Source organism: Camarhynchus parvulus, chromosome 1, assembly GCF_901933205.1.
Source record: "Camarhynchus parvulus chromosome 1, STF_HiC, whole genome shotgun sequence".
Taxonomy (NCBI): domain Eukaryota; kingdom Metazoa; phylum Chordata; class Aves; order Passeriformes; family Thraupidae; genus Camarhynchus; species Camarhynchus parvulus.
The window spans coordinates 110,336,551-110,402,414 of NC_044571.1; the positions used below are offsets into that span (position 1 = coordinate 110,336,551).

At 46.0% G+C, this 65,864-nt stretch overlaps 3 protein-coding genes across 3 annotated transcripts; 2 read left to right on the plus strand and 1 right to left on the minus strand.

Annotated features, from left to right (window-relative positions):
• Positions 1 to 7,766: 7,766 nt before the first annotated feature.
• POGLUT1 (protein O-glucosyltransferase 1) lies at positions 7,767 to 21,872 on the plus strand. Its single transcript, XM_030958561.1, has 11 exons — positions 7,767 to 7,862; positions 8,053 to 8,143; positions 9,952 to 10,095; positions 10,531 to 10,666; positions 13,261 to 13,382; positions 14,902 to 14,961; positions 15,930 to 16,029; positions 16,834 to 16,892; positions 18,647 to 18,814; positions 19,324 to 19,380; positions 19,995 to 21,872. Exons 1-11 carry the CDS (start codon positions 7,775 to 7,777, stop codon positions 20,149 to 20,151), a joined length of 1,182 nt encoding a protein of 393 aa, XP_030814421.1. The 5' UTR covers positions 7,767 to 7,774; the 3' UTR covers positions 20,152 to 21,872.
• Positions 21,873 to 22,405: 533 nt separating this feature from the next.
• On the plus strand, positions 22,406 to 30,695 carry TIMMDC1 (translocase of inner mitochondrial membrane domain containing 1). Its single transcript, XM_030960930.1, has 7 exons — positions 22,406 to 22,522; positions 22,629 to 22,794; positions 23,984 to 24,072; positions 27,387 to 27,454; positions 28,320 to 28,398; positions 29,364 to 29,474; positions 29,860 to 30,695. Exons 1-7 carry the CDS (start codon positions 22,428 to 22,430, stop codon positions 29,957 to 29,959), a joined length of 708 nt encoding a protein of 235 aa, XP_030816790.1. The 5' UTR covers positions 22,406 to 22,427; the 3' UTR covers positions 29,960 to 30,695.
• A 3,911-nt stretch (positions 30,696 to 34,606) lies between these two features.
• Positions 34,607 to 43,738, minus strand: CD80 (CD80 molecule). Its single transcript, XM_030947773.1, has 7 exons — positions 43,724 to 43,738; positions 43,245 to 43,317; positions 42,705 to 43,028; positions 41,045 to 41,326; positions 38,921 to 39,046; positions 36,130 to 36,253; positions 34,607 to 34,795 (listed from the first exon to the last, which is right to left on the minus strand). The coding sequence occupies exons 1-6, from the start codon at positions 43,736 to 43,738 to the stop codon at positions 36,147 to 36,149; spliced, it is 927 nt and encodes a 308-aa protein (XP_030803633.1). The 3' UTR covers positions 34,607 to 34,795; positions 36,130 to 36,146.
• Between the last annotated feature and the right edge of the window lie 22,126 nt (positions 43,739 to 65,864).

Genomic DNA, 65,864 nt, shown 5'->3' on the forward strand with positions numbered 1-65,864 from the left:
CATGTAAAATTCTACGGTTGCTTAGGAAAAATCAGCTATTCAAATGTAGTAGACAGGGGCAGGACTGGCTACATGGGAGTTATGGTGTCAGCATTGGAAGGCAGGACTTGAACTCACAAGGAAAGCAAGCCCAAAATGAGCCCAAAACTGCTGCAAGTCTGAGCAGGCTCCATCACTGCAAGTTTTTAAGAAAAGGGCAAATGTTAGTCAAGAATGGCAGACAGAGGTACCTGTGCTGTCAGCTAGAGGAACGGACTAGAAGACATCCTAATGCACCCTTCAGTCCTGTTTTCTGACTTTTCAGTGATACTATATTTGATAAGAAGGAAAGTTTCACTGCTTTTTTCAGACTGGTGGGTCTCTGGACCTGTACCCCTTTTAAAACAAACCTAGTTCTCTGACGATGGGAAGTGACAAGAAAACCAACCCCTGCTTTTGGAAGTCTCTTCCAGAAGCTCTGCTCTCTGATCAGCAAAAGCCTTTCTCCAATTTTCTACCTCAGGGGATTCAAAAGCAGCTTTTCTCCTGACCTTACAGCCAATGAGTGCTAAAGAGTGTAGGGGAATGCAGAGTGCAGTGGAAGACTCAGACTAATAAAGGAGAAGTTCAGCTCTGCTAACTGTCCAAGTCATAGAGATTAAGTTAGCCTACACACTTTCTTCCTGGCAAATTGTTCTCAGAAACCAGGTTGGTCTCTTTCCTCAACTCATATAGACATGAGTGCTGAAGAATCCAACAGGTTTATAGACCAAAAACTGTGCCAGACCTGAAAGAAACCTACTATAAGCAAGACTTTGTGATTTTTTTAAGCCACATTTTTTTAAATCCCAAAGTTGTGGTTTGAATTTACTTCTCCCTGGTTTAAATACAAGCTTTAGCTGAACCAGATAGAACATTCAAAATGTCCAGCTAAGAGGGCTATCACTGTGAGGGTAAAGCCTAATTCTGGGAAGACATGATCTAGTAATGCTTTGGAGACCCTCTATCCTATTAAATATGGAATAAGAAATTGTCCATATTACTGCCACTTGAGACCCAGCTTTTATAAAGTTTGAGGAAACTAAACTAATCACCATTAGAAAACAAGGGTCAGTAAGTGATAATTAAGTAGCTTGGGGATCTATTAAAAAACTTTAGAAATCAATGTTTACACTGTGTAGTTACAAATTAGCTGCAATGGGCATTGTTAAGGAACCATTTTTATACAACAAACATTGAATGTGTGCACATTAGAAGAGTTCTCCCATGATTAGAAATCACAGCACAACTCATTTTATCCCATCCCTAAATTAGAAACTTAATGCCTCAGTTTATTAGCAGAAGGAAATTCTATTACACTCAACCAATGCTAGGACAGAGAAAAGCACAAATTTTTGTGCAGCTCTGCAAAAAAAGTTGTAACAAAGATGCTCACAATTACAGTTCCATGCTTCAATGACTTAACAACTTCAGTGACTTTATGTCTGTGGAGTCACAAACATCTAGGAATTCTCCAGCGATGATGGCCTTCAGGAAGCAAAGCAGCTGCAGCAATGACAGTGGCAGTGGCAAGCACTGGGACTTTAGGAGGAAACAAAGCCCTCTCAGTGCTCAGCACGTTGCACCTGAACATGAAATAGCATGGGAGAACTCCAGTGTTCCATGTTGTCCAGGAATGCCCCTTAACCAGGAACCCCAAGGAGCTCTGCATGGATCATTGCCAGAGCTCTGATCAGTGCTGTTCACACAAGCCTCTGCACAATGGCACCTCCTCCAAGAGCTTCTGAAAGATCCCCAAAGCTTCTCTAGGGACACAAGTTCAACTACACCACAAGGTGTCTGTTCACCTAAGAAATGTCCTGTTGCCACAGATGTCCCATGTAGTCTGGAGAACCCATCCCATGGTTAGCAAAAAGCCCACTTAAAAGGTGCTTACTTTTCTAGACTACAGCCAATCTAAGCCGACATCACCAGTGTGGAAGGCAGCAATTTACACACTCCCATTGGCCAGTGGAATTTGGGAAAAGTGAATCTATTAGTCCATAGCATGCACTGCCTACAACAACCCCCTTTAGGTGATGATGAGGTCTCCACAGAGCAATCTTAAGTTGTTGAGTCTCTCTGTTACTGAGCATCACTTGTGAAACATTGCCAATCCCAGGCTACAAAATCACACCACGTTTTTGTTCCACTTTTGCCGTTTGCTTATCTCAACAAACCCACCCTCACTGCGATATCAGTTTCTGCTAGCACAGATGTGCCGATCCACTGCAACTGAGTAGTGCCAGCAGTGCAGCAGATTGACACTGCCCCCTTCCTGGCAGAGTTTCGGCATTGCTTTCCACTGCTGTGGTAGGTTTAGGCACCAGGGATTAGCTGGGATGCACATAAGGCTGCTCTGACCTGCAGTCCATTGACAGACAGGTTGTTATGAATATGAAATCCACAATTAAGAGATACCAGCGACCTGCTCCTTTACAAAGCTGTAGTGTCTTCCCTCAGAGATTACCCTGCAATATGAAAATGGCTGCTCAGGATTCCCACATCAAGCTGATGCCAGCCTGCTTCCCTAAGTTCCTTCCAGAGGGTGAGTGTTTTCCAACAGCATGCACTCCTCCATTTCACATCGCTTGTGTTTCTGACTATTGAGGGAGGCAGACATGTCTCACACTGCCTTCAGGCTCTAAATGGCTTTCTGTGTCTTTATTTTCCTGCAACACTTCAAGGATCAGTTTTCTTCATGCCTCAGAGAAGTGGTATCTAAATCGTTTTAAACTGAAACAGGGACAGAATAAGCTGTGCAAATCATTTTCTACTAGAACCTTAATTACATCCTGCAGTGTCTCGTCCTCAGCAAACCACCAGCAATAAAATTCTGCATTTCATTTGAAAACCGACAAGGCTGGGCTTTTCTATTTTGTTTTCCCCAATTGACATATCCATAATCTAGCCTGGGACTTTGTTCCACAGAATTTTTGTCAAAGGCTCTAGAGAGTGTGCCTGCAACTACTAAATCTTTCTCAGGTTCGCATTCAATTTGCAAGTTATACAACTGTAGCTAAAGAAAGAGACATTCTGTTTGCAGGAAGGTGTTTGCCAGATCCCCAATGGCAATGGCAAAAAGTGATTTATGATCAGTTTTAGTTAACATGGCCTCTCAAGCAAATTTTTAAGAGTCTTTACAGCCATGGCCCAATGCCAATGCTTTTTCTATAGGAATGTGCTCAATTTCAGCTTGTGGTGATGTCCTGTGACTCAAGAGCAAAATGCAAATTGAATGCATCCTCTTGATGAGACAAAGGGCTTTTACTTTCCAAACACCCCCCCATGCACCACCACCACAAATTTGTCTTTTCCAGTTTTTGGTTTGCGCAGGGGAGCTGGTGACTTCAGTCCCTCAGTTCATGAGATGCTCACAATTTCAGTTCCATGTTTTGATAATTTAACAACTCCAATGAATTAATGTTCATGGAGACACAGACATCTAGGAATTCTCCAGTGATGGTGGCCTGCAGGAAAAATAGTAGCTGCAGCAATGACACTGGTAGTGACAAGTGCTGTGTCTTTAGGAGGAACCAGAACTTGGTTCATCTTTCTGTGCAGGAGTCCTAGGTTTTCTTAACTCCTCCAAGAAAGATGGATTTATCTGTACTGTTTTTAAGGGGTACAAGTAACAAGTCTTAGAATATTCCTGGCCCAATATTTAAAAGTGTATTTACATACTCAATTCACACTAAATAGGTGTCCTTCTTCCTCTTTGGGGCTGCCAATATAAAAAAAAAAAACTTATTACACTGTCATCACTGTCATGAGCACAGGAATCCTCTGACACATACAAATCCCTCGAGGGATGAAACCAGTGCAGTTCTTGCATCTTCCCCAAGCACCAGATGTAGTTGGTTTGTGTTGCTCACACAGCATGCACAACTACTTAAACTTCGACCTTGGGCTTGAGCTACAGATGCCTTTCCCACTGTTTCTTGGAAGCTCCATTGTTTCCCTTGCCTTGACAAATCCTCAGGCTGGGTTGAGGGCTGGGTTACTGACTTCCTTCACTGGCACCCTCTGATGGGATTTCATCAAAACCCAGCTCTGGGCTCTCCAGCATTGTTTTGCCCAGTCCAAACCCGAGGTTCTGCAGAGCCTGCAGAGTCTTAGTCTGAGCCTTCATTCATGACCCCAACCCTTACTGGGCGTCCTGTTCTGGCACTACACATCTCTGCAATGCTCCAGTTGCTGTAACGCTTTTATAATTCCCCTCCTTTGCATAAAATAATTGAATATTCAATACCAAACATCCCCAAGCCATGTACTGCCGCTGTGGCCAGCCCTGAATCCTGACAGGCACAGTCCGACACCTCCACAGGGCTGCATGTTATGAGACACAGCTCACAGCCATGAGGAAAAGAAGCTCCACAAGGATCTCACCAAGAGGAAACAATCTCGACTCTCCAGAAGCTGTGTGGCTTCATTTGAGAAAGACTGGACCCATCCCCAGAAGCCTTGGTGATGTCAGTCAGGTTTTGGAGCTCAGCAGCCTGTACATTTTCCTTCTTCCATCTCCTGAGATGGCCATTCTCCACAGGAAATATTCCCCATTATTAGAGGAATTCAGGAAGCCTAGGACTTCCATTTGGCACAAAAGGATGAATTAAAGAACAGCCCCCACTGCCACCCCTTCTCAAGCAGATAGCAGCAAAGAAAAGCCAGACCACAGCTCTGAGAGAAACTCAACATGTAGGAAGCATGTTTTCTTCAACTCAATCTCAAAAGCAGCTTGGAGCACCCTTCTTCTAACCTATGTTGAATATGTAAAGCAAGGACACCAGATTTACAGCCAAGAGATTTTCCACTCCGGGCTCATGGAACTGGATGAAAGTAAATTTGTGGGTGTTTATTCTTGATTTGGCAGAGAAAAAAAAATGAGGGAGGGGCTGTGTTTGAGGGAGGGTATCAAAGATCAGAGCCAGATGCTCCTGCACGGAGCTCTGGATTTACAGGAAATTAAGAAGGTAGAGAAGGTGAGGCAAAGGCTGTGTTTGAAGTGAGAGTCAAGGGGTTCTGAGGCTTACAACCATCCAAGGTGCTTGGGGGGAGCTACAGCACATGCCAAAACCACACCACAGTGGCCTGGGGTGCTTTCATTATACAAAGCCTGGGAGAGCAGAGGCTGTAAATGTAGCTTCAAAAGAAGCTTCATCTTAAAGTCTTAGCTCTCAGGGCCTATTAAACATTTATGCTGACTACCACTCCTACTATTTGCTTCAGAGAAAGTACCCGAAATAACCTTTGCTACAGAGTGAGCTACTACAGCTCTACTGGCTGAGTAGGAGACTAGCAGAGAGCTGTGAGAAACAAATAGAAATGGTGTTGGAAGAGTGTGCTGATGTCTCTATTCAGTCAGCCAGGAAAGAAGCAGGAAAATCTGGTCTGGAACCTGAGAGGGAAGACAGAAAACTTTGCTAGAACTAATGGGTGGATTAGTGATGTAGAGATGGCTAAGACTGAGTGAGGCCAGCAGAGGCAAATACAGATATTTAAAAGTATTGACAATTTTTTGTTTTTACCTTACGAAGGTTCACACTTTTGGGGGAGTCTTCAGACCAGCCTCTAGTTGAATCTGTGGCCACTGCAGTTCTAAGAAGGACTGTAGAGGAAAAGAAAGAAAGCAGACCCTTATGCAGAAATCAAAAGGAAGACAGAGTATTTTGAGGAGAAGATGAAAAGAAGGGATTAATTTTCCTGATTTGCTTAAAAAATGTTTGGCCGTGCAACAAGGATTTAGGATGAGACTGCCAGAATTACTCAAAGCTTCCACTCTAGGAAGTTGTTACTATTAATAGCAGATAATACACAAAGATTCCCTTATTCCCTCACAGGGACAACCCCGGTAGAGAGGGCTGTGCTGGCACTAGCACCTTCCAAGCAGGTGTTCAGAAAGTCCCTCAAAGTGACTTATTTCAATGGGTGCACACAGGATCCCGCAGACTCTGCCTGTAGGAGCTGCTGCCCTCCGGTCACACAGCCAGGGGTTGATCCCAATATTCACCTGCACAGAGTGAGCAGACTTGGTGCCTGGATTTTATCAGCTCTTGCAAATTCAGTAGAACTACTGGTCTCTGGAATTTAGCAGTTCTTGGGAAACCTTCACGCTCCTTGTCAGCACACGCTTTTCCTCTTTGGTCTGTTTTCTGGGAATCATTTCTCCACCCAAATCTACAAATACCAACAGGACCAATTCAGTTTCACACAAAAGAGGCATTTATGACTAGTGCAGTTGGAGGCTGTTGTGGCTAATCAATTCACTCTAGAGAAACTTAGTGTAAATATGGCTCCTTCCTATTAATGAGCAACCACAGCTCCTCTTCCTGAAATCCAAAGCCACCAAGCTAGGAAAAATGAATGTTTAGTGTTCATATTTGAATGTACAGACTCTATGAAACTGGGACAGACCTTCCCATGTTCAGCCTCAGGGAGAAACATTGATTGACTGGTCTGGATTCATGTTTGGATGGTATCTGCTTATCCCCAGCCCCTCTGACTTACATTCATTTGGGCGCTTATCAGCATGGATATTGCATCTAGCTGATAAGCCTGTTGATAAGCCTGTCTCTTGAAGGATGGCCAAATATGACCGAGCTGACCCAAACTCAACTACCAAACACTATGATGAGGGTAGCTTTGAATACTGGATTCTTACAAACCATTTTGCAAAGTGAAAGTCCTTCATGTTATGTTGATGGTGCTCAAGCACTGATTCTCAGTTCTCTTCTTTCATAGAGCCATGGAATAGCTTGAGATGGAAGGGATCTTTAAAGATCATCTAATCCTTGAAGGACATCAACCCATTGGAATGAGTCCAAAGGAGGGCCACCAAGATGACTATGGGGATGAAGGAGCTCTCCTACAAGGAAAGGCTGAGAAAATTTGGTTTGTCCAGCCTGGAAAAAAAAAATACAGCTTAGGGATGACCTAACTGCAGCCTTCCAGTACCTTTCACAAGAGCATGTAGTGACAGGAAAAGGAGGAATGGATTAAAACCAAAAGAGCATGGCTTTAGATTAGATATTAGGTAAAAAATTCTTTATTGTGAGGGTGGTGAGCCACTGGAACAGGTTGCCTAAAGTTGTGGCTGCCCCATCCCTGGAAACATTCGAGGCCAGGTTGGATGGAGCTCTGAGCAACCTGGTCTAGTGGAAAACATCCCTGCCCATGGCAGGAGCTAAATAATGCTTGAAGTCCCTTTCAACCCAAACCATTCGATGATTCCATGACCTCTTCCAGTCCACAGCCCTGAAATTGCAAAGAAATTTACACAAATCAGTCTGAACATTTATATAGTACTGATGAGATTTGTGACTTTAGATGTTCAAATTGTATCAGGCCTTGGCAACAGCGAGTGGTCGGGCTAGGAGCCTCTTACAGGCTGGCCCAAGTGCTTGATGTATCCAGGGGATTCATCGTTCTGGGGGAAGTTCTCCCCAAAAACGCCCGGAGGGAGCGAGGGCCCCCGGAGCTGTGCGGGGCTGGCGGGTTCTGAGGGCGGCGCTAGGAGGATACCTGGGGGCTTATCCCAGCTGCACGCTCAGAGCCCCTCTGGGCTGCGGCCGCTCGTGCAGCACGGCCCCATCTATCGCGAGCCGCCGCGACAGGCAATGCCCGACAGGCCACTCTGTCGCGACGCGGCAATGTCCCCATGGCCGCCCGCCCCCTCAGCGCTGGGGCGGGAACTACATCTCCCATGGCCGCGCGGGGCGGGCGCCGCCGCCATCTTGGGCCGTGCGGCGGGGCGGCCATGGCCGCGGGGCGGGCGGCGCTGGCGCTGTGGGCCGTGGCGGCCGCGGTGGCCGCGCTGTGCCGCCTGCAGCCCGCCCTGGCAGCAGGTGAGCGGCGGCACGGCGGGACGGGACCGCGGAACGGGGCCGGGGGCCGGCGGGCGGTTCCCCCAGCACCGCACCCCGCGGGTTGGAAGGCGCGCCCGAGCCGCTGCCCGTTCCCCGCCTCCCCAGCCCGCCGCTCGTTCTGCTGGCGGGGGGATCGAACCCTTTGGCTTTTCCTTCCTGTGTGTTTTAGATGCCAAGTGGAAAGCGATAACTGGGCAAATTAAGAAAGCTGTGGAAGCCTATGAGCCGTGTGTAAAGGAAAATTGCAGCTGCCACCAAAGGTGAGAGACTGGTTTCCTTTCGACTGTGCAGGTCTCCGGACATGATGGAATACTCACTGACTGTGCAGGTCTCAGGAGGGAATGCTTGCGGCAGCACTGGTGAATTGGGGATAAACCAGGGAATATTTTGGCCCAAAAGTGTCACATCTGCAGCTATGGGTCACACACCTTGTTACCGCTTGCAGCTGAACGTACAGTGTGTTGGCATTTCATATAGACCACACAATAAACCATACACATAGCTGGTGGCATTTCTCTTAACAGCCCACTTCTGCCTTTTCACTCAGTGGGACTGGGGGGTTTGATACCTTTATCAGCATTTTTGTTTAAAGGAGGAGAGGGAATTTAGGAGTTACCATATTCTTCTGCCTTTAGGATTAGGATTTCAGATGCAAAAACACAGATACCCAACTTCAAGCCTCCTATTTAAAAGTATCAGATGTGCTCACTCATTTTGGGGTTTGAGTGCTATACTGGCTTTTAAAATCAGATGAGTCATGTTGAGCTACTCTTTGTACTCTCTGTTTGGAGTTTTTGATATTCATTGCTCTTGAAATATTGATGAGAGAAAGTCTCATCTAGCTGAGCCTTCCAGTCTTTCCTAAGTTCCAATCCATATACAGCCTAAAGACATATCCTAATCTTTAAGCATATACCCCACCAGCTCCTGCCCACCTTTGGGCAAAACACCTTCCCAAGTGGTTACAACCTCCAAAAATCTGCTGTGGATCATGACAGGCAATAGTGACATAGGGTGAGGATGGCTGTGAATGTGCCATGGCACTGTAACTCTCTTCCTGTTCTCAAGCTCATCCCGTTTGCATCCCTCCCAGACTGCTCATGCTGTTGTGGTCAGACTCTGCACAGTGGCAATTCCTGACACAGTTTTACTGCTCTCTATTAGATTAGGAAACAACAGAATTCTGGAGATTAGAGGGGACCTCTTGAGATCATCGAGTCCAACCCCTCTGCTCAAGTAGGGTTGCCAGGACTGTGACCAGTCAGGTTTTGAATATCTCAACATTAATATGCCAAAGAAACTCCACATCCTCTCTCTGCAGCCCGTACCAGTGTTTGACCACTCACACAGTGGGATCACCCCGACACTGTTTTCTTAAACTGAAACATTGATGCAATGTCTACCTAAAAGCAAAGAATGTTTCCTTGGCTGTTACAATCTGACAGTGTTTATTACACGTTCCAAGCAGTTAGATCACAGGACTTTTAGAGTAATTTTATATAAATTGCATCCTCCTTCTGTGTTTTCTTATATGTTCATTAGGTTTGTGCTTCCATACTGTGTTCCTGGAACTCGCTGGTGGTGTGCAGAAGTCACAGGACATGTGCTGCATTGGCCTGTCCTCCTGGGCCAGCTTTCACTCACCCAGTGTTCCTGGGTGATGGTATTTCATGCAACTAGACTGTTACCTACATTTTTAATGTCTGCACAGTGCGACATTCTGTGAGGAATTTGGTCTTGGTGTGCTCCATCATTTACAGAGAGCCAGAGCACAAGGGCAAAGTGAGCTGGAGGGTTTTACCCAAAACATGCCTGGGTATGTCAGGTACTTCTGTGAGAGAGTGACCAGAGTTGTCCTGTGCTGGGCTCTGTGTTCAGGCAAACAGCACATAGGTAAAAGTGTGAAGCTTGAACCTCTGAGGAACTTGCAAGACTTAAATTCTCACAGCAGAGCTCCTAGAAGCTACATGGAGCTTCTTTTAGCTAGAAGCCTGTTCTGCACACTGCAGTATTTCATGCACAGTATCCTCCCTGTGGTACATAATAGTGGCTGATGGTTTTGTTTCAGTGTCTGGAAGCAGGACCTGGCTCCTTTTCGAGGTGGCATTTCCAAGGAGACGATGGCAGATGTGGTGAGCCGGAAGCTCGGGACCCACTACCAAATAATTAAAAACAAACTGTATCGTGAGCAGGACTGCATGTTCCCTGCAAGGTAAGAGCTGTGCAGAGGATCTGCTCTCCCTAGCTGGGACAGAAGAGTGCTTCCAACACTGCCAAGCTGGCAGTTATTGGGTACAATGATATTTCAGAGGTCTGAATTCCTCATCAGAGCAGAAGCCCAGAAAATAAACTGTTAGGCTTATATGCATCAATAGGAAAATGTAATTGTTGCACTTCAGTGCACAAAAGGTTGGTTAGTTGTGGAATCCCACAGAAATTCAGGTCAGGCCAGATTTTATAGGATGAGTTGCCTCATTGGTGTCCATACTGTAGTGGGACTTGGAGGCTGCTCTAGGCAGTTCCCAGTTTGCATCATTGTATGCCTTAGGCTCACCATCTCTTCTGCCTCTGTGCAGAGAAAGGTCTGCAAGAGTCTGCAGGAGTCTGCTTCTTTATAGGTGTTTTGCCATGTGTCATTTCTCCACAGATGCAGTGGAGTTGAGCACTTCATTCTGGGCATCATCCAGCGCCTCCCTGACATGGAAATGGTGATCAATGTGCGAGACTACCCCCAGGTTCCCAAGTGGATGAAACCCATTATCCCAGTCTTCTCCTTCAGCAAGGTACACACACCTTCAAAAGCTGAGCATTTCCAAGATGTGCATGTCCTTCTTTCTCTTGGGAACATATTTTTAAGGATGGTTCTCTGCAGATTTTCTGTGTGTTGAAATTGCTTGCTCCTTCTTGCCCTTTGTTTCCTTTCGCTTCCAGTTTTCTGACAGACAGACCTGCAGATCAATTTGATAGATCAGCTTTTCCCCTCATTAGCTCCTCTTCCAGGTCAAAAACTGTACCTCTGCTGCAGTGGAATGATACACACCTGGGTGGGATATGTGCCAGTATTCCTCCCATTTGCTACAACACCTCTGTTAAAATTGTAGCCATACTTTATCAGCAATATTAAGGATTTTTGATCATGTCAGTGGTCATACAGTAATCTCATTTAATGTGAATATTTTAGTCCTTGTTTTGTGATGCCACAGATGGGTGTTTCTATAATCTTGTCACCTTCGCTGAACCCTTTTCTCTTGGATTCCCTTTTCCACCTGCAAATGTGCACACGTGTGCAGAGGTGCACACATGCATGGAGACAATTGCTCTTTGCTTCTCTGTTCCCAGACTCAAGAGCCCTCCTGCATGTTCTCCTACCTCTCCCACTGTTAAACCTGACTTGTAGCATAGTGTTTCATCCTTTTCAGCAAAATGCTCCTACACCTCAAGCTTTGGCTAATCTTACTTTGCCTTAGTGTATGCCCCAATCCTGCACTTTCATGACAAATCCTATTTTTGGCTGAAGTCCAGCAGGCAGTAAGATGCAAGGAGAAGCAATGAACTATTTGGTCTTGCTAGTTCAAACCCAGCTCTGCTTCTGCTAACGTGCATGATCTTACTCTGAACCTCAGTCTTCAGCTCATGCAATCTGAACCATAATGTGATCCATAACTATTGACTACTCCACAGCAGTCCTAAAACTGTCTCTAGATTTTCAGTACAGGCAATAACCACGTTTGCTGCTGGATGCAGCAGTAAAGCCAAGCTGTCTTGCCCTTTGGCCATTGAACAACCTTAACTTTAGCCAGCAGAACCCAAGTTTTTGCAAAGCAGGTTACAGGAGCTTAATCTTTGCAGCTGTGTTCATCATTCTGCCCCTGAGTGCCCTGCAAGACCCCGAAGAAGTTGAGCTCTGCACTCACTGTTGTCCAGTATTTGAACTGTTACCTCAGCCCGATCTTAATTGAAACCCAGTGACCCAGGCACCGCTCACATTTCAGCAGCCAGTGTTAGGAAGACTTCAGGGTGCTGGTCCCATGTGCTTTCTAAAGCTGAAAGTATAAGGGATTGAAATATTTTCCTGTTCTGCGTCTCAGAAAGTTGATCATGGAGCTGTCATGCTCTGTTACCAGTGCCTGGTTGTAGCAGGACTGAGAAGACAGAGAAGCCCATGCTCATTCATGTTGGAAGGGAGCTCAGAAGTCATCCAGTCCAGCACCTTTGCTCAGAGTAGGACCAGCTCTGGGCTGCATCCTGCTCAGATCTGAGCATCCCTGGGGACAGGGCATCCACAGATAGAGTTGATGAATGAAAACACATTTCCCACTATCTAACTGGAATTCCTCCTCTTGTAATCAAAGCCTGCTGCCACTTATTCTGGCTCTGCACTACAGGAAAGAGTGTGCCTCCCCCTAAGCTCTCCCATTAGGCAGTAGGAGATGGCATTTACATTCCCCCAAGCCTCTTCTTCCTATGCATGGACAAACCCATTCCTCAGCCCTGTTCATAAGTCATGTGCACTAACCTCCTAACTACCTCACTGGGCTTGGACTCTCCAGTACCTCCAGGTGACAAACAGATGGATAATTGTGTAGGAAGTTTTCTGCTAGGGCAAGGAAGTTGACTATAGTCTGGTTTCATGGAAGGGTTTAATCTTAAGTGCTGATCTTCCCTCTGATAATATATGGGGACTTAAGCAACCAAACAGGAGTGAGGAACTGGAATTCTTACATGACCTGGATATTTGTTACAGTGAATTGTTAAGTGATCTCTAGGAAGTGTGAAATGAACTGAAGTGTTGGAAACCTTAATGTCAAAGTGTCTCTAAGTGCCTCTATCTCTGAGGAGGTAATAATGCCTCTTGACTTGTCATCAGAAGAAAACATTTGTAGCTACACATAGGCACAAGTCTTTAGAAAGGTGAGTTGAGCTCAGGTCTTTTGCTATTTACTAATCAACTGCCTCATGGATCTCTTTTGCTGTTTTCTACATGAAAGTTCTGTGTCATCACACTGCAAGACAAGGCCTTTTAAAAATCGTTGAAGCATTTCAGCATCGAGCTGTCTTCATATGAACCCTGCCCAGGGAGGTTGTGGAGTCTCCCTCTGGAGACATTCCAAACCCACCTGGATGTGTTTCTGTATAACCTGCTCTAAGTGATCCTTCCACAGCAGGGGGGTTGGACTGGATGATCTCCAGAGGTCCCTTCCAACACTGATAATTCTGCCCAGCAAATGGTGACTGCAAAGCTCTTTTGGCCTCTTTTGGACACATGATGGAGAAAGCCAGCAGAGCTCCCAGAAGGAACATTTGTTACTGGTGGGCTCAGTCAATAAACCAAAGTAGATATTACTCTCATTGTTGCATTACTCTCCTTTTTCTCAAGACATCTGAATACAATGATATCATGTATCCTGCCTGGACATTTTGGGAAGGAGGACCAGCTGTTTGGCCAATTTACCCAACAGGTTTAGGGCGCTGGGACCTCATGAGAGAGGACCTCAGAAGGTATGTTTTGGGAATGGTTATGTGTGGGGGGAGGTTTCATGGAAGACAAAAATCCGCCTTGCACTGGGCTAGTGTTGATGTCCAAGACCATAAGTCACAAGCTGGCCTGTGATCTGTCCTGCTGCCTCACATGAACTACCTACAGCCTAACTGCTGTATGGGAATTCTCCATGGAAACCTTGGGTGATGTCACTGGAAGTTATAACTAGCTCCTCTGTTTGCAACCCTTTAGTAAGGAATGCAGAGGACAAACTATGCACATCCTTCATGCTGTCAGGGCCAGATTGCTATCGGGTTTGGGGAGAGCAGGTTTGTCAATAAAGTAGCAGTTATCTTTTGCCTGCAGAAATCTCCCCTGACATACAGAAATATTCTCCTTTCTTTTCAACTACTTCTCTAGGAGCTGTGTTTTTTTCACTGCAGGGATGATCCAGGATGTTTGTATAAGCTACTGGAAGGCTAAAGGAAAGCCTTCTTTAGATCTGCTTTTACTTGAGTGTCATTGTGCAATAGAAAAACCTGGAACCATTCCTAGGAACCAAGAGTCATTACTGGGCTAAACAGAAGACATTTCTGGCTGGGAGTCTTCCTTTTGGCAGGATCTTTTGACTTACTAGCAGAGCAAGGGGCTCCTTCCTATGGAGAGTGACAAAGCAAGTGTGCAACGAGTGAACACAGAAACAAAATAACAAAAACCACTTCTATGTAATTGACATCCAAATGCAAAGTTTAATCTTTTGCTCTTCAAAATCTGAAGATCCACGTGATTATTCATAGCTAATCTATGAATAAGCTACTATGTGTTGTAGTGTAATGGAGGTGCAAAGCATTTACTCATCCTTGTGTTTTTACTATAAGGAGATGCAAAGCTTGACCTGCACAGGTAGATCAGCTTGGGGTCAGGACCTGCATGTTCCACCAGGTGCAGCAGAAAAGCATGGCAGAGTTCCCTGAGAAGTGGTGAGGCAGGTGACTGCGCTGGCAGAAAAAAACCCCAGGTGAACAGCTATTTTGAAGGACTTCATTAGGTTTAAAATGGAAATGATTAGGAAAAACAATGAACTCTTGTGTTTTAAGTGCAAAACACTAGGTGGGTTTTTTGTTTCTTGATTGGCAGTTTTGTTTTGTAGTGGGAAATGACTGATTAGAAACTCTCTAGTTGTTTTTCACTATCCATATTCACTACAGCAAAATAAAGCCACAGCTCAAAAAGTGGATTCAAAGCTTAGACAAACTGTTAATACCCTTCAAGGTTTGGTGGGGAGCTGTGTGTAATACATTGTTTTGCCTGAAAGGTGTTCTGGAAAGTAGCCTATATTATGTTGCCTTAAACACAATATTTACAAGAAAACCTGTTTCATTGGTGCTTGGTGAGAGTTTTTTTTTATGCTATAATGAAGAAAGTGATTTTCATCAAAAATGAAGACTAGAAAAAGACACCATGCTGTGAAATCTGATGAGAGTGTTGTTTCATGGTTATATTAAATCACTTATTGCCATGTGTCAAAAATATTTTCAGATCTGCAGAAAAATGGCCATGGAAGAAAAAAATCTCTAAGGGATATTTCCGAGGATCCAGGTGAGCATTTTTTCCTGCAACAGAAAATTCTACCAACAGGGGCTATGACAGCTCTCTGTATATAGAAATTTCCATGTCTCCTAGACCTAAACCCTAATTAAGAGTGTATTTTCCAAAAGTAAGGAAAGTAAAACATGTTGTACAGCATTGCACTATTAGTTATTCTCCACAAGAACTGCCATTTGCAACTAGTTTATTATAATCACCTAATATTGGAAACAGAAGTTGTGATGGATTTGCCACATTATTTCTTAATGACTAAAACTGTCACCTCAGGAGCCCGCTTGTTTTGTTCTGTGAAGGGAACTGCAGGTGCTTGATACAAATTTAAAGATTTAATATTGCTGTTCATGCTTCCTGCCAATGTGAATGCTTTATTTGCTGTGCAAGTGCACCACACTGAATGAAAAGTATTCTGGCCTTAAGGTACCTGAGTGGCGGGGGATAAGAGAAGATTTTTTTTTGGCCTCTCTCCAGTGACAGTTTGAAACAATGTTAAACCCTATACTTTGTTTCTTCCCCTTCCCCAATAGGGAAGGATTTAATGGCTTTCCCGGTAGGCTCAGCAGCTGACGAGGAATGTGTCTCGGGGATGTCATAACCTTGTTTATCAGCAGTGTTTTAAAGCCCTGTCAGAGGGCTGAAGATGCTGAGCATCTTTTAACTTTCTCTAAGGTGGGAGTTAAAGCATTTGGCACTCATCAGGATAAAGGCAGCAGGATTTGTCCTGGGAATTGTTTAAATAATACTGTTAAATATATAGTCAGTCAAATAATTTTGGTACCCATAACTCATTCTCCTCTGTTAATATACCCTTGGCCAGAAATTTACTGTGGTACACACTTCACAGTGTTTTGGGGGCACACAGGGAGGTCAGCCTCAGAAAGAAGCAGTGCCTCGAGTCCTGTAGCCTGTTAGCTGTGTTGAGTCATGAGGATTGGCAATTAGTGACAGCATTTCTTTTTCAGAACAAGCCCTGAGAGAGATCCCCTCATCCTGCTGTCCCGAGAAAACCCAGAACTTGTTGATGCTGAGTACACTAAAAACCAGGCTTGGAAATCTGAAAAGGTGTGTGGGTGTTTGTCTGTCTTCTGAGTGTGAAGGCCAGAAAGGGTGGCATTGCAGGATGGCTTTGATGGGAGAGAAACATCTTGTTGGAGAGTTGTGGGTGATCCTTTAGAGTGGGGGAGGTTTGTAGTTCCCTTGATGGCCGCACCTCTCTGACAGATGAAAGGAAGGAGTCTCTAGAGCCTGGCAGGCCAAACACTTTTCTTCCTTCCACGCTTGTTGTTCAAGGAAAGGAGAACACTTAAGAAGACGAATCTCTGCCAATCTCCTCCTCTCCCACAACAAAATTGGCCAACCCATAGCCTTCTTGTCTCTGAGCTGCCTCTGTGGTGTTGTCAGTCTTCAAACCTTTTTCTGTTTGCTCCATTTCTTGATCCTATTGTGGATAACTTTCTGATAACTGTTGCTGATAACTTTTTAGTTTCTTACTTAGTCTGCAGTCCAGCTCTCTCCAGACAGTCTTGGCTAATCCAGTTACACTTGGCTTCACACAGTCCATTGTCCCAAGCTGTTTTCTACTCTGTAGCTGCCAACAAAACATTATCATTTAATGTGTTTGTGCTGGCATTCACTTACAGGCAGTGTGTAATTTACTGAGCTTTTTTTCATGTTTGAAGGGCTGGGAATTCTTTATGATCCTTCTAACAGCCCACCAGAGAAGGTTTTCTCAGAAGTGGGAATGGAAGCTTTTGACACCTTACCTTTGTTTCTAAGTGAGAATGAAAACAAGTTAAATCACCATTTGAAGCTTACTGTTTTGTTTTGTTTTGTTTTGTTTTGTTTTTAAATTCTCTTTATTTTAAGGACACCTTAGGAAAGCCTCCTGCAAAGGAAATTCCACTGGTTGATCACTGCAAATACAAGTAAGAGTTTTGATTAGTAAAGCTGTTCAAGGGCTGTGGGTTAGTCTTTCCTGGCATGGTGTAGGGTCTCATTTTATTTTAAGGTCTAATTCAACAACCAGCCTCATGCAGATATGAAAACTTATGAGCAGATGAAAATTTGGGAGCTTAGCATGACAAATGCTGCCATTGGGTGTATGTAGTAAAAGAGAGAACGTGAAATCTGATTGAGCAGACTCAGTATTAATTAATACTTTTTATGTTGTTTAGGAGAATGTGGTTTTGATTTACAAAGGTTTTTATTCTTTAACTACTTAATGAGGGTTTTTTGGTGTAACACTCTCACAGGTTTCTATGTGCAATATAAACTCTTAGTGTGTATGCACTTGTGTGTCAGATGTTTTGCTTTTTCTTCTGCTAGTTGTGATTCTGCCAGCCAGAATCTGCTGATATAAGAGCTCAGTCATTTGGCTGAATCTGTGTTTTTGTGCAAATGTGATTGACTTGTCTCATTTTGTATTTCACTAGACTGAAGCACAGATTTCTCCCTTCTGTTACACATACACTGCCCAACTCTGGTGCTCCCCAGCCCATCATATGGTTTAGGCTGAGACCTTCTCACACACTTTTGCTGCAGCCCAGGGTGGTAGGGTCAACATGAACTTTTGTTTGGTCCTTTCAGTGTAGGTGTTACAGCAGGCTGAGGTCATGGATGGTGGGAGCTGTGTTTGGAATTGGACAGAGGCATTTTCTTGCTACATTCTTGTTACATCTCTACATTATTTGCTGAGTTCCTTATACAGTGAGCTGCTCGTGCCTGCCTTGAGATCCTAGGTAGTACAAAGGATGCAAAGTGATTTCAGATTTACTCCTTGTTAATTGCTACTGAACTAAGTTTAGCTGTAATTCCCATCTTGCTCAAAATATATATAATATATAAGCTCCGTCTTGCCCAAAATAGTTTCATTAAAGGAAGAACTCTCTTCCCCCAGCCCAAAATGTTTGACTTCAAAGATCAGTTATGTTCTGGGGAGGTTTACCCGTAGGAAAAATAGCTTTCCATATAATAGGAGAAATGTGGGTTTGATAAAGAAAACAAGTAAGCAAACAAACATCCCTATGAGATACAGTTTGCTAAGAGAAATATCCCCTTGCCACAGTCAAGCCCACTTTACTAACTTGGCAGAAAATACTGAAAACAAAATTGTGGATTCTTTGTTATCTGCGAAGTCCATCTGTTGTGTAATGGCCCATTCAACCTCCTAGGGTTGCATTCCCAAGTTAATATCCAACAATTACATTCAGATTAAAGCAGAATCCCAGAGGAAAAAATAACCTGAGATAGATGTGGCAAAGCACAACAGTGAACAGAAAAGCTTCACTGCAAGGCAAGAGGGAATTGGGAAAAATTTCCTTGTGGTTGACAAAGCCTCTGGGTGACCCCATAGGGTTGCAGAATCCATGTTGTGACCTTCCATGCCTTGCTGGCAATTGTCCATGAGGCCTTGTTGGTTTGTCACAGGGAGGTGCTTTTATCAAAGGTAAAGCCTCACACCTTGAATTTCTCACTGAGTTTTGACAGACAGCAGAATCTCAACTTCAGCTCGCCTTTCCTGTGAGCAGCTTCAGATAAATACCTTTCCTCTGTTTGAGTGACCTGCTCAGCTGCTGCCTGCCAGGGAAGGTTCACTGCTGCTTGGAGACCAGCACACCTTAGTGCACTTCCTGACACAAGGTGTGTAATCAGGTGCCTCTCTTTGCTCCCCCTGTTAAAGGTACCTGTTTAATTTCCGGGGAGTGGCGGCCAGTTTCCGCCTGAAGCACCTTTTCCTCTGCGGCTCGCTCGTCTTCCACGTCGGAGAGGAGTGGTTGGAGTTCTTCTACCCGCAGCTGAAGCCTTGGGTCCACTACATCCCAGTGCGGTCAGACCTCTCTGATGTCAGGTGTGGGGCCTGAGGCTGCTCCCTGGAGCATTCCATACCATGGGGAAGCCTTTGGGAAGGGAGGATGGTTTGTGTTAGGCCATGAAGTGCCTCCACTCCGAGGCGTCAGGCAAAGACTCTTGGAGGTCATGACCTTTTCATCACTGCCCCCAAAGAATCCTTTGTGGCTGTTACTTGGGGATTACAGTTTCACTGGAGTAAGTCTTTCACTCTCACTGAAATCAGCAGGCACTAGACACTTAAATTTGCAAGTGGGCAGCAGAGATAAGGGGGAGGAAGAACTTATCAGTGGGCCAAAAATGTGTTAGCTCCCAGATTTCAGGATGTTGTCCAGAACTGATGTGAAACAATCAAGAAGAGAAGTTTCTTCTGTGCTCTGAGGTGAGCAGCACCTTCACTCACTTGTAGACTCTTAACCTCACCCTGCCCAACAATTTAGCCAAGGGGTGATGTTCTCCACTGAGCCAGTTGTTTCATAGATTTTTTTTGTGTGTGTGTCTTCATTTTAGGGAGCTGTTGCAGTTTGTAAAGGAAAATGATGCCATAGCACAAGAAATTTCAGAGAGGTAAGCAGCATGTCCTTCCTGGCTATTAGGCAATCTTCTTCCAAAACATTTTCTTACACTGCTTTTGAAGAGGTTGCCCATCAAAGACAACCCAGTCTTAGGAGGGTGCAGTATAACTGATCTTCTGCAGTGACAGCAGGAGGGCTGGAGCAGTGATAGCAAGCAGAGGGAAGCAGTGGGCAGGATGCTGTGTTTAGCTCTTTGGCTCACATGTGACCCATGTCAGGAACCCCATGGAAAGCTGGCAGAGGTTGGGAGCTTTCGTCTCAGTATGAGACAAGCTGGCTCCTGGGAGCTGTATCTGCACTGTAACCATTATCTATCCAGGCTGGTCTGAAGCAGCATGCATCAGAGCTGTTCTAGCTGCATGTGATAAGTGAAATCTGATGTTTATTATCCCAGATAGCAAATACCATCCTGAGGATAGCAAAAGCACTGCAACGTCAGAGCTGTGAGCATGAATGAAAATTGTGAAATTAAAACAGACAGTACAGAGCAGTGCATGTTTCTCATTTGAAACAAGGAAGTGTGAAAGTTGATATACATCCAAACCAAAACTAATGACTCTTGTAGGAACTGGGAAACAGGCCTGACTGTGCCTTGTGTGTCTCTAGGGGACGTCAGTTCATCACTGAGCACTTGGACATGGAGGACATCTCTTGCTACTGGGAGCATCTGCTGTCTGAATATTCCCAAATCTTGACTTACAAAGTGAAAAGGAGGAAGAGCTACAGCGAGATCACTTCTGGACAGCTGAAAACAGAACTGTAGAGACTTCTCTGTTTTTCTCTTTGGCTCAAACTGATCACTGTGGAAATCTGAAGATCAGTATTAACTTATTTCTTGCTCTCTCAGACTTACCTTTCACAGCAGAACTACAGAGAAGTCAGCAGTAGGCTGACTTGGATAGTGTTTCCAGGCACTGGGGCCTGGTTATATTGTCACCACAAGAATGTTAAGCAGCATATTGGATTAAGGTTATTCAGTGGGGTGGTCAGTCATGCCTAGAGGAGGGATGCTAGCATTTAGGACTTAGTTACTACCTGTCTCAAAATGATCCTAAGTCCCATTCAGTCGATGAGGAGCCTTACTGGAATTTTTACCAAAGGTCATGGCAAAGGACACAGACTGTGAGCTGCACTCAGCTAGTAAATACTTGTCCCTTTGTTTGGCAAATGTTTTCTCAGCTGGGTGATAGCACTTGGGGTATTAGGTTTTCTCTGACAGAAGCAGAAATGGGGATTTGGGGGTTACATTTCTGGATAGCTTAGAGTTTATCTTTATGTTGGGTTTTAGAGGTTGATGGTAAGGTTTTGACATGCCCTTGAAAGGATAACTGATCCTTGCAGAGTACCCTACCTACCTCACAGGGCATCAGCATGTGCTGGTGATGGGGCCATCATCAGTGATGTGCTTGGCAGCTGAGACAGAGATGGTTCATCCTCCAGCAGATGAGCTGGGTGCCTGCACAGCCCTGCACAACTGAGCCCCTGCTAATTATCCCTCACCAGCTGCCTGGCCAGACATCCTGGGATGTCATCCTTAGGAACCCAGAGAAAGTATTCACAGAGGTAGATTCAGCACTTCCTTTTTCCAGAAGTGCAGAATCTGCTCTGGTCCCCTTCTGTAATCCTTCCAGGATTATTTTGGGTTGTTTTGGTTTGGGGTTTTTTTAGGGTTTGGTTTGGTTTTTTTTTTGAGACTGATAATACATCTGCTCACTTCAGTACTTGCTTCTTTTCTTCCCCACAGCTGTGCCACTTCTTTTTTCATCTCCTTCAGCCTGCTGGTTGAGGGAATATCTTCAGTCACACAGTAGCAGCTACTGCTCACATTACCCATTTTGGGTTGGTCACGGGCTGTTTGTGCTTGCTGTGTTTATGCCCACCACAGCCTCTGTGGTGCAGAAGGACTGCAATTCCTGAAATGCTCTGTGCCCCCTAAGATGAGAGGCTGGGAGGCAGCAGCATCTTCTCTGGCACCCAGACAGGAAGAGTGTGGGATGGCAGGAGGGGCACAGGAGCCTCCCAGGGGAGCACCCCTGTCAGTAAAGCAGCCTCAAGGCTGAGAGAGCAGCACATTATAATGGAATAGGATGATAGCAACAGCTCTCAGGCCCCTCTGTAGTCAGTGTGGATCAGGGAAGAAGGAAATTGCATGGAACAATAATATTTAAGTGCATGTGTGCCCTCACAGAGGCCATCCAGCCGTGGTACAGGGACACAGCCACTGGCCCTATTGATCAAGTGCTGGTTGCTGGGACAGTGTGTTGGTTTTGGGACCAGTGCTGGGGTTATCCCATCCAGCAAACAGAATGGGGCATTAAAAGAACCTGGTTTCCCAGGAAAACCGTGCCAGAGTGGAAAGGGTTTTCTGGTTTTCTGTTTTTAGCCAATGGAGAGACAGCTCTCCAAGAAACTGAACAGCCCTCTATGATATTTTAAAACCATTTGTAACAAAGTGTTTTTTAGAATAAAACAAACAAAAATGAAGTTTTGCTGACTGCATGTTTCTTCATCAGAAGAGTAATAAGAGATCTATGGAGCCCCAGCTTTTCCACCTGTAGATCTTGCAATGAGACTTGATTGTTGCAGCTTAGGTGGCCCTTGGCCAAAGAGATGGTTCGCAGGACTGGGGGAAGAATCCCGGGAATTCAAGTCCCATGGGTTAAAATATGCACAGGCTCGGTGGGAAGGCCCAGGCACCTCCCCTGGTGGGGAGCTTTCCCTGCTTTGGTGAAAGGAGGATTCACAACAGAGGGAGTTGTTTTAGGGAAGGCAATGAGAGGCACATTCTCGCCGCGCAGCATATGCGTCTTCAAAGCCCGGGGATGCTCCCCCTCTGTCCTATGCAAACCGGGCATCACAGTCCCCAAAACTCCTCTCTCGCGGGGAGAACAAACCTGGCCCTGCACACACGGGCAATTATTTGGAGTCATTAATGAGTAATTAACGCCGAGCCGAGCGGTTCGGAGCCGCTCGGTGCCGTGCCCCGCCGGGCCGCAGGGGGCGCTGTGTGTCGGCGCCGCCGCTGCCGCCGACCCGGCCATGGCGGAGCCCCCCGGCGCTCAGGCGGGCTTCGGGCGCCCCGCGCCGCTGCCGCAGACGGGCTGGGAGCGGCTCAGCGAGCTCTGGCGGCGAGAGTGAGCTCTGGGCCGCGCTGGGGTGGGCCGGGCTGGGCTGGGTGCTGGCGGTGCCGCCGTGCCTCCCCCGGCCGACCCTTTGCCCATGGCTGCCCTTGCCTTGCAGCGAGCAGCAGCAGTTCCCGGAGGAGACGGTGAACATCGCCAAGTCGGCCTTCACGGCGGGCGTGGTGGGCTGGCTCTACGGGGGGCTGCCCGCCTTCGTCAGCGCCCGCAAGGCCTTCATCGAGAGCAGCCACGGCGAGATCTTCCAGAACCGCGCCGATGCCGTGGTACGGGCCCGGGGCTGCGGGGGGAGCGCCGGGCACCGAGGGAGGCCCCGGCCTCGGGAGGGCACCGCGGGTGGAAGGTGCCCTTGGAGGCGCGGCCTGGGGTGACAGCGGGGCCCGCTGGAGGCCCGGCGCCCTCGCGTGTGTGGGACGCGTGTGTTTGCCGGGTTCTGGGACAAAAAGTTTGCTGGGAGTGTGTAAGTGCGTGCGGGTCAGCTGTGCGGGAATCAGCGGGGCTCCGTCACCCAAACTGCAGGCGGTTAGCTTCAAAAAAATGTCCTTCGTTACAGAGAAGGTTGGCAACGAAGTTTACCGTTCAGATTAACGTGTCTCGAAAAGGCTTTCTGCTTCTAAGTTTTAGTGTGCTGACAGGAGACTTCACAGTATCAAACTGGGGTTGTACTCTTGTCTTATTAATGCGAGTCATTTTTAGACCATTTAAAATTCTTTTAGAACAACAGCACAACAAAGAACGTCTGTGACATTTTATAGATGTATTTGAACTTCTGGGTGTTTGTTATTCAATTAAAGTGTTGGTTACCTGGATTAGGAGGAAGAAAACGCTTTAAAAAACTGCCTGATGTAAATTTTGTATTACTTACCATTAGATTTGGCCTCTGATGTGGTGACCTGAAAATTACCACTGCCTGACTTCACTCTGGTGACTGTGGTATATCTGAACCCAGACTAAGCACCTACACCCCAAGCACTGGAAGAGAAAATTTATTCACTTTCACAGCATTAACTGCAACATTTTTAATTTTTGTGAAGCTTGCATTAATCAATTATTCTAAAAAACTTCTTTTCAAACTTTTAAGTGTCAGTGTTAAACAGCAGAGCTTGATGGTATTTTAACATTTAATGCAGATGGTTATTATTTACTTGCTATATTTATTGATGGTTATTATTTATTAATACTTACGAACTCATAATAATGAAGTAGTTTCTGGTTTTCCTCCCTTCTCCTCTGCTGCTTTCCTCAAAGAACCCTCCCAGTCCACCCAGGATTAGAAAGACCAGTTGACATTCCAAAGTGGAATCGATTCTCAGTTTTCCCGTTGGTGGCTGGGAGCAGCTTTTCCTCCAGAGATGGCTGACTCGATCGGAGTTGGGGCACTGTCAGTCCCTGCCCTGGCCTGCTGGGTGCTGGCAGGGGGCTGTGAGCTGTGACGTGTCCTCTCTGTCCCCTCAGCAATCGGCGCACCGCGCTGGTCTCCGCAGCTTCGTCCGCTACGGCTGGCGCTGGAGCTGGAGGGTCGCGGCCTTTGCCACCGTGTTCAAGTGAGTGTTCCTGATGGCAGGGGGAGCAGAGCAGGAGGTAGGAAGGGAAGGGAGGGGATGGGCGTACCGTGAAAGGAGGCAAACCTTCTTAGCATGCTCACTCTGGTGAAGGAGGAAATGAAACATGTAAACCCAACAGGATGCAAAGATGATTAATTGTCCTTAAGCTTTTGGTTGCTAGAGTCGCACAGAGCTGGCCAAGCTCTGGCTGAAGTAATAGCCAAGTCCAGCAGGGCTTTGAAGCCCTGCCTCCTCTTCCCCACCACCGCCTCTGCTCTTGGGGCATTGCTGTTGGGTTTGACATTGTGCTGGATCATCATAGATGGGCAAAATGGTGAATACACAGAGGTTTGCCTAAATACATGGGACAGCTGACTGTGCAAAATGACCACAGGAGATGGGAAGAGTGAGGTGAACAGCACACTGGAGCAGCAGATACCTTGGCTTACCTCATCTCCAGGGTCTCCTGCAAATCCAGCTGGGGAGAGCTTTGCAGAGACCCCAACAGGGAGACTTCCTGCTTTGCATATTGAGGGGATCAAAGGTCGTCCCAATGACCCCTTTTTCATTTACCTACCATTGGGATATGGCAGGGAGGTCTGGAAGGAATAAAACACAGTGCTCAGATCAAGCATCCAACCTTGCCCCCATTCATGCCTCAAGATATTTAGATATGCCCTCAACTGGTACCTGGCAGGAATAAACAAGTCAAACTAATGGAGCAGATTGGCAAAGGATGGGGAATGGAAAGGGAACTGGTGAGGGAGAGACCATGTCACACATTTAGCACCTCTCCCCTCATGCTCACTCCTCTGCAAGTGTGGCTGCATTCCCAGCTGGCATCCACGGGTTTGACATCGAGATGTTCTGGGGTGCCACTGCCTCCACTGGCCTTTTGGATGGCATGGGAGTGGGTTGCTGGTTCTTGTCCTTGCCAGCAGTGCCCCCTGCTCTGGTGACTGACTGAGGCTCCTGGTGTTGCCTTAACCTGAGTCTGGTTGCTCAGGCAGGAGCATGAGGAGGGTTTGACCTTTTAGAATTGCCCCAGAATTCTCATCTTCTAATGGATCAACACAAACCCTAAATGTGGAAAAGCCCTGTTTGTACATCTGTTACTGACTTGAATGCTGTTCTTTCTTGACAGCTGTGGTATTTTCTGAGACCTCTGTCATAAGGAGGAAATGATGAATCTGACTCCGTGTTCTTAAAAGGCTAATTTATTATTTTATGATCTATATTATATTAAAGAATACTATACTAAACTATACTAAAGACTACTGAAAGGATACAGACAGAAGGCTAAAAGATATTATTGAAAAACTCATGACTCTCTCCAGAGCCTCAACACAGCTGGCCCATAACTGACCAATAAGTCAGAACAATTCACATGAAACCAATGAACAATCACCTGTTGGTAAACAATGTCTAAACCACATTCCAAAGCAGCAAAACACAGGAGAAGCAAATCAGATAATTATTGTTTTCATTTTTCTCTGAGGCTTCTCAGCTTCCCAGAAGAAAACTCCTGGGCAAGGGGATTTTTCCAGAAAATATGACAGTGACAACAGCTGCTTTCTGCTTTTCCTTCATCTCTTTTTGTGCTTTTTCTCTGAGGGAGTGTTAAAGTGTGTTGGCAGTTTCTGGAAGTGCTTTCTAACCCACATTGATTTTTGTCCTTTCTGCTATGTCTCATTACTCCCAGTTTGTATATGCTGGTGGTACTCACAATTGTCACTACTCCTACTTTGTATACACTGGTGTTACTCACAATTCCTTGTTCTTGTCCTCAGACACTTGCAGGGGATTGTCTTGCTCTTGAGCAGTTGCTGAATATCAGACCTAGCACTTCCATGTACCTGTTTAGGCCTTCAGATTTTTCCTGCACGCACAAAACCAATGCAGAGAGTGTTCTGCTGCCCTGATTTTCTTCCTTGAGTGTTTCAGTACATTTCTGGCAATAGAACATCAAACTAAGCATGGCCTTCTGAGCAATGCCCTTTTAAACTAGAAATATCTCCTTCCCTGTTGTTCAAACTAGTAAATTTATAAATTTAAACCTGCATTGACTTTCTCTGCAGGTATGTTCTGTCTAAGTTCTCCTGCTTTTAAGATCCCACAGTATTGGCTGGCATTACTTTATATTTCTGTCTCTCTAATATTTTTTATTCCTTTCTAAATTTCTTCCTCACTGTCTTTTGTTTTCTGTGGCTGTTTTTAGTTTAGTCTCTGCTTTTAGGCTTAGTTAGTGTGCTGTTTGCTTACTCTCCTGGAGCTTTTGATTTCTTTGGGTTTTCTGGATTTCTTGGGATTTGACATGTAACCTCGTCGTCTTCCACCAGGTGTCTCCCCTGCAGTCAGATCAGCAGCCCCTTTTTCACCAGCCCTTCGGAAAAGGTTCTGAATGAAGCTATTTGCTGCTCAACATTGTTTCTGTAAAGCCCAAGTTGAAAATTCCATCCTGCAGTTGTGAAAACTCCAAGTTTCACAATTAAAACCCAAATTGGGTTTATCTGTGTTGGGAAGGAGAGAAGGATTGCTGCTGGCTTGTCAATGTCATGCAGGAGGCTGGGGAATATGTGGCTGCTGAACTGAGAACAGTGTTTTGGGGCTTAGCTGATGTTTCAGGAGTTGGTTTACCTACTCCAGAGGGAAATCTGATGCCACAAGAGTAGGTGACCCTGCTGATGTCATGAGTGTGACTTAGGCTGTTGTACTGGGGACTGTTTACAAGGCAGGATCTTACTGACACATGGATCAGCTTCTGGGCTAAATGTCCTACATCAGGACTGGCTGATTGATAGGACTTTTTCATTGCTCAAATTCTTTTCTCCTTGCCTATATTGCATGTTCCTAGGCACTAGAACAGGTTGTTCAGAGAAGCTGTGGATGCCCCATCCCTGGAGGTGTTCAAGGCAAGGCTGAATGGAGCTTTGAGCAACCTGGTCCAGTGGAAGGTGCCCCTGCCCACAGTGAGGACTTGGAACTGGATGACCTTTAACATCACTTCCAACCTAAACCATTCTGAAACTATGATTCTATATGATAGGAAAGAAAAATCTTTGATTAAAGAAAAGGAGTATCTCAGATCCAGCTCAGGAACTCTGATATTCCCTGGCCTGTGTCTGTGCAGCTGCCCACAGTAAAGTCACAGAAGTCATGGCTGGCTTGTGTGTGTGCTCTAAACAGATGGGCAGCCAGGCAGTTAGAGGCAACCTAAGAGCTGGCTTAATGAAACCCAGTTTTCTTTCAGGCTGTGTTTTGCTACCTCTCTTTTTCCATGTGCAGCTGCTGACTTGTGTGCCTTGCCTTTGCAGCGTGGTGAGCACGGGCCTGTCTGCGTACCGCGATAAAACCACCATCAGTAATTTTGCTGCAGCAGGAGGTAAGAGTGCTGTAACCCTGTGTGCTTCTCTTTGTTAGCAAGGGTTGTAGCAGAAAAGCATTAGCAAGTATCCACCTCCCTTGGGATTGAGCAGCTTCTGTGCTCTTGGCTTTTGTTTCTTATTCCACTGACTTTGCTCCGTTGTTTGCCTGCTGCAAGTCTTTATTTGTAACAGAGATACTGATGCACTGCTGAAACCATTGGGGAGTTTTGTGGTTATCAGTTCATCTTCAAGATACTTGCTGGAGTGTTTTGGGTGGAAAATGCTTGTGTGGAGTAAAGGCAACACTGGGTGCATAACCTGTTCTCATAACCACCTATTTAACAGGGAAAGCATTTTTTATTTCCACTCTTGGTAACAATTCAGCACATTGTTTATAGGCTGCCCTTTTCATGCTAAGTTTTGCATGCCCACTTTTGGCAACAGGGCTCTGGGTATGTGATTTGCTAGTTCAGTTTTACAGGCTTTATTGCCCTTACAGTTGGATACACTTTTTACTGGTCTTTTCTGCCTTACATGTCAGCTACTATTATTAGCTGTTGTTGAACAGAAAAAAGGGTGAGGGAAATCATTCTCCAGCCTAGAGAAGGCTTGGTTTTACTTTCATAGATGCTTCTATGATACAGCAAAAACTTTGGCAGTTTTTCTGAAGCAGAAGGAACTTTGTGCAATGTTTCAGTGCAGAGACCATGGTGACTTTGTGGTGAAGGTCTGTCCCACTGGCCATGGCACTTGGTTTCTGCTCTGCTTAAAGCAGATGTCAGCTCATGGAGAAGAGAAATGCAGCAAAGCAACTCCCTGTGTTGGTGTGAGATGTCTGTGGCGGGGCTGTTTCTAGTTTCAGTGGGTTTGTTCTTTTTGTAGCCTTCACAGGAGCCCTGTTCAGAATGCACTTGGGCCTGCAGGGCCTGGCGGGTGGTGTCATGTTTGGAACGGCGTTTGGGTGAGTTGTGACTGCTGCACACACCGAGCCTGGAGTCACAGGTGGGGCTACAGGAGCTTCCCTTCCTCTCTTGCCTTGAGGGATTCTCTGTTTCTCTTATCATGATCACTTTTCTTCCAACCTTTAAGCTGTTTTTCTTTTCTTCTTTGTTTCTTGTTTTGTGTTTTACTGCTCTCTCAGTAGTGAGAGCTCAGTGGTCTCAGTAGAACATCTTGTTTGCTGCTGTTTGCTTATTAGAGGGAGCAGCATAGGCTTCACCAAAGCTAAAATGTGAAGCAGCAGCCATTAGGAAACACTGAGGGAGTAGCTGCATGGCTGGGCTGTAAGGTGGCACGTGTCTTTGTGTGTGTCTTGCAGTCATGAATCTCCTAAAGTTCCCTGGGATGTGGAGGAACCCATGGTTCTGTCTCAGAGGCTCTGTCCTTCTGGACAATGACCTCTAACTCAGGAGAAATCTGACTTTTCAAGCAGGACTGGGATTTCTTCTCAAAGTGCTGGCCTGTAAATATACTTACAAGTGAATCTGAGGATCCTACCTGAAAAAGAGAATGAGCTTAATTTGTGCTGCTTGGCACCTTCAGGATGGTGCCAGCTGTGGGCATTTCTGGAAGCAGCCTAGGGAGCTTCACCAGTGAAAACATAAGTATTTCCAGAGCTGGATGGAAGCTGAGCAGGGGTGTCACTGTCTGAAATATGGTTTAGGTGTTCTATGGGATCTGCATTGAGCACCGTAAATCCTTCCACTCCTTTGTCCTGTGTGTGCCTGTCAATGAGTAAATTCAAAATATGTTATCACTGGGCCTCCAGTGAGTCACAGGTTAGTGGGTGACAGTAGAACAGGAGTACCTTAGTCTGTGCTGTGATGTGAGTTTTGGTCCCCTGCATGCTCCTTTTGCTGATGCCAGTAAATTGTTGCTGTTGTGTGTCCCCTGGGTGACTGGTGCCTCCTCTGCTTCCTCCTTCAGGATTCCTGCAGGAGGCCTCCTGATGGCAATGTATGGCTTGGCTGGTGAGACCTTGCAGGAGAAGAGGAGTCGTGAGCGCAGGGAGCTGTACGAACAGAGGCTGGCAGACTGGTGAGGAGCAGCTCTGTCCCTTCAGTTGTGGACTAGGAGGGCGTCTGGGCCTGTGGGTTCAAACATTTAGAGAAACCACGACACACTAGGTTTTCTAAACCTCAATTCTTCTCTTGGTTGTTCACATACCAGTCTTAGAAATGCTGATTTAATTCTTCCCAGTCTTTCCTTCATTGCTTCCTTCTTTCCATCCCTATTAAAGAGAGGAAATAAGGAGGATAGCTGGAGGCTTGGGGAACAAAAAGCCATGACACTGGTCATGTGAATTACTGAAACTTACTCACTAGTTCTAGAAGAAATTTTCAAGAGCTTGGATTCTGCAGTCATGTCTCTGTCAGGAAGATACAGGCATAAAATTGCTCTGCACTCTCTCTTCTCTCCTTAGGCAATCCAGACTCAGTATGACTGAAATCTTAGGCCAAACAGAAAGCAATGCCCAGGGAAGACCAGAGATGGAGAGAGCAAGAGAACTGAAGAGCTACTGAGTCTTCCCCAGATCTCTGTTGTAAGAAGCTACGTAACATTTTGGTCCTGCTTGATCCTTCAGTTAGAGGATCATGGAAGTTGTCTGTGAATGCAGTTGTATCCTGTGAAAAAGTGTTTTGCTGAAAACATCGTTCAGGGATGGATATCACTGCACAAAGAGCTTGGAAGGGCCAAACCTGTTCCACCTGAAAAGTGGAAATACAAACTTTACAGACCAGGAAGTGTCATGTAGCTTTGGGAGGAAGTGAGGGTTCCAGCGCCTTGTCTAGAACCCATTTCACTGCTGAAAATGTCCAAACCACCAGTGATGTGGAAATACTCAAGGTAAAGGAGCCTATGAATGGTTTGTGTGCTAAAGGTGCCCTGAATCCAAAAGTTAATTATGCTCTGGTAAAAGCTGCTCTTCAGACAGTGCCTGAACAACTTGCTGATGGTGGTTTCTTACTTGGTTCCTACAGTACTTGGGGTATTTTGCAGTCAGTGTGGAACAAGGGTGGAGGAGCTGGGAATTACATGGAAATACCCTGAAATAGGCATGTTTTGGGTTCCTCAATAGAAGCCTGAGGGTGCCACAGAAAACATGACTTATTTCTGATGGTGACAGTGGAAGCCTTGGCACTATGGACAGCTTTAACAACAAGAAGGCCTCTAATTTAATTTGCAATTTGGAAATCAGGGGATGATCTTTGGGGGAAATGTAGTTCAAGACACTCAATAAAGGCATCCAGCAGTGGTGACTGTGTCCATAAGCTCTTTATGTCAGTACAGCTGGTACTTTATGCTTGTACAGTGTTGGTACTAGAGAAGCATCCTTGAGTGACATTCCTTGAGAAGAGCCCAAAGATCCCACTAGACATCCCTCTACCCAGGCAGTAACAAAGGCAAGAGCCACAGGAGTGCCAACTCTGTTGTTTTGTTCCAGAGATTAACTGCTCAGTCAGAGCTGTGACCTGTGGGTGGTGCTGGAGTTACTCTACAGAGCATTGTCTGTACTCAGAAGGGTGAGGTGGCCCATCACTGCTCCCCCAAAGCAGGAGGTCAGAATTCCTGTTCCCTTTCTTTGTTCTCCTACTGAAAGGAATTACATCCAGGCAGGATTTTGGGGTGTTCTTCTCATAAGAAAAGAATCTGTTCTGGTTGAATGCTTTTCCAGATAATTAGTGTTGATTAAAATATGAACAGTTGATCCCACAGAGTGTATTCCACCCACCCAAAGCAGATTTTTGGCACAGTTTGCTTTCAAGAAGGTGTTGTGTTTTCTGACTCCTGAAGTGAGCATTTAATTTTTTAAACACTCCAGTGTAGCTCATTTTTCCATTGAATAAACATGTGTATTTCAGGGTTGTCATCAGCCAGCTGTGATTTTCCTTTTCTGTGTGTAAGTGAAGGATCTGCAGAGGTATGGATATATCTTCCCCTCATCCTGTTTTAAGCTGTATGTGTTGGTGACAGTAATGGTGGTGTCCTTTGCCCCCCCAAAAAAGAAAAGAGGCCTTTCTAAGTCACATTTTTGCCATTGTGCATACACAGCGATGTCTTATCTTCTTCTTTTTTATCTTCTTTCTTCTTGCTGTTACATCTCCACCCAATATCCCACACGCTTATCTGTACAGCAGCTCTGATGGCATTTAGCTGTGTCATTGCTCTGTCTCTATTCCTGTTTGGTGGTATTTGATGTGATGCCTAAAGAATACTGATTTTCCTGTGCCTGACCGTTGATGCAGGGTTGTTCTTCCATGAGAGGGAAGGCTGAGCCAAGGTGTAGCAGTTGTGTGGATTTTCTCTCTGTGCAAGGGAGGGCTGCTGCAAGTTCTTATGCTGCTTTTTAGCCAGGGGAAGCAGAAGCTTCCAGCTACACTCAAGATTAGCAGCCATTTGTTTCTCAGTTTCCTGCTGAATTTAGCTCCCTGCACTTCCTTATTTCTTAGACTCCTGAATGGGGAGTGAAGAATCGGTTCAGAGTTTGTTTCTTACATACCTGTAAAGGATTCTTCACATCCCCACTCCCTCCACCCCCAGCAGAAGCACAGCACTGAAATTAATGACGCTCCACTTTCAGAGCAGGTAACCCAAGGAGAAGGGGTACAGTGAGAACACCTTACACTGGGTTTTGTTTTTGCAGGGAGCCTCCTGTTTGGAGGGAGAAGGATGATCTGTGGCTACACTGCTCAGCTAACCCCTGGCAAACCGAGAGAAGTGAGTGAGGGGTGTGGAAGTCACAGGTTGGGTTACCTGAGTGTCATTTTGTCATTGCTGTCAGCACATTGGACAGAGCTGTGGCTTGATGCCAGCTGTACCTGGTACAGCTTTGTCAACACCTGCATCACCTACCTGGATCCTGTGAAGTGGTGGCTAACATGAATAACAGTTTCTACACAGTGCACAGACAGACATCTTTTATTACTAAGGAAAGGAAACTGAGTTTACAATTTATTTTTTAATACAATTAAAGGAGGAACCCCAGGAAACATTATATACAAAAGATCCAGGGTAAACAGAGCAGCTCACTTGCTACAATGACACAGATATGAAGCTGAGAAAGTCTCACAGAAACCATTTGTGTGCAACTCACTGAATACAGCATAAGGCAATAGAAAATGTGATCCAGAGTATTAGTGCTTAATGAAAAATGAGCCAAATAACCTGATGCTAGACATACTTGTCAGTGACATTTTTGGATTCCTTTGGAAGGAGTTACTGGAAGTGTTACTGGAGTCTGTGGTGATGTGGAAATGTTTGGCACAGAGCAAAGAACAAATCCCTCTCTGGGAGGCTGCACAATCCCTGGTCAAGGGCAGAAGAGAGCATGGGATAGTGAGAGGGAAAACATGCTGGTGCAACTGGCAGAGCTGTGGTGTGGCTGGCAAGGTGCAGCTGCAGTGTGGTTGTAGGGAAGAACACTGTTGGAAATCAGCGAAGTTGGAACTGCATGCCCAGAGAAGGTGGTCAGCCTGCAAGGAGCTGGTGGTGTGTGCTGGAGCAAGTATAGGCTGAAAGAACAGGAAACCTGAAAAGTGTGAGACACATCACTCATGCACCAAGTCCTGCAATAGGGTCAGGCTGCCTTTTGAAAACACCCCGATTTCTGTCACTTGTGTTCCGTTTGCATCCAGAACACACAAGTGCAACTGTTTCCTTAACCCCCAGCTTACCTCAGTTTCTTTGTCTAAAACTCCTCTGTAAGAATGTTCTGAAGTTCCCATTACACTTGACACAATGGGAAAGCAGTAAAAAGGTGATGGCACAGTGTGACTCTGCAGGAGTGGGAAGGGAGCATTGTCTTATTTTTTACTTAATCTGAGAGCTCAGTATCCTATAAACCATTTTTAATCCTCCTATTTTCTCCAGCAGTTTCTCAATATGTACCAAGTAGAAAAAAAGAGAAATGGATGGACTATGTCTTTGCTGTGTCCTAGGAAGATAAGCAGCTCAAGTAACAACATATCCCACAAAGAGGATGGCACTGTGCTTTCAGACTTTGGTTTGCCCTGATAACGTGGCTAGAACAGTGAGGGAGTGGGTACAGATTGCAGAGCAAAAGGGAAAAACATTCCAGTCAAACTCAGGGCAGAGTTGCTTAGGAAGCTTATTGGGGGTTGGGAAATTTTCCTCCTTTTCCCTCAAAATGAGAAGCCATTTTTTCCTACACAGTAGGCAAGCATGTCACCTGGATCAGATGAGTCCTGTTCAATGTTAGCATCCTGTAGGGAAATTCCTTCTAGTCCTGGCTGGGTAGAGACAACACTGGCAGAAAGCAGCAATGTTCAGTGCAAAGTAAATATCCTTACATTGCTGTGAGAAACTCCCCAAAATCTGCAGAGCTTTCCATAACAAGTATCCCGTGGCAGATGTACACACAGAAGCAGACCTACGTTTGTGAAGCAAGGCCCAGAGTTACATTTGATGACAGCAGATACACAGGAGATCACTTCTGGCTGTCACACAGGTTCCAGTGGGGCTTTGCAGGTGTGGCTGGGAAGGAAGGAATGCACATGGAAGCTCGGCCATGTGTGTGCACAGGTGGTGTGCCCTCACACAGCAGCTGAATGCAGGAGCTGTACCTTGGTGCTTGGGTTGGCAGGGCTGTCCTTTCAGGAGACAAAGGTTATGAGAACTTGTGCCACTGCAGTGGGTAAGCAGTATTCATTAGCTCCTAGGAGTGCTGTCAGTGTGTATCATTCCCTAAAAGGTCTCATAGCGCTGCAAATAAGCATGAGGCACATAGACTCACTTCCAAGGTGTCTTTTTTTCATGAAAAACGTGTCCACTATTTCCTCTTTAGGGGAGAAGGGATGTGTGTCTGTAATGGTCGAGTCCAAATCCAAAATCCTCCAGCAGGAAGAACAGATACTTGTGTGAGGCTGAATGTAGAAGTTTTGGCTGCTCCCACTCGCAGTGTGGAGGCACAAACTGACAAGACTGCATGTCAGGATTTGGGATGTCCCAAAGGGCAGCTCCGTGTTACTGAAGGAGTAGGTGGGCATGGGCTCCCTGCTAGGGCTCTGCAGGTCCCTGATTATCACAGAGGGTTGTCACAGAGCAGCCAGAGGTTGCTGAAGTCCTGGTGTGGCACTGGTGACATCCTTCTGCCCGCTGCAGGAACACGGAGGCGCCTCTCAGCTGGAATGCCAGCGACCTCCCTGGAACGAGGCCACCGCAGGGCTTCGGTGGTGTGGGCAGGGTTTGCATCGTCCACAGGAGGTCGTGTTCCAGCCGTGGTGAGCAGTGTTCTCCTGCTGCCACCCCCTTGCAGAGAGCCCGTGCAGCAAGCGTCGCTGTACAACCAGCAGTGGAGTCTGCAGTGCGGGATGCACAGCGTGAAGAACCTGAGGGACCTGAGGAAAATATGTCACTGATTTTTTTTTTTAGTTTTCACACCTTAAATGTAGCCCAGTAACGCGGCAGAGCCGACAAACAGGTATCACCTGCGAGAGCCCACCACAAGAGGGCTCCTGGTCCCTAAACGCGGAGCTGTTCTGGCCCACGCTCCCTGCAAAGACCTTGGGAACAGAGTGAGGATGACTAGTGAGCGTGCTTCCCTCTTAAAGCAGCGGCAGGACATGGCAGTCAGCCACCAAGGAAGCACAGCTTCCATCCCACTCCACAGACAGCTGGAGGCACCAGCCACCTACAGGAAAATCCTGGCAAACTTTTATAGCAAAAGAGAATGGGTTTATTCTGTAGGTGAACTCCTGCCACTCCCATCACAAAACTCCCCAAAATTCATACTAACCAAGGCTGTAGTATCTGTTCCAGACCGGGCCTTCCCCAGAGGAAAACATGAGTGGGTGGTCAGGTTTGGAAATGAGACAAATGGCCTGAATGAGAGTTTCCCCTCCTTTCCATCTCTAAACTATTAAACTTTTAAGATTCTGCAGTGAACAGTTTGACAAAGTCGTGACTTCCAGGACCCCACAACTGTTGCTCTAGGGCATGACCCTGGCAATTCCACTTGCCATGGTGAGAGCAGGACATGCAGTCACCTGGACAATGATGTGCATAAGAACAGTTAGCTGCTAATCTTCACTGAAGTGTCTTTTTGGAGGACACAGCCCTGAAAACTGCTGAGCTTTTAAGCCAAAGCAAATATAATCCTTTGTAATTATAAAACCTTGGCAAGCCAGACTTCCCCAGCCCTTCTTTTGTTACACCCCATTATCAAAAGTAACTAATTTTAAAATTTGAGTGTTTTCTGGGCAAGTTTGAGGGAGGAAACTTTTCCTTCTCTGTTCTTCCAGCTGCTGAAGGGAATGGACATAGCTCAGAAGTGGACAGGAGTGTCTGATCATACTGGGAAAGCTGGAGTTGTTCTTTTGTTCCCCCCTCCCTTACCACCATTTGGTCAATGCTCAATTTCTATCATCAGTGATGTTCCCATGTTGAGGCATCAGATCAGGCTCACAGGGAATCAGCGAGAACCTCTGGGGGGTGAAGCCACCCGTGGCACCTGAGGTAGGGATGAATACCTCACAAATGAGCCCAATATGACCCCAAAAAGACTGCCCAGTGTTCAGTTGGGAGACCCATAAAATGAGCACAGGGGCAATGGCAGGGGATGTCACTGCACATTTGACAGCTGGATGGCCCCTGCTGGTTTAAGCTAATATTGCACGAGCATGTAATGGTATTTGAGAAACTGTTTTGCCAAGAGAAGAGTGAAGAAAACTACCTGCAAATGCTATCTGGTCATACAGATGATGTTTCAGCTGTCACTTTAGACCTCTTGGGTGCCTTTGTGTGTTCTTTCACACCCTCTTCCACCGAATCCTGGCGCTTGCAACAGTGAGAACAAACTGAAAAAGAAGATCCTTTGTTAGTATATGGATATGGTGCTGATAAAGAGCTCTGTTACAAATAAATATTATCTATATATTGTCATAGGGATAAAACTGCTGTTGTTAGCACAGGGCACAAAACCAGGTTGCTACATGCTGAGATAAGGTCAGAAGGGAAATAATGATGGAAGTTGCATGTCACTAATTGCAGTTTACCTATCGAGTGAAAGAATGCCCGCGTTAAAACCAACGAAGACTTTCAGTGCTTTAAGAGGATCTCAGATTAAGCAGATCCCCTTAATATCTCACCATCTATGACTGAATTTTAGTAGTTCAAGTTGAGTCTTGTGCAATTGTGCTGGCACAAATTATGCAACGTGAATCCTAAACTATTCTTTAGGTGACCTCTAGTCTTGGTGCTTTGTGTTTTCATTTTTAAATTACTGCAAAATAGGCTGCAAGCTCCTCAGAGTAGGCGGTTGTGAACCTCAACAAAGCACCTGATCGTTCTGGCTACCACAACAATCACGTATCTGAGAACTTTTTAGTTTTGTTTTGCTCTGCCTTTCTATTCCTCCCTCCCACACTTCAGCTCTTTGAAGCATGGCTTTTCGAGCTCAGAAACCACTCTTAGCAACTCCTGACTCAGCTTTCCATAGCCCAAAACAACAGAGGTACTCTCAGACCTATTCTGAGCTCCCACGAGAGCTCTTGAGAAGTGCCCTGCAGCACCCACAGGAAGCATCTTAGGGCAGATCCTGCCTTTCTCTGACAGGTGCCCATGCACAGCAGCACTGAAATGGGACAACTACACAAGCTGGGAAGCTGGATGGAAGCTCTGGCTTCAGTTTCTTACACTTCTTGCAGTTTCTTTTACAGTTTCTTCCATGCCTGGTCTGGAAATTGGCTGAACCAAATAGCACCACCTGACTCAGCAAATTACTCCCTGTGCATATTATGGAAGTGGGACTAAAAGGGAAATTCCAGTTAATTTGGCCATGTGCCATGCTGTTTGCAGGTGATTGCATTCTACCACATGGGTATGCTTTTTACATCTGCTTTAAAAGCAACTCAGTTCCTGTTTAAAAGGCTATTTCAGTGTGCTCCAGGATCTTACTAATTTAATGGTAAGGAACCTTTTAATTTCCAGCCTATATTTGTTGAGAGCCAAATCTTCTGATTCCAGTTCATTTTCTCCTATAATTAGAAGTTCATTATACATGCAGCTAACAGCACAGGCTGTGATCAACTGTGATTTTCTTGGTTTCAGCCTGCTTGTTGCTTTCCTGTTGTCACAGCCCCAGGGAACAGCAGGGGAGAAGAACTGGCACTGGTGTCATAAGGGCACAGGGGTGGAAAATGAGGAGCTGCACAGGTGTGACCCCGAGTCACAGCCTTCCAGAAACTTCTTTTCTTTGTGATAAAACACTAAAAGGAAATTAGCCCAGCTTGACTCAATGGTCACATTGGGTTTTTGAAGGGATGTGGTTGATGAGGAAGGGAAAAGAAAAATAGTAATGAGACCTCCACACATGTGCCTTGGGAGTGAATTTGTCTGAAGTTGAAGTAGAGGTACCAGAAGACACAAACAGGGCAAACTTAGAGATGTCTGTGAGTGTGCTGAGTCCTTGCTGCCCAGAAAATGACCTTTCCCTAGGGGGAATACCACGGCCAGGTGGTGTAAGTGGCCTGAGCACAGAGCCCTCAGTGTGGGACTCTTGTTCCCAGATGTGGCTTCCTTCTGTCAGTGACCTGACAGAACTCAGCTGGGTGTTATTTATCCTCAAGGCCTGCTGTCCTTTTCCAGGGCTGCTCTGCAAAGCTGCTCACAGGGTGTGGATAAGGCACCTACTGCTGTTGACTTTCAATCCTACCTGCCTTCATAAATCTATTAAATGCCTGCCCACATCTTCAGGGACTTTCTGGCAAGGTCAGCTCAGGCATGATTAGGAGCAACAGCTAACAGATAGGATTTTTCTGAAGATAAAAAAGTAAATTACTCAGCTGTCCACTAACCCTGAGATATCTGAGGTCCCCTTTGCCATTGAAAAACTCTTGGAGACTTGGCTGGAGTTGCTGAAGACTTCACAAGATGGGACTGGACACTTTACTTGTGCTAATTTTTGGCTGTACAAAGAACACAAATCGAACTCTCCTGGTTGGTGTTCTCATAAAAGTGGGACATTGCTCTGCTGAAGTCTTTCCTGTGGCCCTAACACTGGGTATTTTTGCTACTTCGTCTCAGTGACTTTCTGAGAGATGATGTAGGGTGTGGAGAGAGATCCAGTTTTGAAACTCCTAGTGCTCAGCTGTATCTATCATCATCACCAAGATTCTTGGCATCCTAAAGCATCCTAAAGCATCTTAATACATAAAAATGAATCTTTGTAAGCCTCTTCATTATCCCTGATTTTGGAAATATTTTGATCTGCTGTCAAAACTCCCTGTCACCTCTCTACTCTCAAACCTGAACTCAAGTGTTTCCTGCACACAAAATGTAGGAAAATCATGAGCTAGGCTTAGATTTTGTGACAGTGGATGCTAAAAGGAAAAAAAAAAAAAGGAAAATGAGAAGAAAGTACAGAAATACCTGGTGTGACAGTAAAGTTTCTATAAATGTGTATCCTACATAGAAACATCATCAGCACCAAGAGACACCTTCCTGAAAAAGGAAGCTGCACTTACCATGCCTTGGGAGGTATCTTGCTGCCAGGGTGACAGCCAGAATGAAGGTGATAACGATGATAATTGAAGCAGTAATGACATTATAAGGTGGAGACACAGGAGGAACAACGCAGTTGTTTGTTTTTGCTGAGACAGGAGAAATAAAACATAAATAAACAGCCTTAAAGGATATTGGCATTTTCATGTAAGAGCAGGTATGTGAATTTCAGGGGTTCTGGCCAAATTCTAACTCAGCTATTCAGCCTGAAAATGGATTTACTCAATAAACAAGCAAACAAAGCTGGCACCTAAATTTCTTCCATTCACCCACATTTGCTGAAATTTTTAACACATTCACAGAACGTAAAAAGCTGGGTCTTTGTCCACAATAGGACTGAGACAAGAAATATTTAAAGACACATGAGCTGTTTCAGGGAAATGAGCTAGGCTTGGTGGAAAAGTCTGAGTTCACAGCTAGAAAATTTCTGCTCTCAAAGGTACTCTGCAGTTTTCCTTACTGTTTTCAGCAGATTTATGCCCAATTGTTTTCCTTTTGGATTCACAGGTGAAGCAGAATGCATTTAACAGTCTAGAATAGACTTTTTGCTGCATGGCAGGAACAGTGTTGTGGTGGGGTTCAGTTTCAGTGTGTCTGGAGCCTTTGGCTTTTCACCATTGGAGATGGTGGAAAATCCCATTCTGCCACTGGGATTTTAGAGCAGATGGGCCATTCTTGTATAGGACAGCACTTGCTGCCAGGCCATAGGTCTGCAGACCTGTGCACACAGACCTTCAGTTCTTCCACCACCTGCATCTGGCACAGGTAAGCATCATTCCCCTCCTAAGACATAAATTAGCCTGATCTGCTGTTCAGTGCTCCCCTTGGGAGGGATGCAAACCTCCAACTCTGCAGGGGTTGCCTTCTACATTTACCAGAGGCTCTGTTCTGTCTGTAACTCAGTGTTCAGGAGAGGTTTGTTTGGAGGACCATTTACACCAAAATGGGAGTGGTTCCACATCCTAAAAGTCAAAAGGTGGGGTGTTTGTGACTGCTGTGGCTGTGTCACTGCACCCTCCTCTGATTACTGCTTTTCTTTTTTGTTGTTGCTCTCTTTTTCTATGTAGTGAGCTCTTCATAACCTCATTCTCCCTTCATTAGGGACATTATGCTCTACATCCAGCAACAGCCAATATTCATAAAGCACTAGTTCCTGGCATTTCTTCTGAAGCTGAATGGCACGTCTCCCCACAAGCCCCTTTGATTTTAAGTAAGATAGATGAATAAGTTACCTTGATGAATAAGGTACAATTCCCTAGGAAAAATGCTGCTCCTCTATCTTCCCTTGAAGGTGCCCTTATCTCCACAGTAAAAACATCAGGCCCAGAGATATTTCAGAATACTTTTTTTGGTAACAACATGAAAAAAAAATCCTTTTGGCTTTACAAATTTTCTTGCAAATCCCCTTCTACTGCAAAACATCTGGAATGTAGTGTGCTGCCTTCCCTCATGCTGTTTCCACTTGTGCCTCAAGCTTTTCAAAGCACAGACTTATCTATTATGCCATCACTTCTAAGCCACGGCTCAGTGATGGAATTCTTTCCGTATGTGTTAACCCTATGTTACATTTGAAAGCAGAATTTTGTCCAGACCCCAGCTGACAGTTTCTTTCACTGAAGCAGGGACAAACATGCTTGTTAAATGAGGAAATTCTTTTAAAGTGCAGCCTGTGGCTATTAAAGCACACGTTTCTTTGGTCCCTCAGTTCAAATACCAGGTCTGTGTCACACAGCTGGCAGCAAAATCATGCTGGTATGGAGGGGCACGGGGTGGTGGCAGCCCCAGCCTGTGGGAGCCACCAAATGTGACATTACCAGATCACAACAGGATCCAGTTCAGCTCTCAGCCCAGCTGTAGCAGAGCAGCAGGAAGACAGAGCTGCCTCTGCTTGTCAGTCACTGTTGTAACTCTCCCTTCCCACCCCGGCTATCTTCCAGCCTCTAAAATATTTTGATGTTTGGTTCATAGGTGGGATCATTGGGTGATCCTTGCATGAACAGTTGCACAAAATCTGGTGCATTCTCAGAGAGGCAACTCAGCAGATTCAACAAAATAGTTTAGTTACAAAAAACATGAATAAAACATACTCAGAAGCAAACTGGTGGATGTGGCAAAGCCGCTGTATTCGACGGAGCAAGTGATGGTGACGTCTTTGGTCACGTTGAGCACCATTTTTCCAGTGACATTGTAGGGGCTGAAGCTGGACTCAGACACCCAGCTGGCATTCCACTCCATGGACATGTTGTTGAGGGCTCCAGAGATTCTGGGCTTGGGGAAACCTCCGTGAGAAGAACAGGTTATCACCATCTCAGTCAACTTGCAAGAGTCAGCGGACACTTCTGCCGTAATGTTGGGCTTGCTGAAGTCAGCTGCAGCAAGAGAGGTTTGGTTACCATTCTGTCAGGCCACAGAGAGGTTTGCAGCCCCCAAAACCAAATGCTTTGGTTACCATTCTGTCAGGCCACAGCAAGGTTTGCAGCCCGCAAAACCCACGGCCAAAACAAAGACTCCCCCACCTGAATGGCATTCACCACGGGAAGTTTTTTCTGCCTATGGTCTAGGATGCCAAGCAACCAGTCACTAGTGAAAGAAAGATGCTCAACACTGTGTGGCTGAGCAGTGGCAAGCAAGGAGAGACAGTTTTCCTTCCAGGCCCACTGCCATCCAGCCTGGAAAATCCCTTCAGATGTCCCAGCCTGATTCCAGCATTTCCCTTTCCTGATCCCCACAATAATTTGATCCCACTTCACCAAAGGGAGCAGAAGTCTACTATGATTATTTCAGCTGGCCTGTAAAGACAGCAAGGGGATTTCTGGCCTGAAAGCAACTGGAGTATTTGTGGACAGGAAAAGAGATCCGTAGTTTTATGTGTTTTATGCAGTTAACTCCTCAACCCTCATGGTTAAAAAAGGGCACTGGCAGTACACTTCCCTTTTTTCATGCCAGTTCCCAGAAAGATCATTAAATTTGTCTCTGTGCACATATGCCCTCAGACCAGCAGGAAATGGCCAAACCTCAGGAGCTTGTCTTTTTTTTTGTTGCCAAATCTCCTGACTTATCTGGAAGATTCATGTAACTCTCTGCTGTTAAAGGTATTCAAATGCATGTATATATTTATATATGTCACTAGTATCTCTGGTTGAGATCAGCTGCCGGTGGAAATGGAAAATGTCAGTGGAACTTTTTGTGGGCTACCAATCTAAGAGAAGGTTCAGATTCATTTTGAACAAAGGAACTCGGTTTCTTTAATGTAAAAAGCCTCAAAGCTCCGTGATTAATTCAGCCTTAGGGTGTGGAGCTGCAGTGCAGCTAGCTCCACAGGGGTTTGGATGCAGGGTTGGGATGCTGCCATGGCCACCCTATTTCCCTTTCAGCTTGAATGCTTGCCAGGCATTAAGGGTTTTGACCCAAAGACAGCAGGGGCTGCCTCAGGCACCCATCACCAGTGATAGCTGGGGAGGGCCCCAGGAGGAATCCTTTCACAAGAGCAAGACAAGGAGAGGAGGTTGGGTTGGTGGTGGGAAAAAAATTCTGTACCTGGGGTAGCTTTAGAAAGGTAAGGAGGGAGGCTGCTGGAATGGAAGCAGTTAACAAGCTTTCATTACTTAACAAGTTAACAGTCTTTCAGGCTTCCTGATGAAAGTCTATCTGCTACAGTGTGAATAAGCTTGGAAGAGCATCCCTCAGCCCCAGAAGCTGGCACTGGAGTGCCAGGAGGTGTCAGGTGTCAGGAGGCAATGCACGTACCTGTGACAAAGAGGATGACAGACTCGCTGCACACGAGCACCGAGTTGCGCTGAACCACGCACTGGTAGGAGCCATTGTCCAGGATCTCCACGGGGGAGATCCACAGCGTGAGGTTCCGGGGGTCCATCTCTGTCCGGTTCTGGTACCGCTCGTGCTGGGGGAGCATGTTCCCCTCTGAGTAGGCCAGCACCACGTCTGTGATGTTCTTCTGCCAGTACACCCGGTACTTGCGGAGGCTTTCTGAGCTGGGGATTTCATGACAACAAGGCAGGCTGACCTTTTCCCCCACTTTGCTTTTGACCACTTTCTTCTCCAGTGCTTGGCCTGCAGGGGAGGGGCAAACAAAAGCCAGTGAGTCAGTGAGTGGTGCAGCCTTGTGCCAGGACCTGTTGCCTAAAGCTCACCCCTTTTGGTTCTGACTGCTCACATCCCTCATCAATCAGCCACTGAGCTGTTTTACAGCTTCAGCTCTGCACTGAGGGGAGCCATCCTTGGGCATTGCCTTGTACATCACGCTCCACTCCCACTCAGGATCATGACCCAGCAGGCACACAAGGATTGCTGAAGGCAAAGGCAGGACAGGTGCTTGCCTGAACACAAATTTTGCTGGCCCCTTTAAAAACAGGGATAGGAACACACATGCACAAACTGCTATCTCCTCTGCTCTCCCTTTTCAGAACCTGGTGTTTGGAAAATCTGTGTCACTCTCCACTGGGTTCTCTGCATGCCTAACAGGGCCGCAGTGAACTATTTGTTCAGGGGGACCAGGGGATTTTTGGTAGTTATATTTTTGTAAAGGAAAAAACCCCAAAACTGTCAAGATCCCAGAAAATAGAATCAATCCTACAATGATACACAAAGGTTGCAGCCACACTATGATCAACCTTCCAGCATTAGCAAATTAACAATTTTGCCTGGTCTAGCTAGAACAAATTTATCTTTGTGAAAGCTCATGGGATGACGTGGAACCAGCACAGATGTTCCCCAGCTCCTGGCCAGTGACTGTGCTGGTGCCATACCTGGAGTACAGCCATGTGCTGACAGCAATAAGTTGAGACCCTTGCAGGGTGAAATTAGGTACAACTTTGAGTATGTGAGTAGTAATTCCCCAACTAAGCACCCCGCTCTCATGATCCGCCTTGCTTTCCCACTCCTTCCTCTTTCCACATCCGAGGGAGCAGCCCAGCAAGGAGTTCCTGCTGCTGCTGGAAGGTGACCCAGCATGGACACACAGCCCTGAGCTGCACCTGAGTCAGTGCAAGCCTGGGGATGATGTGCCCCCAGCTTTGTTAGTCCAGAGATCAGGCTGCTCTCTGTCCTGCTTGCCTAGCACTCATCTCCAATGGTGGAAGTGGCATATCAATCTGTTACACTCCACTGACTGAGAGCAGAAAAACAAGGAAATAGCTGTCTTCTGGACAGAAAAGATTCAGATTCCCTCTTCTTTCCCAGCAGAACACACCTGGGAGAGGAAGCTGGAAAGTCCTGCCAGGCTGCATGTCACTGACCGGGACAGCGCAGCATCACCCATGGATGTAGGGGACAGCCCACGTGCTGAGCCTGAAGTGTGAGCTGAGCAATGCACGAAGCTGAGCCTCAGAACACTGCTCCAGCACAGTCTGGCTGATGCTGGCTCACCCCTGACAGTCCCAGCCCGACTGCAGCCCCGCTGTCCAAGGCAGATGCAGCACTCAGGCTGGACGGGGATGCTGCGGCATTCACATTCAGCTGGGGTCCGAGGCAGCCACCAGCTGGTTCCCTGCCAGCCCTCATTTGCTTAGCAGTGACTCACAGACCCTGGGGTGACTCACAGACCTTGGGGCCACTGTCACAGCAATACCCCTTTGGTGACTTCTCACAATCCTGCAGCTGCCAGCGCTGGAGGGAGACAAGCGGATGTACAGCCAGTGCCCCAGCACAGCTGGAGTAAAGCCAGACACAAAGCCAGAACATTTAACAGACCTGTGCATGTGGCACTCAGGGACATGGTTTGTTGATGGACTTGGCAGGGCTGAGTTAAAGGTTGGGCTCAAAGATCCTAAAGGTCTTTTCCAACCTAAATGATTCTGTGATTCTGTGAAATAAATTTCTCTCCTCTCCCCTGCCACACACCCACCCCTGTCCCACTTGCTTACTTGACATTAAATCTGTAGGAAACACACCAAAAATACTGTGGAGGTCCTGGCAACACTATGGAGTGTTTTAATATTAGTTAAAATAGAATATGTAATTAAATTAGCAACTTCTTGTTTAACTGGTTTCCTTCCACTCAGCCACTCCACTGGTCTTCCAAAGGGAAAGTTTCATTATTTCCCCCCACTTCCTGTACTTCCCCTTCTAATGCATTGCTGATCCTGAGCAACCAAGCTGGGGCAGGCCAGGAGCTGCTCAGCAGACTGACCTCTGTCAGCCATCAACTGGTAACAAAATGAGAGAAAAACTAATTCTTCCACACAGGGGAAAAACTGCCTTGTCTTGGCAACCTTTGCAGGCTGAAATTCAGGATTTCTTGACATCAGCATTTAAATTGCTGCTACTAGACCTACCCTGCAGCAAAGAGTTCTTGCCCTTTCAGCAATGCCCTTTCAGCAATGCCCTTTCAGGAATGCACATATATTTTTGGCACTCACAACATCCTCTGGCAATGACTTGTGCAGTTTGATTCCATGCTGTGTGAGAAAGAATTTCATTCTGTTCACCTTAAAAGCAGCCCACCTCAGGCTGTGATTGTTGAAGTTGCTTCTCCTACACCTCTGTGTGTGTTTGTGTGTACGTGTGTTTTTATCTTTGACCACATCTTCACTTGTTCTCACAGTGCAGCTCTTACTATTATTGGAGAGACTCGTAAGAGCAGCCAGTCAAACATCCAGTCAAACTTTGGGACTGATAAGGATCATTTTCTATTTCCTTTTGCAGCAATAGGGGAAGAGTAGGTGTACAGTAAATGTCAGGGTGACATCACATCATGAGTTGCATGAGGTTCTCCCTACCTTGCCCCTCAGAGTCTCCTTTGCAACCAAAAGGAGAACAAAAACTTTCTCGGGAGTACATGTGCAGGGGCTGGAAACTCCTGCTGATGTCATGAGTACCCTTAAAAGGCTCTGCACCCTTGAAACTGCAACCTGAGTGCTGCAAGCCTGAAGGAACCAAAGTCCATGAAGAGTCATTCAGCCCTACAAAAGTCCCCTTTCACTTTAGAGGTGAACTGCAAAGCAAAAATGAAAATCCAGTTTTGTGCCGTTTCTGCGCTGAATGCTCTCTGCAGCCAGGCCGTGGGGAAGGCATTCACCATGGAAATCATTTTTAATGACTTTTCTAGAAAAAGATCCCTCCTCTTCTCACCCCTTGAAGCCCACCCACTCTCTTACTGTGCACACATATCACTCCATCATTGGAAGCCCGTGGCAATGCTGACTGACTGACTTTCTCTTCCCTGGGCAGAAAAGCTTGCTTCATTCAAAGTATGCCTGGGCTGCAGATGCCCCATGCAGCAGGGCTAACTGGAACAGAAAGAAATATAGAGAAGAATTGTTCCTTCTTGTCTGCTCCAGAGTCAGGAGAGCTGTTGAGCCTGTATCCCTATTTCCTGCACTCTTTGCCCAAGCCTTGACTCAGAAATTCCCCAGCCACAGAGAGCTTTGTTATCCTGACCACACATGCAGCCAGACAGCACACGAGAGCAGATTTCCTCTGGCACAGAGATTTGACAGCAAAAGGCAGCTAAAGACCTAGCAATGCCCTGGAGAAGCAGCCTCAAACTGTTGGAAACCTCCAGATAAGTCCTGGGGAACAGAAGCTCCAAAGCCAATCTTTTCCCCCTGCATTCCCAATTTCTCTGCCCTTCTGAGCCTTGCTTTGCTTTTTTTCCTTCTGGTTCCCTATTTATTTCTGCAACAGCTGCTGGTATCTCTCCTGATAAATTAATGGCATCACTAACTTTGCCTAGGACCATGCACCTGGGATTGCCACTCTGCAGGTAATTCTGCAGCTCAGACCCCTCATTTTCTGTGAATAGCACATTCACCCCAAACTTGCATGATTTATCCTTTGAGGGCAATGCAATATTTTACAGGGCTTTCCAAGCAAAACAGAGAGTGAGTCAAAAAATCGAGATATTTTGAAAAGCTGAATCCTTAAAAGACTAGACACTCCCCCTTGATCTTGTCTTTATCCCAGGTGATTTTACCAATGAGGAATGAGATCCTCCCCAGGCTTTCCATGGAGCCAAAAGCCAGCAAATGTCCTGTGCTACACATGAAATGCTTTGTGTTTAAATCAGTGACTCCTGTGAGCACCCTGATGGCAGAAAGACCCTGCTGGATGCCCAGATAGCCTCTATGTGGAGACACTGGCTCAGTGTCTAGTGCTCATCCTAGTGCATGATGATGGCATGGCAGCTCTGAGGTAGGGAAATGCTCTGAACAGGTTTTTCTAGAAGTTCATCACTGCTTTCTTCTGTGCTGTAACCTCGGGGCACCCCATCCATGGCTTTATGCACTTCCCATCTTTATGCTGCCACATTCCTTCTAAACAAAAGAGTAACCCTGGTTTGCCCAGCTCTATACTGATGATTTGGCAATTATTATAACACTCCCAGGGTGTTTTGGTGTCCCATTCCATCAGCAGCCTTCATACCATTGTAACACTGCTTTATTTTGTGTGTGTTTGCACATCTTCACCTTTAGTGAAGAAATCCTTGAAGCCATGAAGTGGCTCTGAAAACCAGAGGGTGATCTGCAATTAGCATCTCAGAAGACAAGAGGGAATCTGAAACACTTGGGCAGAGGGGCTCCCGCTGACACCTCCTGCTCCAGCTCAGGTTTCAGTACTTGTGGAGATACAAATCTCCTGTTTTCTGAGTCAGCCTGGGCCAAGCCGGCTGCCCGGCTATGTCCAGTGTGCTGTGTTTGTTACATGAGTAAAACCGCGACCCTGCACAAATCACCGGCAATGTTCTCAGCTTGGCACCAGCCAGGAGGTCAGATCCAAGCAAGGAGCTGGATATAGAACCTGAATTACTCAGAGATGGGGACTAGATCATGTCTTAGGCCTTTCCCCCTGCTGCAGAGTGGGAGGAGAGGATGGAGAGCTCGCTGTGTCCCGTGCAAACCAGCAGGGACACACGACCGTGGGGACAGAAGGACGTCTTTGACTTGGAGAAACGAGCAAAATAAGAGATTTTCTGAACCTTCTCCCCTTCTCTATTCCCAGCCCGTGTGACCCTGCTAGAATAAAAAAGGGCAGGGGGCGCCCCTTAATCTGGATGTCCTCAGAAAATTTGCATATTGTAGTTCCTTTAGAGATCAAATTCCTACATCTTGCTCAGCACTCTTTTGATTTCCCAGCTTGGGAGCAGAAGCTAGATTTGTGTAAGACTGGTAGGGGAGATTTGCCACAAAGACAGACAAAAATAAATTTGTTAATTTTTTCCCCTGCAGTCTCTGTCTCTTGCTGACAGGATCACTTTGTACTTCCTCTATATTTATCTCCCAGCTGAAGATGTTCTCTGATCATTTTCCTAATTCCTGCAGTACCACTGCCATGCATGCTACTGTCCTCACAGCAGTTTCTGAAATTGAGGTCCTCCCCACTGCTTAAGGCTGTAGTTTTCTTCAGTGCTTGCTAAATCTCTGTCTCACACGCTCCCCAAGCAGCCAGCCCTCTCTTGAAACTGATAGAAGGTGAAAGTAGCCAGTAACTAGGAAAATCAAGTATGATACCTCTCACATAAGCCCACTTCAAAGGCAAAAAATTACAAATTTTAATTTGTTTTTTTTTTTTTTGTCCTGCTAAAGTGCTTGCCCACAGCCATAGCAACACTAACCAGTGCAGCTAACAAAAAACACTGCAGGTCTGCCAGCAGTGTTTTAACTTGTCAGAAAAACTGTTCTGTGCTCAGGCACTGACTCACGGATGCTCCGAAGACAGCCCCGGCAGCCACAGAGATGACACAGCCCTAGAAAAGAGCTCAGCATGGAGAGAGGTCATTAACCACTGGGACCCTCAGGAAACCAGAGCAGAGCAGCCCAGAGGGGTCTGGGAGCTCCAGAAGCTGCAGAGGGAGAGGAAGGAGAGCCTTGGGCTGTGCTGCTGGAGCACTGAGAGCAGGGCAGGGCAGGGAAGGACTCTCTCCTTTTAGGAACCGGTGTCCGACAGCGAGCTCTGCTCTCTCTGAAGCACCTCCACAGGGACCAAATCCCTGTCTGCAGGGCACTCAGAAGGACACCTCCACAGGGACCAAATCCCTGTCTGCAGGGCACTCAGAAGGACACCAGAGGGTGCCTGCTAAGGCACGAACAGCGGTGTGCAGACAGAACTCCTTCAGTCGTCTTTTCTAACAACTTTTTGTGGGATAGATAGGAACTGGGGCTGGCCAAAAGGTGGATGTCCTTTCAGCTCAGGGTAGGTAGAAATGCCACCATTAGCCATCAGTCAGCACTTTCTTTTCAGTCAGGGAGTCCCCTGGGACCAATGATATTTTAAAAGCATAACAGTGAAAAAGCAGAAGCAAAGCCTGCGGCATTTCCGAGTTGGGAAAGATTTACATATTCTCAAATGAACTCCTGAGACTCCCAATGGTGGTGCCCCTCCAAAGGGGACAGAACAGCTACAATTAAACATAAAGTTAATCTGTTTCACAACAAAACTGACCTCCTTCTGCCATGTGAACAGACTTCACTGCATCCAGCACACCTGGCTTGGCACCCTGTGGAAGACACCACATCCACACGTGCACAGCATTTACACTGGGGAACACATGCTTAAAAGGAAGGAGAAACCTTCAGCCTGGAGAAGAGAAGGTTCCAGGGAGACCTTGGAGCAGCCTTCCAGTGCTTAAAAGGAGCCTTGAAGAAGGCTGGAGAGGGGCTTTTCACAAGGACATGTAGCAACAGGACAAGGGAGAATGGCCTCAAGCTGAAGGAGGGAAGGTTTAGATCAGATATTAGGAAGAAAGGATTTATTGTGAGGGAGATGAGGTGCTGGCTCAGGTTGCCCAGGGAAGTTGTGGATGCCCCAGCCCTGAAAGTGTCCAGGGCCAGTTTGGGTAGGACTCTGAGCCACCTGCTCTAGTGGAAGTGTCCGTGGCAGGGAGGTTAAAACAAATTAAGCTTTAAGATCCTTTCCAACACAAACTCTCTAATTCCATGAGAATTTCTCTGAATGTGGAAATTCTCCCCCTGCCTGGCATGACCTTGAGATGCAGCCAGACAACAAACTCATAATGATCTCATGCCTTCCCCATGCAAGCAGAGGGGATCTGGCTCGCCTTTCCCTTCCAATCCCACATGTTCCCCTTTGCAGGGCTCTCCAGAGTCTGGCTCAATATACCAGTCTTAAAAAAAAAGAAAAAAAGGAAACTTTCTGCTACGCTGGAAGGTGAAGTAGATAGTCCAGGGATCAGACATATGCAAAGAAGAGGAGGATCACACAGCCAGAGAGGAGCAGGATTGCATCTCTTGGTGGCAATGACCTGTTTGTACCCCTCAGCTGTGACTCCTGCTTGCATCCGTCCCCTTTCAGGGCGCACAGCATGGGTGTAAAAGCAAACTGGCTCTGAAAAAAGCTAACTCACCACAAGAGAGGCAGAGGGATAGCATCAGTCATTTATATCAGATTAATTACCCCCATTAAACCACACTTGGAACTCAGAATCAAGGCAGTGATGAGCAGGAAAGGTGAGAGTGCCTAAGGGTGGCATCTTCTGCTGCTAATCTACCACAATTAAGAAAAGTGCCCACTCCAAACTTTGCATGTTTAAATGCAGGAATGTCCAACAGGCACACAGCAACAAGGATACAAATGTCTTAGTGATCCAAGAAATGCAAAAGAGCTGCTGCAGTCAGAGCAACACGAGGTCACTGCAGCTATCTGGGTTCATTCCGATCTAACTGGAAAAAGGAAATGATGTGGGTGAAAGGAACATTTGACCCATAGCCTTACAAACTGGGCATTTAGGCTTTTAACTCTATTTCGTGTGTAAAAATGTAGCTTGTCTAAGTTGAATTTTCTGTGTTTTTTTTCCTAAGGAATTCTTTCCTCTAAGAAGCACTCAACAGAAGAAGTAAAACAGTCTTTAGAAGCAAAGAGCAGCAGGCTTCAGCTGGGTTTCTGTTTCTCCAGACAAGCTCTTGCAGCAGGTTTCACTCTGGACAGACTGACAGACAGAAAAAGGAGCTCCTTAGATCCGCTGCCCTTGGTTTCGCAAGACTTTTTTTTCCCACATGTCTGGAACAGGAGACAGAAACTCATCCGAAAAAAGAAATTAAAACAACAGCTGAAGGCATGAAGAGGAATAAGTCAGAAACTCAATTTGCATCCGCTGATCAAGTGGGCAAATGCGGTAGGTAAAGAAAAATTTCTGCCATCTCCACTGTGAAATTTGCCCCAGCACAGCCCATACCAGAGCTGGCACGGAAATCAGACACCAAGCACCTAAAGCTCATGGCTAGACACTTCAATATTTGGGGGTGGCCACAAAACAGGGAATCTTTCTCAGCGCTCATCGTGTCTTTCTGAAACCCAGCTCCATTCCCAGCTCTTTGCTGGGAGTAACAGCAGGGAAGGGGATTCCCAGAATGAGTTACTCGTGGGCCTCTGCTGGCTGACAGAAGTGGATATTCCCCCTCCTTTCCCAACTCTCCAGTAATTTAGAAAAGCTGTAGGGAATTTTCTTCAAAACTTCTCAAAAAATTTCACCCCTGGGAAGAAACCAAGAGCTAAGTGGTCCCCAGCTGGAAGAAAAGACTCCAGGGAAGTTTAAAAATACTCCATGGACATAAAGCTGGGCTTGCTGGGTCCCTGCAGTCAGTGCCTGTGGTTTGTTTGCACACAGGGCAGGGAAAGGTCACACTGAGTGACTTCAAGATATATTTTTCTAGGATAACAAACTGGGACTGAGAAACCCTACAACGTGTAGGTAGGTGTGAAGGTGCAATGGCAGGACAAAACCAAGCCCGTGGGGATACCAGCAGTGCATTCAGATCATAAATAAAAGTGTTTGTGCTGTAACCAAGGCTGTTTTGCCACTTTGTGCTGAGGCAAAGGGGTGTTGTTCGTGGACATCAGTGTCTCCAGCACCAGATGACATCCCAGAAGCAGCTCTAAATTACACTGGCATTTCAGTGGGGCACCTCAGGTGAATATCAGAGTAGCAAAATTCAATTCAAAGGAAAATAAATGGATCTACATCGCTTGCACGTACATGAAATTCCTATGAAAGACAACTTTAAATCAACCTTCAACCTTTCCAATGAAAGACAGCCTTCAAATCCCTTTTAATTAAGCCCCCCATTAATGCCTTCCACTGCTATGACATGAAAATTCAGCCTGGCATCCTCTCTGTTACTATTTCACTCACACTGGCTTTACAGAGAGCACCTGTTTCCATCCTAGAATGCCACCTGACCTTTTGCAGTGCTAAATCAGAGAGGTGTGCCAGCATCAGCACACCTGGGCCAAACCAAGGACACGGGCTCTGGGAGCCAGCCCTGACTGTGCCTTGATGTGGTCATGAGCAATCCCATGTGGGGTCAGTCCTGTAAAATGTGTAATGTCCTGTAAAATGTCCTGTAAATGTGGTGACTCACTCAGAATTGTGTGGAAAGTCACTGCCAGGCTGGTGGCAGACACCCAGGGCTCCACTGTTTTGCCACATCAAGGTCAGAACTCGGTCCTTGTGGTCCCTGTGGGCAGCCTGGAGAAGGCATCACCCAGCACAGCTTTTAAAACCCAGTCTTAGTGGGTACTGCACCACGTATTTTCCAGGAGCACTGAGGCAGGAATGCTGATCTTCGGAGAGAAAGGGTTCAGAGTGTGTGTGAGTGCATACAGAGGGGTAAATAAGTGCATCGGCCACATTATCAGTCTGCCAAGCACCTGCTCCTGAGGCACCAGGACTTCCACTGACTTGTTGCTTGAGAAGCATCTAAAAACTGTGCCCCAAAAGCAAAACTAGAAGAACAATTAGTTTTCTTATCAAACTCCTATTTCTAGTAGTGGATATTAGCATGCATCAAACTATACATCCTTGCATCAAACTATACATCCAACTCTACATCCTCAAACCAAGGAACCAGAATAATTTTCAGAGAAATTACATGACTGGCAAATTACCATATTATTGTAATTACATAATTAACATACCACAAGCTCTTAAAGTACTGTGAGAGAAACAGTTCTGCTCATGATAGATTGTCTGCCTGATGCAAATACAAGCAAAATATATTTGTGCTTGACAGATGCTTTGCAAGCACAGAAGCAGGGGAAGGAGTGAGGGCACTACAGAAGAGCAGAGGTCTCAGAGCAACATTTGAGGTCATTGCTTTCTTTACAAGTGAGCTCTGCAATTCACTCCCAGCTAAATTCTCCAAGTTTTATCTTAAAATTCTGAGGCTGAAACTCAAAATGAAGCCTGGCATCAAATACCTCCCAGTTTCACAGTAGGAGCATGAAAAGCTCCTCATTTTGCATCGCTTGATTTTAACGAAAGCCCCAGTTCAGCCCAGGTTTGCTCTGGAGTATCCTTAGCTGGAATGAAACACTAAAATGCCACTAAGCACAACTTATTTTGCATCCACAACGAACTCCAGCTCAGAAGTGAATTTTGTGTGGTTTCCAGGTTAACATTTCACACATCTGAGAAGACTCATCCGAAGCCTTTTGAGGCGAGGAGTGATCTCTGTGAGCTTTATGGCAAATCCTCAGAAAAGGACAAGGGACAGCCCAGGCAGGACTTCAGTGGGGATTTGTGCCATTGGAGAAAGAATTCTGCTCTGTGCTGAGCCGCCCAGGAGGTGCAGAGCTGAGCTGCCACCTTTGCCAATCTTTTCCACCATGCACCCACTTTGAACTCCCCCAAAAAGCTGCGGAAACCACGCCGCCACTGAAACCGAAGCCCAAGGGCTGTGCCATGTGCTCCCCACAGACATCAGCTGACCAAAAATACCCTCATCTCTCTCACCCTGGCTGGGATGGGAGATCACCATGCCCGTCTGGGAGCCAGCAGCCTGGTGCAATGGCCTGGGAAGCTGAGAGCTGAAGGCTCCTCAGTGAACTGCCAGCTGCCCCAAACCCTGGGCTCAGCCCTGGCAGAAGGCACCAGGAGTGTCCTGAGGGCCACCATCCCCTGTTGACCATCCCATGGGTGCTGCTGCTGGCTCCCAGCCCCTTCCCACACTCCCATCCTGGCTCCTGCTTACCTATCCCAAGGCAGAGCAGCACAAAGAGCCCGAGCCCCAGGCACGTCCTCAATGCTGGTGGGGAGGTGGGCAGGCACATCATCTTCCTGCAGCTCCTGGGCTGGGAGGAGAGAGGAATAAGGTTAGAGGAAGGGAGCCTGAGGAGTCACAGCCCCCTCCTCTGTGTCCCTCTCCTTCCTGCCTGCTGCCACGGCCAAAAACCGCGAGCACAAGCCCAGCATTTCCCTTCCCTGGTACCTGGCGTTTCCCTGGTGGAGCAGCACCGAGGCCAGCCCTGAGCAGGGAGGATGCAGGGGGCTCAGTGCCAGGCCATGGGGGCCTGGCTGCTGTCACAGGCTGCTGAAACACTCCCCAGCAGGGTGCAGGGGGAAGTTGTAGTGCTGGGAGGCTGCTCAGCTTCATAAGTCACCTCACACCACCCACGACTTCCTCACGGGGCGTGCGCCGCCCTCGTCACCCCCGCGGGCACGGGGCTGCTCCATCCCTTGGGATGCTCTGGGTGCTCCTGCAGCCAGGAGGGGGCCTGGCAGAAGGACCCTGCCTGTCAGTGCAAGGGTCAGGCAGTGCTGGGGGCTTTGGAGGTTAAAATGCAGCTAAGCGAAGCCCTGATGGTGCTCTGGGAATAGCTGCATACAATTGTGATTGAAATTAAACACAAAGCCTGCACCACCATTTCAGGCCCAGCAGGATGTAATCCATCAAGGAGTGGATTTGCCCAAGAAAATTGGGCTGCATGTGATGGGTGTCATGGCTGAGCACCTGGAGAGGGAGTAGGATGTGACAGCAGGGCCAAATGTGGATGGTGGTGGTGTCACCAGAGAGCACCCAACGCCCTGTGGAAGTGGAGGCAGCACTTGCATTCCCAACATTGTGTCCTGCCTTCTCCAGAAGGCACCCACTGCTCACCCAAGGGCACAAGGGCACAGGCATGGACAATCCCTGTAAACAATCCCTGCTTTGAAGCCTGGAAGGGCAGAGCCATCACCAACCCAAGCCAGCCCAGAGCAAATCCTGGGCAGAAAACCAAACCACTTAGTAAATAAGAGCCCAAGGGAGTAAATGTATGCTAAGTGATGTAGATTTGTACAGATGCTGCACACCCTCCTGCAAAATAAATAAGCTCTGGAATAGTGCAAGCAGTTATAGTGTAAGGGGTTTTATTTAGCTGTAATAATCACAGCAAGAGGGTTGCACACCAATGACAACCGGGTATTCTTCAAGGAGAAAAAAAGTGGAAATACAAATCAAGAGTAAAATAATTTATTTAAATGCAGACTTCTGGTTTGCTGGTTTAAATTATTTTGATTTAAATGAAATGCATCCTTTTTATCAGAAACGATTTGCTGCTACATTGCTCCAGTTTTTCTTCAGTGCAGGTTCCTTGAATTAGATAGATTAGATGGACTGGGTTGAATTACAAATCAGACTTTTATTTTGACATAATTAAAACGGTGGTATTCTGTAGAGAAATCAAATACAGGTTATAAGATTTCTGTAGAGAGAAAATCATTGTACATGAAATGGCTGAGAGGAATCTGTTATTGAGTCAGACTGGCTCCTTCTCCATCGCAGGGTTTTGAGTGCCTGTGTTTTGTGTTTTGGGCTATGATCTAATTCCTGTACATTTGTACTCCATCCATGCATTTTCCCCCAGCATGTTTGCAAATGCAGATGACAGCAGCACCATGTGTTTACGTAGAAGGGTTTCCATGGTGCTCAGAGAAGAAGAAAGTATCATCAATAGAGCCAGCCACACAGAGCTTCCCTACAGCTCCAGCTCCCAGGCAGGGACGGCCTCTCTGTGAGTCAGATGGAATAAACTTTCTCCTGCTAGTCTAATCATGAATCCTTATCATTACAGAGTGACTGCCAACCCTGCTACAGCTGTACGGTTCATCACCTCACTTTCCATTTTAAATTCAAGCCTTTTTTAAATACAGATTTATGGCATTAGCATATTACAACTAGAAGGAAACTCCAGCCTGTTACGCTTGTGTCTGCATTTCTTCCTCAGGACTCAACCCTGCTTTTGGATGAGCAGTCCCAGGGAAAGTAACTGAGCTCGTCAGCTGCCAGAGTGTAGTAAGGAAATACCACAACCCCTTATCACACACAGAAGAGCCTGGACCAGCTAAAGCTGCCGAAATTTTAGATAGACAGCTGAACTCAAGGGTGTTATTTTCACTCAGGGCTCCTTCTCTTTTCCTAGGTATTACAATTCTTGGTACCTTCTCCTCTGGAGATTTTCCCTGATTGCAAAGAGACTGAAGTAACAGAGAGAGAGGAGCAGTCAAGTGCTTTGCTCTGCTTTGATCAGAGGCAGAAGTGGTAATTTTTCCATCACTTAAAGCTTCCCTAAGCACATATCATATCCTTGATTCATGAAATCCATCAGTTCAAGGGAAGAGGTGTTATGCATCTTTAGGATGTTAGCAAAGCTGAAGGACTCATACATACTGAAGTCAGAGAAGACAGTGCTTTTTTGAGCACTGCAGAGAATAATATAAGCCCACCAATTCACAGCAAAATCCCCATAGAAATAAAGTTTCTTGTGCACCTGATGAGGCCTTCAACATTTCACCTCTGTGTGCTCCAGAAACAGCTTTAAATAGGTAGAGGTATTGCAGAAGAGAAGCTAAGATTTAATAAGAAAGGATGGCTAAATTCTGCTAAAAACATTTACTGCAGAAAAGAGGAAGATGTGAAAGCATCACACAACTACATTGTTCCATTGCTTTCACAGAAAACCATTAGGGAAAAAGCAGAAAAGACATGTGAAATTTTGCAGCATATGTGCTGTGTAGGGGAAATTAATTTCAGTGATCAGCACTTGTGGTAGAAATCCTTTGCACCCAAAGGGAAGTACTTTCAAATATATTGCTGCTTGTGTTCTCCTGCAGACCCACTGACATCACCGACTTTTTCCACCTCTGCAGAAATGCACTTCCAGTGCAGTTGAACATCATTACTTGGAACATTTATTGATTGTCAAGAACATACAACTAAACCCCAACCTCCCTCTCTTTCTCACGTGACATCTCAGAGAACTCTCAGAAAGGTCAGAGCTGGGTAAACACTACACCAAAACACAGCACCTACTCTCCTACTTATGAGGATTCATAACCACACTCCCTCCTACAGGACTGGGGTACCCTTCACTGTTTTTAAGGTGAACAGCCATTCCTATCTTTGTTAATCTGAACTAAAAGCACATCTGCATGATTTTAATAGCAGAATGTCCAGGTTGGATGGGAAGCACCCAAGATATGTTTCCAGAGATGTACATCATCAAAATATGGTTGTGCAAATGCCCTAAAAACATCTTTGTCATAGAAATGATCCCATTGCAGAATAACATTTTTAGGGATACTTTTTACATAAAATCATAGAATTAGGTTGGAAAAGAGCTTTAAGATCAATTAGTCCAACTGTTAACCCAGCTCTGCTGGGTTTAGCCCATCACTAAACCATGTTTACATGTCTTTTAAATACCTCCAGGGATGGAGATTCATACCCTGAGCAGCCTGTTCCAGAGCTGGAAAACCCTTTTGGTGAAGAATTTTTTTCTGATATTGAATCTAAACCTCCCTTGGCACCAAGTGAGGCCATTTCCTCTTGTCCTGTCAGCATTTGATGGTTCCCATACCAGCACATGGAATACAGGGTATGTGGAGAATGAACTGAATTCAGCTGGTAATACTCATCTGTTTCTCAGCAGAATTATAGGACAACTGTTTTTTCTTTTCCTGTAAGAGAAGGGCAGAAAGCAGCCTTACCAAAGTGGTCCCAGCATCCTGAGAAGTTAGGCCTTTCACACAAAGACTGATGGTCTCCTATGCAATATCAATAACACAATAAAATAACTTTGTGAAGTAAGAAGAAAATCCAACGATTTCAGGTTACAGAAAATCCCTTTCATCTTACAAAGGAAAATAACAATAAAAAATTCCTACAGCTTCAGAGACTTCTTGTTTTTCCCCCTAGCTGTCCCCAACCTTCAGACTCTAAAACTGGCAAGATTTGAAGAAGTAAAGTCTTTGCCTTGGCACAGATTGGAGCACAAGCATCATCATGTTTACAGATTAAAAAAAAAGGAAGGGAGGAGGCAGGGAAAGGAGGAAAGGAGGAAAGAAGGAAAAGAGGAAAGAAGGAAAGAAGGAAAGAAGGAAAGAAAATGAACAAATAGTGTACTTTGGTGACATGGTACATTTGAAATCACAGGTAGCACCGCTGGTGTGCCATGGTACATCAGGAGTGATCAATAAAGCTTAAAAAATCTTCTGAACTCAGAAACAGAGAGGGGGAAAATGTGGGAAATTAATCCCAGCAATGCAAATGCAAAATTCACCAACATTGTTTGACAAGTTTAACTTCGATTACATCTGATTACTGCGTGGGTGGATATTTGATTTTTACTGCACAAAACACCGGGGCTTCTTGATGAAATTCCTTAATAATCAGGGATTAACCCTCCTCAATTACCTCACAGCAAAGTACTGTAAGGAAGCCACTGGATTGCTGTTGTTTGCTGCAGTGAGACACCCCTGCTTGTGCAACCACCGTGCTCACACAGTCCGTGCAGAAAGGAGGGACAGGTCTGTGCATGCAGGCTGGCACCCACAGCTTCCCTCCAGGGCAGCTCCTGCCAGCCCTTCCCTTGTAGCAGAGGTGCTCATGAAGGAGGATGCACTCTCCTGTGGTTCCCACCCCTGTGAGAGATGACAGAGCTGCAAACACACTGGTTTCCCTCACCAAAGCAGGACGGGCTGCCTGCAGTGGTTGTGCAGTCAGGGAGTCACAGTCCGTGGCAGCACCAGGCTGGGAAGAAGACACAGGCTGATTTTTACTGGTTTTAATATTCCCACCAACCATTTCAGCACATGGGCAGCTCAAACTTCGTGTCTGGCATTGCTGTGACTTAAACCATTGTTTGTGCTGGGTGCATTGCAGGCTTTGCTAGCTCATAAGGGGCTATGAGCCTTCGTCCTGTTTTCACAAGCAGTTCAGGCTGGCAGCTCTGTGACTGAGATGGCCTTATCCTTGTCAGGAAAATTAATCCACAAACACCAGAGGTTTATGTCCAAAAAGGAGACAGAGGAGTCCTTTCTGGCTTTATTCAAATAAAGGGAGAGGCCATGGGGCATTTCCCTGGGATCTTTCCAATTTTTGGAGGATGCAGCCTCCCTTTTTATCCCAATTTCCCTGCTGCAATTCCCTTCTCTCTTTCCCCATTGGCTGAGGTACTTGAGAGGTACAGACTCCCTGATACACCTGACACCAAAGATTTCCCTCTAATGTATAACCTTCCCTTTTCATTTTTAATTCTTACTGAATTTAGGGGTTTTTCTTCCCCATTGTTTCTTTCATCTTTCAATGTCTAATTTCATTTATCAGCAAACCTAAAGTTTATTTGTAAAAGCAAATATCTTTTTCCATTTCATCAATCAGTGGAATCCTTCCCATTGTTTCTTTTATCTCCCAGTGCTAGTTTTACCTACCAGCAGACCCACAACTTGTTTGTAAAGACAAATCCCCTGTTCTTCTCATCCTGACTACCATTTTCTTTTTATTATTTTTGGTGCTATTACACAGAAAAATGTAAATGCAACCAGGGGCAAGCACTGCACAGGGTGCACAGAGCACATTGCCTGCCCTGCCCCTCCCTGCAGGCAGGGCACCTGTGCTCCCTGCTCCAGGAGCCAGCAGTGCCAGGGTGCAGCTGAGGACAGCTAGATCCCTGGAAAGCCTGCCTAATCAGGCACTTTGCTACTTGGCACAAGTGACTGCAGCAAGGGGAAGGTGATTTTTGGGCTGTTTTCTATCCAGGACTGTATTTCCCTTGCATTCACTGGGGAAAAAAGTGTAAGGTTCTGAGCTGGCTTCAGAGTGCGTCACACAGAGACAAAATCTGGACCTTGGTCCTAGGGGTTTTGCAGAGATCCATGGAAATTCACACTGTCCTAGTCATGGAACCACAGTGACAACGAGAAACTGACACAGTGCAAACATAAGCAAGTAAATATTTAAGTCTGTGTGCCAAGATGATGATATGTGGATATGAAAATGCGCCTGCAAAAGGAATTAATCAAGGTGTTGATTCATGTTGATTCAATCCGTGTTGGAGAAGCAGCACTTTGGATCTGTCTTCTCCGTGAAGTCTGCATTTGTCCATTCCAGCTTAGGAATCCATCAATGTGATTAAGCACTGACAAACTGTAAGTGTGTTTCGCCCATCAGAAGGTTGTTTTTGGTTTTAGTAATCCACAGCTGATTCCCATGATGCTTGGTTTCTAAGATGCAGGCTTACAAAAATCCCAAGAATTACTTCCATACGGTTGATCAGAGGCAGGGACAAATCTCACCCCTGAACATTTATCCCTCAGTGTCCCCTTGGAATTTGGTTCAACATGCTAACCCTGCAAAGAAAAAAAAATTAAACAAACTTGCCTTTCCTGGCCATCTTTGTGAGTTGCATTGATTTACTGGAACCAGCATCAGCAGCAGGACGTGGGGGACTGAGAAATAGAGAAGGGACTGTTGACAAAAAATGGGCATTAAATCAGCTCCAAATGTTATATACATTTTCACCCAAATCATTGTGTTCAAACCTCTCCTGCCTTTAAGAGTGAAGCAAAATAAATCACACCTGGTGCCCACAAGAGCATGTAATCAAGGAATTAATTAGAACCAATGAGCATGCTGCTAACTTGCAGCCCAGCTTCCTACCTGCAATTTGCCCATATGGACAAGCACCATATTTGTAAGTGTGAATGCCATTCTGACACAGATTTATATATAAAAATGGAACACTGTTTTCAATGGAAATCATGCCCCAAAAAGCAGAATTATATGCTCTGTTAAAAACAGAGCTGAAAGCACTACCTATAATCAGTGCTGCTAGGCATTTTTGTTGTCTGCTTTGGCTGTGGTTAGGCTTCATTTTAAAAATGTAACCTGCTGGGATGAATTTTTTTTTCTTTCTTTTTTTACACCAGATATGGTTTAGACAGATCTATTTAAATATCCACAAAAAGAAAAGAAAAGAAACATGTATTTCTACCACTAATAGTAAGAAAATAAAGGTTTTTTTCCTTTTGCTGAAGCTGTGATTGTAATATCCTTATTGGGCTATGGATTGTTTCTGTCTTGGAAGAAGAAATTCAATGGTCAGAAGAGCATTGTCAGGGCCCCTGCTTTTTCCAACTGTTCTGTTTTGAAAGCAAAACCAGTGAGAGACTCCAAGTCAGAAATACAATTTATTAGGAAAAAGGAAAAAAAAACCCCAAAATACATGCATACAAAAGAAAAACCACTGACAGAGTCAGAATACAACCTAACACCCTGCTAGTTAGGGTGGTGGTAGCAGTCCAGATGAAATGGTCTTGTCAAAGTGGTGATCCCATAGGAAAGATCTGGTGGTTCTTGTCCTCTGGAAAGTGGGTAAGGGCAGCTTGCTCTGTCCCAAACCGCAGATTATTTCCAGGTGGGTATGCTGAGCTCCTTCCCCCTGGGCAGAGCATCTCACAATGGGCTGGTATCATTCTCTGAGTCATGTGGTGGGTCCATTAAACAGAAATGGCTCCTGGAGGGAGCTATCTCTGGGTAAAGGCATTGATGGGCCCATCAACAGGAGATAAGGAAAACAATGCCCTCCTGGTTTCAACAGCTCTGGAGGATGGGAATAGAATACATCTTTATATTGTAACCTAGGACACCAACACTTTGAAAAATTATGCCCATATGTGTGTTAGGAAACATTAGCTGGTTTCATTTTGCATGAAATGCAAATCCTGCTCAGGAGAGGGATCAGTATAGAAAACCTCCAAAACCTCCATCTGCAGCAAGGTTGTGCTGGCAACCCATAGACTGGCCAGTTTTCTTGCCAAACACAACATTTCTTGGCACATTTGCTTTCTTAGAGGCAGCTATGTATCTGCCCTTGCTGATGCATCAGCAGACATAGCTCACTGTAGTGTACACACAGATCCGACAGCAACATGGGAAGTGTAAATTCAGGGCTTTCAGGAAGCAAAGCTCAGAAGGACTCAATTCCAGAAACCTGCCAGCTTGACATTTGGAGGTAGGAGGGGGAGTTCAGGAGAAAACAAACAAAAGCAAAAGCCCCCAAAACCTAAAACAAGAACCAAACCTGAAAAAATTCAGAACCTCAAACCTAAATGTGATGTCCAGTTTTGGTTTGTTTCTTTTCCATTTGAACATAAAGAGAGTAATTTCTGTAAGTGTGAGCTGTGGGGTTTCCCCTTTTAAACGGGTATCACAATTTTTTCAGATGGAAATCCTCAGGCTGCTGGGACAGGGGTGCCTTTGGCTTGGATCTGCCTTTCTTCAGAGGCCACATCCACTTCTGTGAGGCTCAGGTGAGGCTGTCTGGACAATACAGCTCTTCCATCAATGTATCTTGTCTTCCACCTAGGGCAAAGACTGAGGGGAGGCCTGAGATCTAAATGTGCCCATGAAAATCTGCCAGGAGAGACAAAGCAATGCCACAGCACAGGTGCTGTGCTCACCTTCCTCTTTTTCTTGGCTACACTATGGTGAGAACTCATCCTCAGTCAAACTCCTCTTACTCTGTATTTTTCAAATGGCAGAGGATGAGCTGGGAGCAAAACATCTTATAGCCACTGTCTGCATAATAAAGCTTGCACTTTGTGCTGCTGCTTTTTACCCCATTTCCCCTATTCCTGTTCTCGGTGCCATCAGTTCTTCTCTTCCTGTAGCCTGAGAAATCTTTGCAGCGCCTTAGCCCTTCAAATCTGACCAAATCTGATTACAGCTTGTTTTCCTGCTGGGTAAACAGGATCACCCCTTCGAGGAGCATCATTAATAACCCCTTTCTACCCAGCTCACTTCCCTTGAGGCACAACCTCCTGACATCCTTTCTTTAGGTAAATCCTTACAATGCTCACATTAATCCCCTGGTTCTCCAGCTTAATGGCTTTGCCTGTAGCACTCTAAGTGCTGCCTTACTGAAGTCCACTGTCTACATAGTCAATTATCTTATCAAAATAAACCTACTAAGATAGCCAGGCCTGAGATAGCCTTGGTAAACTCATTTTGCACTTGATCTCATTTCCCATTTACTGAGGTCAAGCTAGTTGGTTGCTTGGGGATCCCAGCTTACACAGCTCTCCAGCCTTAGTTTCTTAATGATAGCAATGACCTTTGCTCCTGGTAGAAAGTCTCACCACTGGGCTGTGTTTTCACATGCCAGTTCCTGAACGGAGCAATTATGTTGCCCCTCATTTCCCTTTACCACCACCCACACCCTTTTCAGCAAGGAGTGCAAGCAGCTCTTCTGGTTTGCTTCCTCCTGGCCACAGCCCAAGGCTCGCAGGGGTTCCTCACAGCCAGCCTTGTTTCTGGCTGGACACAGTAATGTCAGTCCAAGCGTGGCCTCGCAGGTTTCACTATCACAGCCAGAACAGCCCAAGCCACGCATGAGCAGGTCACATCAAAGCGCTGGCATGGCAGGGATACTCAGCAGAAGGAAATGAGAAGGCTCTGGGGACTGAGGACAGGATAAGCAACATTTCACTTTCCAAGTGCAGTGCAAGCAGGTGACTGAACAGCGTGAACAGCGTGCACAAAGATCTCACACTCCTCTGCCTCTTGCAGCTCCCCAGCTACTCCAGAGCGACGGCGGCGCTGACAGAATGGAGACCAACACATCTCCCACACCCAGCAAATGTCTGTGCTGACACAAAGCCCGAGCCCTGGGCTCATGCTCTTGTCACATCCATGTCAAACAAGGAGCTGTCCTGTGCTCCTGCTGCTGGGGCTGGGGGAGAGCACAGGGATGGGGTCTTTGATACAGGATGAAAGCACAAGTGTGATTTTCTCTCTGCTCCAAGCAGAAGTGAGTGCTTGAGGAAGTGCAGAGCCACTGTCATCAGAGAGGTGCAGATCACAGCAACTCTAAACCTACAAGAAGGGCAGCATCCTTATTCCTGTGCTTCTCTCTGTCTCTTGGAGTTATTTTCTTAACTTTCAAAAACATGAGGTCTGACACCACATCGAATATGCTTAGTTTTTTTTCCCCCAAACCAGATTCCCTTACACTGTCTGGCAGCTTTGTTCAGCCACATACCTGGCAGATCAGTGGCCATGTTCTAGACCTCAAGTGCTGTCTCAATTTAAAGAGCAAGAGGTTTCACAGCGTCCTGGTTTGAAAAGGAAGTGAGTTTTTTTGGATACTGTGGTCAAACCAATAGGTGCTCAGATTTGAATATTGGCACCTGGTGTGGCCACTGAGGACATGGATACGCCTCTGAGAACACAAGAGGTTTCAACTGTGCTGGGAAAGCCTAAGGTACAAGAGGGACTCTTGTCTTCTTGATCAACTGAGAATTGATTATCTGAAGGGCAGTGGTGGACTGAGAGTTGGTGACCTGAGGGGTGGTAACTGAATTGAGAATCCAAGGTTTTGTCCTACTGGGATGTATTGGAAATTTGGTGGGGGAGAGGAGGAATGTTTTTGGAAGGTTTTCACTCTGAGTTCTGTGTGTGTTTCTTTTTACATATAGGTGTAGGTTAATAAAGTTTTTTCTTCTTTATTCCTAAGTTGGAGCCTGCTTTGCTCTATTCCTGGTCACATCTCACAGCAGACACCAGGGAAAATATATTTTCATGGGGACACTGGCATTGCGCCAGTGTCAAACCATGACACACAGTTAGCAGCTTCCTTTGCCTAGTGATTGCTGTCAGGAGCTTGCCTGTCCTTTCTGCTGGACCAGGCTCATCCTGGGAACACACCAGGGGACTGGCCACAGCACCAGTGTCTTTGGTGACCCCTCTAAAGCCTTCATTGCCCTGTGAGTTTGGGTACATGCACAGGGCGAGGGTTAAGCTGGAAGAGCGGTTGCCACTGTCAATGTGATGCAATTCAGTGATGACATTGTTTTGATGCATGGAAAAGTCTTCCTGGAAGGAGGAGCAATCCTTACAGGAAGACTTTTCCATGCATCAAAACAATGTCATCACTGAATTGCATCACACAAAGCATGTAAATAGAGAATGGAAACATAGGCATATTTTTAAGCCCTGACAGACCAATGGATAAAATAGAGCATTCAGTGATGTTGCTCACATGTTCCTCTTCCGTCACAGACCAGCACTTCCCAATTCTCTGAAATTCAATTCATGAAGAAGCAAATGCAGAAGTAACTTTTCAAATGTTGAGCTTTTTGGTGTTCCTAAGCCCTTTCTCATAAATTCTCATGCCCTTTTGTTCTTCTGGTACATATTCAAAAGCAGGAGTCATTCCCAAGAACAGCAGTATTACAGAGGAAGCTGGTGAAGAAATAGCCACAAGAGAAAGACAAGAAAGAAGGTCCTGTTCACAACCCAGCATCAAAGAAATCCCTGCGGTGGAATATAACCACCCAGTCAAGTAACTCAAAGCCACCACAGGGCTTTTCCTAACCTATCATACCTACAATTTCGCCTACTCTCAGTTTAAGTCATTCAAGCTGAGGAAAGTCATCCTTCAGCCCACCAGGTCCTGGTACTATAAGCTCTCCCCAATAGGCTAATAGGAATTTCTGACTATCATTCCCATCCACCTGCTTTCCTAAATTTCAACTACTGCCTCCAACTCTCCCTCCCTCAAGCTTAGCTCTTGTGCCTGTACACAACCCATGATTTCCTCAGACAGATTGAATACACTTGCAACTTGCTGGCAGAAGAAAGAGAAGCCCTTATTTGTCAACCTTGCTCCTTTCTCATCCTTATTTTTACACTATCCTTGCAAAACCAGGAGCCTCAGCAGAGCTTTGTCTGGGATTGGAGGGTTTTCTGTCCCAGAAGACTGAGTTCCTTCTCCTGCAGCTGTACTTCATTTTCCTCACACCTGGCACATCTTTTCTGCACTCTGGGCTGCAATCATGTTCCCCCGACTGTCTCTTTTCCCACAGAAAGGAGAAACCTGCTCTCAAAGCGGAAA

Coding starts and splice junctions, on each gene's coding strand:
- TIMMDC1 (XM_030960930.1), top strand. CDS start 22,428: ATGGCGGAGCCCCCCGGCGCTCAGGCGGGCTTCGGGCGCCCCGCGCCG. Junction 27,455..28,319: donor TAATTTTGCTGCAGCAGGAG/GTAAGAGTGCTG, acceptor TTCTTTTTGTAG/CCTTCACAGGAGCCCTGTTC. Junction 29,475..29,859: donor GAACAGAGGCTGGCAGACTG/GTGAGGAGCAGC, acceptor TTCTCTCCTTAG/GCAATCCAGACTCAGTATGA.
- POGLUT1 (XM_030958561.1), top strand. CDS start 7,775: ATGGCCGCGGGGCGGGCGGCGCTGGCGCTGTGGGCCGTGGCGGCCGCG. Junction 7,863..8,052: donor GCAGCCCGCCCTGGCAGCAG/GTGAGCGGCGGC, acceptor TGTGTGTTTTAG/ATGCCAAGTGGAAAGCGATA. Junction 10,667..13,260: donor CAGTCTTCTCCTTCAGCAAG/GTACACACACCT, acceptor CTTTTTCTCAAG/ACATCTGAATACAATGATAT.
- CD80 (XM_030947773.1), bottom strand. Junction 41,327..42,704: donor TGTCATCCTCTTTGTCACAG/GTACGTGCATTG, acceptor CTCTTGCTGCAG/CTGACTTCAGCAAGCCCAAC. Junction 39,047..41,044: donor ATCCACCAGTTTGCTTCTGA/GTATGTTTTATT, acceptor CTCCTGTCTCAG/CAAAAACAAACAACTGCGTT.